We start from the raw sequence: 72,089 nt of genomic DNA, 5'->3' as shown, positions 1-72,089 counted from the left end.
TTTTTCACTCTTAATTCAACATATGTACATCAACTAGAATCATGTTAAATTTTAATAGTTGAGATCATGAATCAATTGAATCTAGACCACCATGGAAAACCTGGAAGCACTGGACGGTCGTTTCGTCCTATTATGGTACTCCTCATCAGTGCGCATCCACAATCCTGCCCCATGAGATTCAAATCCAGGATCTATCAGTTTCGCGCGCGAGCACTTAATCTGTAGACCACAGTGCCGGCCGGCATCCAACGGTGTTATTGTCTAACTTTAACCAATCCACGAAATTTCTCTCCTCAGAATACGTATCCATTAAACAATGTTTACAGAACATGATAAAATTCATTCATTATGTAACGATTTTCTATTGATAAATGTTAACTGAATTTATATTACATAAGTTTAAATTATCTAGCCTTCTGTCTTATTTATACTAGATATTTAATGTATACTACTTATATCTGTCGATATAAGTAGTATATAATACTAATCGGGAACAGAAGTATAAGAAAATCTAATTGAAGAGTATAAAAGGGAAAATAGGAAGTTATTGTGTGCTGGAAGAATCATACAGAATGGGAAGGACAAATGATAAAAATTTGTAAATGATGTATTCATTGTATAGTTCTTGTATCTTGGCAAGAGATTCTGTATTTTCATATTTCAACACAGACAGTTGTCCTTAACGATGTTCTCATTCATAACAGATTTTGTTAACAGAAGGAGTTTTATGGAGATTTTAGTAATCTTATAGTTGAATTCATAAATCAATTGAAGCTAGATCACCATAGACGAAATGTCCGTCCAATGCTTCCAGGTTTTCCATGGTGGTGTAGCTTCAATTGACTCATGAATTCAACTATAAGTTTGTGTTATATCAACTTCATGAACCTGATGTACGGTAACGACGATAATTTTGTTCTAAAAAATTCTGCAAAACATTTTAACAATTAGAGTTATCTCGTGACATATAAACATCTCTGTATTTATACTTAGATCAGTTTAGTTTTAACTATTTTAACCTCTTGAAGTTTTAAAATAAATTTTGCTTTTCTCCAGGATCTAATCAAATGATTATCAGGACTCAGTAGTTATGTGGATAACACGATAGAGTTTGAAGTAAAAGGTACTGAGTTCGAGCCCGAAAGTGAAAATCAACTTTGAGATGCAAGTATATCCAGGTGACAAATCCCAAATAGGATGGAACGTGCGTCAAACTGGATTCCACTGCTAGCCGCTATCCATCGTTGTTTATAATATCATTAACATTGTTTGGAAACAACCCTTGTGATTAAATATAAAATATAAATGAAATTCTCTAGTTTTAGTACGTAAATAGCATTCTGAATTTGCTTATCAAATAGTTTATCACTGTTTAATAAATAATTCATTTCAGAATGTAAACTGCCATTAATATTTACTGTAATTCATGTTTCTACAAGTTGTTTAAAACTTCCAGTTAATGTTTTGGACTGGAATTAATCAGCCTGTTATCGATGTATGTCCATCCTATATGGATTGACTCGATATTTTCTTAAGCATTATAAGTGAAGATGGATGATGGTGGTTAGTAGTGGAATTCAGGACGCGAGCTTAGTCTTATTTTGGGCTCATTAGGTGGATGTACCTAAATCTCAGAGTTGATTTTCAATCTCGAATTCAAGTAAACAATACTTTGTTAATTTAAAGTTCACCTTCATTGCACAAACAGTTGGCTATTTTGACTCAGTAGATAAATAAATAATGGGATGGTGTTTAAAGTGAACAATACTGGGTTCGAGTCCCAGAGTGACCATCAACTCTGAAATGCAAATACATCCAGCTGACCCGTCTCAAAGAGGACGGAAAGTGCCTCAAACTGGATTCCACCGCTTGCCACTATCCATCATTGCATATAAAGCTTGCGACTTCGGGCTATATTGAGGCAATACGCACACTATACACATTTATCAATAAGAGACTGATCAATTGCAGTTCTAAACATCAATGGGAAGATTCAAACAAACAATACCAAGTCAACGTTATTCTTAAGATTGTTCATTGTAAAGTTTGACTTGATGATGTACAAGTAATCAAATGATATATAGTTGTTATTTCTAATTGAAGACCATATCTGTTTAACCTCTTCGGGCACTGGAATAAAGAAACCTTGACTAAATCTACCTGTATGGCTTTGAATGTCATGGGATACTCGGTAGTATATGCCACACCATGTTATACAAAAAAAATGTCTGATACATTATTGACTAAATTAAAACTAAATAATCTTTAATAGCTGAGTTACATGTTTATTTCAGGTGGTTTGGTTTATATAACCATATAATGTTAGGTAAGTTTGTGTTAGAAAGTAGATTTGTCCACTAGGTATATAAGAACCACCAGCGTATTCTTCATTGGGCGGTAACAAGCGTAAATAGTAGTAAGTAGTATATTAGAACCTTACATGATAGGAGTGTCTATTTACTTAGATTCATATAAAACTAGTTAACGTAACAAAAGTAACTAAACGTATGTAAAGCTCCTGTTTTTTAGTTACAAAATCATATGAATTACGATTGCTTCTATTGACTGAATGATTCAATACCATACTACTTTCTACTGATTATCTTTATTATATCATTTATTGAAAAGCAATGAAGACATTTTCGTAGGTTTTACTTCGTCATGGACCGGATTCAGTTATCATTACAATCTAGGCAATACTGGACAATTGTTTGACTCTGATACAAGACTCGTTAGCAATGTGTGCCCATAACTACACTAGGGATCTTAGCTTGGACCTATAAGTCACATGATAAACGCCTAAACAGTAAGACTACTTGATTAACCATCAATGGTTTACTTTTAACTTAACTTGATTTCTAAACAATAGTTTGATCTCTAATAAATTCAATAGGATTAGATAGTCTAAGACAATTTAATACAATATATATATGATTGGGCGGTGACCTTTCAAATAACCTATACGCTCAGCTTCTTGAATGAATGACGATTAATGTTATTCTGAGTGTTACAATCAATTACATGAAGGTTGATGTTGTTGTTTGTTTGTATCTTCCCATTGATGTTTAGGACCTCAATTGATCAGTCTCTTATTGGTATATGTGCATCCTATGCGGATCGCCTCGATATTGTCCTAATTCACAACTATTATGAGTCAAATGGATAACGTGAAGGCGTTTGAAACAAACAGAGTGAACATCAACTCTGAGATGTAATTACATCCAGCTGATGAGTCCCAAATAGGACGAAACATGCACCTTGGATTCCAACGCTAATCACTATCCATCTTTACTTAGAATAATCATAATAATAATACACATTAAGCAAATGACAGAATATCTATGTATATATGTATAATATATAACTTACATTGACCATTACATCGTCTTATAATTTTATCCAAAAATGTATTCTGTGGTGCTACAAGACCTCGTCTAGATCCACTCATTATTGATTTTGATTAATAGAATGAATTTAAACTAAAAGAGAATAATCCTTCCTTCATAATCATCATCATCATCATGGTAATAATTCCAAAGTTTAACTTCCATGGTATTCTTTCCATTTGAAGAAAAGTCCTCTTCACTTGAATAGTCCGATGAAACGTTTATATTGCTGATAGAGTTTACATTAAAGATTACAAATGTTGAATATCATCCATTTAATTGATTTTTACGTTATGGATCATTCAAACCAAATTGAATTCAATCAAGAATATAAGTAAAACTCTCTGAAGTATTCAGTTGAATATAAAGAAGAAGACGAAGTCGAAGACGAAGAAGAAAAACAAAAAGATGTTCAACTTTCCTTTTCTCTAAATTGTGTTTTTTTAATTTTTTTTAAATTTATATTATATCTTGAACATTACTATGATGTAATATTGTATCCCTTGACAACAAGTTGACAACATTTAAATGGATCCAATTACATATATAATCAATATCCACATGATGAACAAAAAATGTAAAATGATCCCCCCCCCTCTTTTGTTTTTTTCTTTTTCTTTACTATTTATATACAAATATAAATCCAAAAAGGTAACATGTTCATTAATTATCATTTAAATATGATTCATTGAATAAGTTATGTAGATACTAATTAATTGAGATGGATTGATGAATGGATACTCGTTGTCGCTTCCCTGTTCAATGCTGATGATGATGGCGGTGATGAAGATGATGAAGATCTAGATGATGATACCAAGGATGGATTTCATAAACCATTATCATTATTAATATGGTTCTTGTTACCATCAATGTGATCATTGTCATTTTTAAATTATATTCAGGGTAAATTAAAAGAAAAAAAAATTGACCAATTATTTTTATTTTCCCTAGATTTTTTAAAACTTATTCAACACTTTCCCCCACCCCCCCCATTTCAGTACAGTGAAATGATGAATATAGATATATGGATACTCAATAAAGTGATAATCATTATTGGTATATATATGAGAGCATGTGTCTATGGGTATGAAAGTGAAGGGAATGTAGAGTGAATCTATATGTAGATAGATATGAGTTGGTAGCTTAAATTTTGTGGATTTATACAGCTATGCCAACAATCATACTTCCAATATATACACTCACATGAGAGAAATACTCATAAACAACGCATTAACACAAACACACACACATACATACATACATTCAGATATATACATGTATAAACATGTAAATGAACCAATATTCTTTCTTGTGTATTGGTGTGTTTATACTACTCATATATGAATATAAATATATACTACAATGCCAAAAATGTACTACATTCATGAATGATTAGTGAGGAATTGTATTTCTCTTTTCTTTTTATTTGTAAATAAGAGGAAAATATAATCAACATTGTACTTCATCACGAATGGAAAACAATTATTCATCTAAAATGGGTTCACAAAGATTGTTGTCTGGAACTGACTAAAAATAGACATAGTTGAAATCATGAGTCAATTGGAGCTAGTCCACCATAGAAAACCTGGAAGCACTGTACGGCCATTTCGTCCTACTATGGGACTCCTCAGCAGAGCGCATTCACGATCTCGCTTCGCGAGATTCGAACACAGGACCTACAAGTCTCGCGCCAAAACACTTAACCGATAGACCACTGCGCATTGCTGAGGAGTCTCATAATTGGACGAAACGGCCGTCCAGTGCTTCTAGGTTTTCCATGGTGAACTAGCATCATTTGACTCATGACTTCAACTATGAAAATACTGAAATATCCACAAAAACCTCTTCTAAAATTAGACAATCAGTGTAAACTAGAAAATATATTCATTTAGTATTGTTTGTTTCAAACTTCCCATTAATGTTTAGGATTGCATTAGGTTCGAGTCACAGAGTGAACATCAACTCTGAGATGCAGGTATATCCGGCTGACGAACCCCAAATAGGACAAAACGCACGTCAAATTGGATTCCACTACCAGCCACTATCCATCTTTGCTTAGAAATTATATATAGTCAGATTGATTCAAATTAAACATTTTAAAGTATTAGATGATAAAGGGGGTATGAAAATGAAGTGCTTTTGTTTAATTTTCATAGTTGAGATTATAAATAAATTGAAGCTAGACCACCATAGAAAACCTGGAAGCACTGTACGGCCATTTCGTCCTATTATTGGACTCCTCAGCAGTGCACATCTACAATTCTCTAATAATTAAAGGTCCTGAGTTCGATAATACAATCACTTTATAAATCTCTGATTTGTTCGAAGAATTTTCTGGATCTACCCAACACATACTAGACAACTTCTTACCGTATTTCATTCTAATATAACTTTTGATATCTTTGAAACATTTTTATGTGCTAATATGAATTTGATAATCAATCGTCAATCGACGGTTGCGTAGTGCTTCCAGGTTTCCCATGGTGGTCTAAATTAAATCGACTCATGAATTCAACCATTAAATATATACTCATTCAGATGATATATATATATATTATATAGTTGAGACCGCGAGTCAATTGAAGCTAGACCACCATGGAAAACCTGGAAGCACTGGATGGCCGTTTCTTTCTATTGTGGGACTCTTCAGCAGTGCGCATTCACGATCCCGCCTCGCGAGATTCGAACACAGGACCTACGAGTCTCGCGCCAGAGCGCTTAACCTCTAGACCACAGTACCAGCCGGCATCCAACGGTGTTAATGTCTAACTGACTTGATCTTACTTACTTACTTACGCCTGTTACTCCCAATGGAGCACAAGCCGCTGACCAGCGTTCTCCAACCCACTCTGTCATGGGCCTTCTTTTCTAGTTCTATTCAACTTTTGTTCATTCTTCTCATGTCTGTCTCTATTTCTCAGCGTAATGTGTTCTTTGGTCTTCCACTTCACCTTTGGCCTTCATGATTTCATGTGAGGGCTTGTCTTGTGACGCAATTCGGTGATTTCCTCAAAGTGTGCTCAATCCACCCTCAGCATTTCTTTCCGATTTCTTCTTCCACCGGGTCGAATCTAGTTTGTTCTCTTCCACAGTAACTTGTTGCTGATAGTGTCTGGCCATCGGATCCGAAGTATCATGCGTAGACAACTGTTAATAAACACTCGTATCTTCTGGGTGATGACTTTCGTAGTTCTCCACATCTCTGCCCCATCCAGTAGAACTGTCTTGACATTTGTATTGAAGATTCTAACCTTGGTGTTGGTTGGCAATTGTTTTGAGTTCCAGATGTTTTTCAGTTGTAAATATGCTGCTCTCGCTTTGCTGATCCTCGCCCTCACATCTGCATGGCTTGGGACCGGCAGTAGCCTCCGGAGGAGCTACAGGCGGAGTTTAACCTTGATCTTAATTAATTGTAATTGATTCTAGTCCTTTCATTGTCTAAATACTTATTTGGATTGGTCCCCCCCTTCTTTCTTTTTTTTCCTTGCTCTGATTTTCGAAGTTAACTATGTGCCAAATGAATAGAAAGATTATGATTACTCTTTTAGGGGGGAAATCGATTCAACTTATATTCCAATTCATAGAATTCAGTTATCCATTTTTTAGCTAATTTATTAGGAAACTATTTATTTATTTATTTATAACCACAGTAAAAATAATCACCACGATAACTTGTAAACAGTAATCATAATATTATTGTAGTGTTAGTTGCTATGTTAAGTCCATATAGCTTATACTAGCTTCTGGACAATATCGATTAACGCTTGATTAAATTCAGTTGCCTCACCCACCTTCTCTACCGCGTATTCTTTTGCTTCAATCTATTCTCTTCGTTTCTTTCGCTTTGTCCCTCTGATTCACTGTCCTGATTAATGGGTATACAAAATATACGTATTTAAGATGGTGGTTGGAGGTGGTCAAGAGGAAACTCTGGACCCGGGTTTCATGCTACTTGACACTCGTCAGCAAGATGTACCTGTAATCTTTGTGGAACCGACGCTCCCTGGAGGATTCGATCCCGTGTCACCTACCCTCACAGTCAGAGACGTTACCACTGAGCTATTCGGGCCGCGACCGACCTTCTGTAGGACTGAGTTGTAATCACAATTGATTGATCACTGAGTGGTGATCAATGTCATGCGTGTCAAGTCCTTCTTAGTGCTGATCGAATGCTATCGATCAAATATACGTATTTAAAATTTCATTCTCGTATTCTGTTCTTCACTAGCACGAGTTAATTCAATAATTATATGCAAGGATAGCAGAGATTAATATATTTCGACAGTAATCATTCGATAACTATCATTCATACAATCGAAATGGAGTCAAATATAGGGCCATTAAATTATATTATCTATGATAAAACGCTTTACAAACTACTGTTTTGTACGTTACATTTGAATGTCGATGACACTTTCGTCAACGTTAAAATAGATATTCCTAATGAATTATATAGTGTAACTAAAATGTAACTATGGTGTTACTATGATTCCTAGAGTAAGTTATTCCATTACAGTGATTACGTAATGTAATCATTCAATAGGTCCATTCATACTTGATCTAAAACAACATGAATCAAGATGTACTATCAAAAACATTCCAAGAAATCTACATCTATTTCATCATCTTCTTTCTATTTGGGATTTTTTGAAAGCAATACAGTTCATTGTCTGCCAGTGTAGCAGCAGCCTCAGCAGCAGTAAGTCTCAATATAAACAAAGGGAAAAACAAGACTCCCCGATACAATACAAGATGCACCAATTGAATTACACTTGACGGAGAAGCATCGGCGGATGGGAAATCCTTTACACATCTGGGCAGCATCATTGATGAACACAGTTGATCTGATGCAGATGTGAAGGTGAGCATAGGCAAAGCAAGAGCAGCATATTTACAATTGAAGAACATCTGCAACTCAAAACAACTATCCGTCAACCAACACCAAGGTTAAAATTTTCAATACAAATGTCAAGACAGTTCTACTGGATGGGGCGGAGATGTGGAGAACTACGAAAGTCATCACCCAGAAGATACGAGTGTTTATTAACAGTTGTCTACGCATGATACTTCGGATCCGTTGGCCAGACACTATCAGCAACAAGTTACTGTGGGAGACAACAAACCATATTCCATCGGAGGAAGAAATCAGGAAGAAGTGCTGGAAGTGGATTGGGCACACTTTGAGGAAATCACCGAATTGCGTCACAAGACAAGCCCTCACATGAAATCCTGGAGGCCAAAGGAGAAGTGGAAGACCAAAGAACACATTACGCCGAGAAATAGAGACAGACATGAGAAGAATGAACAAAAGTTGAATAGAACTAGAAAAGAAGACCTGGGACAAAGTGGATTATAGAATGCTGGTCGGCAGCCTATGCTCCATTGTTAGTAACAGGCGTAAGCAAGTAAGTAAGTAAGTAAATAAGTAATACCGTTCAATAGAACAATTAAAGATCTTTTCGTCATTTCAATTACATTTCACTACTGATTAATACCTTCATCAAATGAATATCTCATTAATTGTTTGCTATCACTTATTTCTATACAAATTGACTAACTGATTTATTATACCAAATAGTCACGTTCATCTTTTGGTCATTTATACTGTAAACGTTTATGAGTTACCTATATATATCCATACTAATATAGTATCCATAGTAATAATATCAATAATAATAATAATCGTTTCTATATGACTCTACAAACTGATCCAATGATTGTCAGAAATAATCAAAACGATTGATGAAATGCTTTTAGGAGGAAAAAAGAAGAAAAAAAAGAGGAAAACATAACAACATCTGATGTATATCATTCAAATCAATTATGTATCCATCCATTCATTCAGTCATCTATTTTTAGTAACCAAGTCATTAATTAAAATACATTAATCAGACAAAGTAAATACTGGATATGTACAATATTACATATATGTATATGAGATGTATCTATATAGATACAATTAAAAGGGGGAAACACTTAATCAATTTTATTATTACCCGTTTTTATTATTTTTTATTCTATCTACTTTCCCACCACCCACTCTCTGTTTTATAGGGTTCATATATTATTGTATCTCGGACCCACACATATGACACTTATACATACATACATACATACACCCATACATATATATATATGATCAATGAGAGAGTGACAACGAGTGTACAAGCTATAATTATCATTTCAAATCGATTTTAATAGCTACAAAAAAAAATAATAATAAGGGTTAGTTACTGTATAGTTACGATATGAAGAGTAATTACTATAATGATAGGTGAATTAGTCTGGAGTTAAAAATAAAATCTTAGTTCTATAGTAGTATAGTACAAAATTGTAAAATACCTTTCAAATTAAATTCATCAATTCTATTAGTACTACTGTAGTGTAGTCTACTTAAATCGATATAAGTAGTATATATTGTGATGGTCAGACATAAAATGTATTTTGGTAGAAGATCGATAAAGAACGAATAGGAATGAAGAGCAATTGGTAGGAAAATGCATGAACAATGAAATTAGAGAAGATGGGATGATATTTACAGAAAGAACAGTGAAGATTGAGACAATTGATTGATAGTGAACAAATTAGCTGTTTGCTGTATGGTTATCAGAATTTAGTAAGATATTCTATAATTTGTGTCTAAATACATTCGATTGTCCCCAAGTCATGTTCTGTTCACTACTCTACTATTAATAATCATGTAATGAATGCTACTTATTTCTGCTGGCATAAGTAGTATGTAACACCAATCAGATATGAAATGTTTATTAAAAGAAGATTGAAATAAAAAAGAGAAGAGAGAAGGGAAACAGAAAGATGTAGTGTTGGTTGCTATGCTAAGCTCACATAGCTTATTTTAGCTTCCGTACAGACCAATCTATTCATTCTTCTTCAGTGTTCTCAAATGCCTTGGTACGGCCGAGAGTGGGAAGAGTCCGCTCTCCCTCACCAAATGCTCTCATATCGCCACGCGTATAAAGCCTCTCCAAGGGAAGTCCTACTCACTGCCTTCTCGTAGGATTAGTGTTGTTTACAAAATTGAGAAGACGAAAAGCGTATATCCAGTGCTTTAACCGGGTTGGTGGACACAGAAAGCTCACCTAGGGGAGTTGGAAACCCAGATTCCAAACCAATGGTGCATATGGGCTCCAGGATCCTGAGGGAACAAATGGCGTATGAATCAATCGTTGGACACCTGCTACCATTGAACTGCATCTCCTCACAATGCCCCACTACCTTGTGGTTCAGACCTTTAGGTCAAAGGCTCCGGGTGTGGCACCCTAAGAAATCCACGTGCTTTAGTTTGGGCACCTGAGCAGTATCACATCCCTCACACAAATCAAATGAGATTTGTGTGGCGCATATATATCTGGTGCTTCCTTGACTAATATTTTATGTCTTCAAATAAATTAATATAAATAATATTCTGACTGTTTTTATATGACCATATGTGTGCACTTTTTATCTTACTCATAACATATCTGTAACTTATTTTTGTTCGGCTATCCATATTGATGAAAGCTTGATTAAATCGAGTTAGTTAACACACCTTCTCCACAGAGCGTCATTCCTTTTCGCTCTCTTCACTTCGTTTCCTTCGCTTCGTCCCTCTGGTTCTTTGTCCAGATCAATGGGTATACAAAGTGTACGTATTCGGAATCCATTCTCATATTTGACTAACACAAGTGAAGTCAATAATTATATATCGGGGTAGCCAGGATATGTATATTTCAATAACTCGTTACCAATCATTATACGATCCAAAATAGTCAGATCTCGGGGCCACTAAAAAACAATTGAAAGAATCATGAAAGATGTGCAAATGATGTATTTGATGTAGGATCATCACATTTGACTAAATCACTGTGTATTTGTGCATCAAACAATAATATAGTCCCCACTACCATACTTTAGTGAACAAGAACAGTAGTGGGGACAATCGAATGTATTAATGCACACATTACAGACTATCTCACTAAATTCTGATAACCATACAATGAACAGTTGAGTTGAAAACTATCAATCCATTTTCTCAATCTTCACTGTTCCTTCTGCAAATATCAGTCCGTCTTCTCTGATTTCATTGTTCATACATTTTCGTACCGTTTACGCTTCATTCCTGTTCGTTCCTTATCGATCTTCTACCAAAATACATTCTTTGTCAGACCATCACAATATATACTACTTATATGGATATAAGTAGACCACACTACCACAATACTACCAAATTTGTTGTAATTAATAAAAGATTAACAACGATTGAGAACCAGCGTTAATATATGAGTTAATTTACTTAGATTAACAAGACTACTGATTAGCGAGTAAGTAAGTAAGTAAGTGAGTAAGTGAGTAAGATTGAGCGAGTGAGTGAGTAAGTGAGTAAGTGAGTGAGTGAGCAAGTGACTGAGTGAGATTATTCTTATTATCATAAAAAGAATTTAAGATCTAGGTGAACAACTGGTAGTACAAAAAATTTTTTTGTTGAGACAACTTTTTTTGACAGCTTTTACAGGGTAACGCCCAATCTATACTTAGGTAAAGAGATAAATATTACCAAATCATATTATATGATTAAGTATTAAGCTAAATGAATTGCTTTTATTGTATTGTATTTCTCTCTTCACACATACTCTCCATCTATCTATTCATATATATATATATATAGGTCAGTAGTAATCATTTGAGAGAGAGAGAGCGTGGTAATAGTAGGGTTAGACTATTTTTTTTCTTCAAAGTTTCACTAATTGATTCAATCATATATCCATTATTACTTATTCCAATAATGGATAGGCTTAAAATTAGAATCATCATAGTGATTGTATCAACAAGAGACTTAGATTGTAAAACTGATCAAATCGATTCCTGATCAATAAATTAATTACATTTAAGCAATTTTATAGATGAGATCATAAGTCAATTGAAGCTAGACTATCATGGAAAACCTGGAAGCACTAAGCGGTCGTTTCGTCCTATTATAGGACTCCTTAGCAGCGCTGGTGACTAGTGGAGTGAATCCATGTCAGATAGAGACAGGTTTCAACCTCAGTACAATGGAAGATGGTCGCGCAATTTCGTGGATTGATTGTGGTCAGGCATTAACATCGTTGTATGCCGGCTCAGTGGTCTATCGGTTAAGTGCTCTGGTGCGAGACTGGTAGATCCTGGGTTCGAATCTCGCAAGGCAGGATCGTTTAATGCACACTGCTGAGGAGTCTCACAATAGAACGAAACGGCCGTCCAGTGCTTTCAGGATTTCTATGGTAGTATAGCTTCAATTGACTCATGATCTCATCTATAAAATTACAAAAATCTACACGAAACCCCCTTCTAATACACTTAAGTAGTCTGTTAAAATATTAGTTTAATTTGAGTGAATAGTTTTGTTATTAATTTCAATCATTGAAGATTGAAACAATAGTACTATGGTGTGGGCTACTTAAGTAGTATATAACGTGAGTGAGGAATAGAATATCCCGGTAGCAGTATATTTAATAGACAAAGAGCAATGTCAGAGACTCAAACTACATTGGCATTTCGCACCATAGGAAGGCACATGTTAGAAGTGTTGAGTGTGTATAACATTATCGTAAAAGTGAATGGTCCTGAGATAAATTTCCCGTTCGTGGTAATCGCAAGCTGATCGAGACCGATATTAAGAGAAGATTTCCTAAGAGGAGCAAAAGTAATGGTTGACTTAAGAAGCGGTGAGGTGGTCACAAAGTACGGTTCCTTTCCAATACATGAAAGTAGCGAAGTGGCTGAGGTAAAAGTGGCTAAAGCCGTTTAAACGAGGAAACTGTGTGAGCGAGTTGTGCACAAAGGATGCTAAACTGTTCACTGAAGAAGGAGAGTCGTACGGATTTTGTGACAACGTAAAGCATGAAATCCCGATAAAATTGGAAAACCATACTATGATGCTTCATTTCCAAAATGTTCATTAATTGTCTCAGGCTTGTTCCTGGATTTCCACACTAATTGCTTTCTGTTTCTGTTTTTTCCTTCTCGATCGTCTCAATCTTCTGCTGCCAGATATTCTATTCTTGACCCATGATATATACTACTTATGTTCAGATAAGTAGCCCACACCACCGGACTACATTCACCATATTTTTTTCTTTTCTTACCTTGAAATCTCCTATCAATGTTCATCCCAGACACTATATCCCAATCAAAATTCACATATTTTTAACCTGTTAATTAGGAAATCATAAGGCTAGATATATGGATCCAAGTACTTGAGCTTCAATTGACTCACGCTTTCAACTATGGATAAATATTTGAAGATTGATAATTTATGCTGAAATATATTATTTAAAATACCAGATCACAACTAATCATTTGGAATATTCAACTAGGTCAAACTGAGCATAAAATAAACTAACATGAATTTTTTATATAGTTGCGATTATGAGTCAATTGAAGCTAGACCACCAAGGAAAACTTGGACACACTGGACGGCCGTTTCGTCCTATTACTAGACTCCTCAGCAGTGAGCATCCACGGACCCGCACTCGAGAGATTCAAACACAGGACCTACCAGTCTTGTGCGCCAGCCCTTAACCGACAGACCACTGAGCTGGCATCCAATGGTGTTTATGTCTAACTTCAACTGATCCACGAAGTTGAGCAACCATTCACCAATTTTCTTCAGTGAGTTCCTATCTCACGACAGACGTGGTTTGAACTCCACTGGTCATTGCTTCTCACTAGAGCTCCTGGATGTACTTCTCGAAGTCACTAGTGAGCATATGATTATATTAATTATCAGAAGGGGTTTTGTGGAGATTTATTATTTTCATAGTTGAATCTCGCGAGGCGAAGTCGTGAATTCACACTACTGAGGAGTCCCATAATAGGACGAAACGCCCGTCCAGTGTTTTCAGGTTTTCCATGGTGGTCTAACTTCAATTGACTCACGATTTCAACTATTCAATAATTATTGATCTGAATAATGAAAAAAATTATTGTACATTTTAATAAATTTGAAAAATCGAATACAATTTCCCTTCATTAGTGATATTTTTTTTCTGAACATTGACCTATATTGAGCAAAAAAAAAACACCCGGAAATTCAACAAACACTAAAACACACACACACACGTACACACATTCATGAATGTATGTATCTATCTATCTATATATATATATGCACACATACGCACACACACATTTACGTACTCTGTAACCATAGTTTTTAAAATCGGGTGTAACTAATTACAATGTATTGGTTAGACAATATGTCAAAAAACAAGCAAAAAAAAAAAGAGAAACTATAAATAATCCAAAAAAGGAGTAATAGGCGTAGTAGTAGTTAACTATACTGATTCATATTGACCTAATTAATAAATAAGTAAAGAGTAAAGTATTTTGGTCAGTCAATATAAATTTAATTGATTTAGATTTAGATACTCTCAATGAATAATCATTAATCATTTAGGTTATTTATAGTTACTGTACTTGGAAAATGATTGTTTTTTAATCATTCACTTAGATACTAATTTATTTTTCTTTGTTCTTTTATCATAACTGTAGAGTAAAATATTGATCGAAAATATTCTGAATTTATTGATAAGTAAATAATATAACGGTTCTAAACGTGATTGAACTAATATGGTGTGTGCTACTGATGTTGACAGATATAAGTAGTATGTATCATCAGTGAGTCAGTCAGTCAGCTACAATGTAGGACCAGGTACACATATGCATCAGTCCAAGTTGCCATACCTCATTAGCACAAGAAGATGAACATTGTTGCTGCTACCTTGACGTGGTGGTCAGGCTTACCTATCGTGATGAACCGATCGAGCTATACTGGCTGGAACAATCGTTCCTCATGGTCGTACCATACCAGATAGGTCAGTTGAAGAGCGTTAAGACTAAAAGTAGCAAACCCAAGGTCCGAAGGCGAAGTCGTACTGATGACTGTACAGAGGTGTGATGGTAGTTAGGTGTTTCGTTCAGACAATCAGCATAACAGCGAATCTGCCTTCCCACTAGGAGGGGTGGGGTTAGAAAAGGTTGATCCTAAAAATGCATACCTCGCCTTATCCCATGGATATCCGTCTCCGGCGTTAAGGTTTCAACAAGTACAGAGTTAACACAAAAATTAACCACAAAATGGTCGTGTGTGACCGACCTCAAGCAGTTGTCCCTTGGGCACTTCGGTTAGGCTCCAAGGTCATTAAGACCACTTCTAACCCAATTTTCTTTTCAGATACCTCTGGAAGAACTCTTCCACGGTAAGGCCAACCGAGAACTGATAACTACTCTCATATCTCTAACAGCAATCTATGTATCATCAATCGAAAGTGAAATGCTTGGAGACAGAGGGTTAGCAAGATCGAAAAAAAGATTGAAACTCGTCGTCAGTTGATAACACCTATCACACAAGTCAGTAAATATCAGATCTTTCAGTATTGTAGTTAGTACAGTGCTTTACATGCTGGTCTAACCATAGACTACTCTTGTGTGTAATATTGAAAAGAACTGGATTAGGTTAGCGGACGGAGTGAAGTTCTTCCTACTAAATTATCTTTTAATAAGACAGTAAAAGAAGTACACCAAACAAATTTGGAGTGTTCAAGGTATCCTTATGTTCATTTTATATATAATGTATCCTCTTTTCCAAAGCTAATATTGTATACAACAAATTGATGGATTGCTTGAATTTAGATATTAACATCATTGGATGTCGGCTCAGTGGTCCAGATTTAAACGCGAGACCGATATGTTTTAGGTTCGAATCTTGCGGGACAGGATCGTGGATGCGCACTGTTGAGGAATCCCATACTATGACAAAACGGCCATTCAGTACTTTTGGGTTTTCCATGGTGATTTAGCTTCAATTGACTCATCAATTAAACTAAAAAATTACTACAAACCCCTTCTGATTCTTTCTTACCTTTTTTTCTCTTTTCTTGTTGAAAGGAAACGCTACAATACAAATGTATAATTAAAAGCGTGAGTCAATTGGAGCTAGAGCACGAAGGAAAACCTGTAATCACTGAACGGCCGTTTCGTCCTATTGTGAGACTCCCCAGCGGTGCGCATCCACGATCCCGCCTCCCGAGATTCGAATCCAGGACCTATCAGTCTCGCGCCAGAGCACTTAACCGATAGACCACTGAGCCGGCATCCGATGGTGTTTATGTTTAACTTCAACCAATCGATGAAATTGAGCAACCATTCACCAATGTCTTCAGTGAGTTGATATCTCACAACAGACGTGTTTTGAACTCTACTGGTCACTGCTTCACACTGCTGAGGAGTTCCACAATAGGAAGAAACAGCCATCCAGTGCTTCCAGGTTTTCCTTCGTGGTCTAGCTTGAATTGACTCACACTTTCAATTATGAAAATACTAAATCTCCACAAAACCCCTTCTGATTACAAATGTATAAATGAAATTGTAATGTAACTGAATGAAAACTCTAGTCAGCAATGCTATTTTACACTTAAAATGTTGCAAAGAATGATGATTATGTGCAAAAACGAAATACGGAACAAAAATGGTTCACTATATAAGTAGTATTGACAATTCAAGTGTACAACACTTCTTTTTTTTCATTTGAACTACAATCAACGGTTCTACACAACAAAAGGTTTAAGTTTTGAAAAAGAAAGTGGTAATTATTACTCTTTACTTAATTTAGTAAAATTATTTTGTATCTATTGAATGTTTATTTATCATTTTTCACTCTCCCTCTCCCTCTCTCTGTCTCTGTCTCCCTAGGGATAGTTTAAAAGTACGAAATCAATTAACATCAACAATGTTAACAAAACACTTTCAAACTCTCGTCTCTTTATCTATCTATCTCATTATCTATAGTATTGATCAGAAAATACTACATTACCATACAACTTCATAATGCCTGTTGTATTGGTACGGCCCTGGTACGACCGAGAGTGGGGAAAGTCCGCTATCACTCTCTAAATACTCTTACATGGCCACGCGTATATAGCATCTGACAGCGAAGTCCTACTCACCGCCTTCTAGTGGCATCACTGTTCTTTACGAAATTGAGAGGACGAGAAGTGAATGTCCAGCGCTCTAACCAGGTTGGTGGACACGGCGAGTCCACCTAGGGGAGTTGGAAAACCCTGATTCCAAATCAATGGTGTACATGGGCTCCAGTATCCTGAGGGAACAAATGGTGTATGAATCAATCGTTGGTCATCGGCTACCATAGGACTGTATATCCTTACGATGCTCCACTGTGTTGTGAATCAGACCTTCAGGTCAAAGGCTTTGGATGTGGCCCCCTATGAAAACCACCTACTTCAGTTTAGGCACCTGTGCAGTATCACAGCCCTCACGCAAATCAAATGAGATTTGTGTGTCGCATATGTATCTGGTGCCCACTTGTACCAATATTTATTTGTTTTAATTAAATTTTAAAAAATCTTGCACATGGGATTCGAGCCGAGGACCTTCGGTCCTACATGCCAACGTTTAACACTGAGCTGACATCCAACGGTCTTAATGTCTAACTTCAACCAATCCACGAAATTGCACCACCGTCCAACATTATCTTCAAAGAGTTATTATCTCACAACAGACCCAGTTGAACTCCATTTTTCACGGCTTCTCACTAGAATTCCAGGAAATACCTCTTGAAGCCAGGTACTAGTAATCACAAAACTACAAGACCCTTTTCTGATAATAAATAAAATGAAGATTCTTTTGACCTCTATGTACCTTCACCTATTCTGATGAATTTTATCTCATTAAACCATATTAGATTTCTGACTTATTCAATACATTTGGTTATCAAGCAAAGAATGAATCGAAGTCAATTAGCAGTTTTATATGTGAACACTTATATGGAACTATGGTTACATATCCTTACTAAAATAATGATTTATCCAATAAACAAAGGTGGTAATCGATACATATCAGAAGTGTTATACAACTCAATGGTTCCAACTGTATAGGATTAGTTCTAAAGAAGTTATTCAATCCTTCTTCTATCATGAACTTGAATATCATATTAACACTTGGTTGTTTCTGGTTAGATGTAGAGAGAGTTATTTTTCATATATCTCATTTATATTATTACTTCTAATCGATATTTTAAGGTTGTTTTTTTTAATCCCTTCATATCATCTTTCTAACCTACCACAGACTATTCTACTTATGCAAATCAGCTATGAATAAAATTTTTCCAACTATTCCTTTGAAGAAAAATGTTTCTATGAAATGTTTGGGGTGGAAGGTTAAGTGTTCGCGTGGGAGACTGAAGGTCCTAGTTTCAAGTCCTGTATTGAAGATCGTGGATGCTCACTGCTGAAGAGTCCTATACTAGTAAGAAACGGTCGTCCGCTGCTTTCAGGTTTCCTGAATGACCAAATGGAATTTCTTTAATTCTTTGAATATCTGCTACAAAATCAGTCTTTTTTTGAACGATATCTTTTTGTGATTAACCAATAAACAGGAGTCAATCCATTATTTAGTTAAAATGGAATGATAATCGAAAGAGTGGACCTCCCGTGAACTGTTATAATCTCAAATGAATGATAGATTCGAAGTATTAATTCAAAATGGAAATGGATACTGAAGCAGTATCACAGTACAATAATGAAATTGTATCGGTGAATACCTACGGAAACAAAGAAGCAAAGAAGTTAGAGTGAACTACTTTCAGCAAGGTGTAAAAAGAATCTAAATAGATTAAATAGAATAGGAGAATATTATGGAAACTTCTTTGACACTATGGAGTACCGGAGAAGATCCTTGACATCATATGGAATTCATACGATGGACTACACTGCAAAGTCGTGAATGGAGGACATCTGATAGATGCATTTGAAGTGAGGACTGAAGTTAGACAAGGCTGTTTACTCTCTCCCTTTCTCGTTTTTCTGCTTGGTTGACTGGATTATGAAGACCTTGACATCTGAGGGGAAGCATGGAATACAATGAACATATCGGAATCAATTAGACGATTTGAACCGTGTATTTTCTAAATACATGATTCACATAGCGGAGGCTGATATTAGTGTTCTGGACCAAACCTAATGGGTTAGGCGAGAACCTACTACCTCGGTGGACCAATAAGAACTCAGAGTTGATTATTGACTGATCGTACTGGTTACTACGTCATTGCTCTGGTCATATAAGTCGGTGTTTCTATTGGCGATTTATTCAAGTGATTCACTAACAGACCATAAAGTCATAACAAAATCAAATGACTAAGAGTAAAGGAAATATTCCAGGATTATGGGGAGACAGTAGTACTGCGTCATTAGTAGAGAAAGATTGTGGTAAAGTTGGGGTATTCTTAAATTACTTCAGCAATAGAGATACCCGCCCCTTTAGTTCATAAAACCCCCCTCACACTCTGGACATTATAAACATTAAAGAATCAGATGTATTTGGTCTGTTAAATAAGGTTGATATAGGCAAATCCATGGGACCCCATGAAATGCAACCAAGGTTACTAAAGGAATGGGCAAATTTTGTCGCGAATCCCTTAAGCATATATCAAAATTCTATTATGGTATGTGCTACTAATATCGGTAGATATAAGTAGTATGTATCATCAATTGAAAGTAAAATGTCTCACGGCTGAAGGTTAAGAAGATCAAAGAAAAGACAACCAGAACAGAAAATGATTTGTTTGGAATCAAAAAAACAATCAAGTCTGAGACGATTGATTGATATTTTTCAAATGAATTATTAACTGTATGGTTCTCAGTTTTTACTAAGACATTGTGTAATCTTGTGTTCGAATACATTCGATTGTCCCCACCCGTATTCTGTTCACTACAGTATAAATAGTAAATTGATTGATGTGCATGAACTTTTGATATAGGTAATCATGTTAAAACCTGGTAACTAGCTCTTTCAATTCATTGATATTTCCATCCTATCAGGTGTTTTTCACTTGGTAACTGTGAGATGAAAAAATCTAAAGTGAATTCATTGAAATTTTGAAAACAATTAGTAGTTAAAATAGATTTTGAATTAAGGTACTTGTCTTAATTTGTTTATTCTGGAAACAAAAAAATGTACGTGAGCTGCTATAAATTTAATAGTTGAATCCATGAGTCAATTAAAGCTAGATCGCCATTGGAAGCCTGGAAAAACTGGACGGTCATTTCCTACCAGTATAGGACTCCTCAGCATTGCACACCCTTGATCCTACTAGCGGGATTTGAACCCAAGACCCTCAGTCTGGTTGAAGTTAGATATTAACACCGTTGAATGCCGGCTCAGTAGTTTAGAGGTTAAGTGTTCCCACGCGAGACTGAAGGTCCTGGTTTTGAATCCCGCTTGTGGGATCGTGGATGCGCACTGATGACGAGTCCTATGCTAATAGCAAACGGCCGTCCAATATTTCCAGGTTTTCAATGATAGTTTAGCTTAAATCGACTGATGAAATAAACTATAAGATTATTTTATATAGTTGAAATCATGAGTCGATTGAAGCTAGACCGCCATGGAAAACCTGAAAGCACTGGACGGCCGTTTCGTCCTATCGTGGGACTTCTCAGCAGTGAGCATCCACAATCCAGTCCCGCGAGATTCGAATCCAGGACCTACCAGTGATCTAGCTTCAACTGGCTCATGATCTCAACTATATGAATTTACTAAAATCTCAACGAAACCCTCTTCTGATGATGATCCAGTATCTAACGGTCTCGCGACTGAGCACTTAACCGATAAACCACAGAGCCGGCCGGCATCTAACGGTATTAACGTCTAACTTCAACCAATCCATGAAGTTGAGCAACCATTCACCAATACCTTCAGTGAGTTGATATCTCCCAACAGACCTGGTTGATTATTATTATGGGACATAACTTTGAATTCATTCATAACTATAATAAAGTCTATATAACTATTGAAAATTGTTATATGTAGAGCTTTGATTCTTACTATGTCGCGTACTACTAGACTACTTGAACGATCGAACCCGCAACGTCGCAAGAGAGAAGACAGAAGACTAGTAAGTAGGAATTTTATTCCCCAAAACAGTACAAAATATAGTATAGAAATCTCATGTATTTATAGTTTTTTTTTGGCTGAAAGTAAATAATCATTTCGGACAGCCAATAGGCACGTAGGGGATCATTCTTATCCATCCAATAGGGAAGCTACACGTCGACATTCTAGAATGTTTCCCTAGCAGTGATTGGATAGAATGTCCTCGGCTCTTTCTCGACTTCTTGAAGCTTCCTAGGGTCTACCAACGAGCCATCAGAATATAAAGGTTTATTTACTAGAAAATCTTCAAACAAATGAATCAGAAATTTTTTCTATTTTTCTTCTTTATTTATTATGTTTTACTGTACAGTATTCAACGTATAATGGTCAATGACAAATTGAAAACTGAATCCCATTTCAAGTTGAATTAAATCATTCAAATTCATGAGTGATTAATTTGAATAAATTATCGCACATCAATGAATTTATGAAGTGATTAAAACAAAACTTTTTTGTTTAATCTTTCATCAAAAGCAATGAGTAGTAGTATGTTATGATTTGATAAAAGTGTAAATTTTATGCAAATTTCAAAAAAGAGAAAAGACTTTGTTTATAAACTTATTTTATGTGGAAGATTTAGAATCTTTCATATACTTGTGTAGACAGGAGAACATTATAGAAACTTCTTCGACACAATGGAGTGGGTAGCTCAGAAGATTGTCAACATTATCCGGAGCTCAGACGACGGACTACACAACAAATTGGTGCATGGAGGACAGGTGACAGATGCATTTCCAGTAAGGACTAGAGTCAGATAAGTCTGTTTACTCTCCCCCTTTCCCTCTTCCTTCTGGTGATTGATTGGATTATGAATACCTCGACATCTAGACGATTTAGGCTTCACAGGTGACCTGACCCTCCTAGCCCATAAACATCAACAAATGTAGGTTAACACAAACAGTGTAGCAGTAGCCTCTGAATCAAAAAGATTCAACATACACAATGGAAAACGCAAGATCCTCAAATACAACGCGGAGAACACCGACCTTACCACCTCTGATGGAGAAACTCTGGAAGATGTAGAATCTTTCTCATGCTTTTGCAACAGCATCATCGATGAACAAGGAGGATCTGATGCAGACGTTAAGGGAAGGATTGGCAAATCAAGAGCAGCATTCATACAGTTGAACAATATATGGAATTCAAAACAGCTGTCTGCAAGCCAACATCAAAGTCACAATGCTCACTATGAACGTTAAGATAGTTCTACTGTACTGAGCTTAAACGTGAAGGACTACCATAACAATCATCATCAAAATGATACAAGTATTTATAAATTGTTGTCTACTGAAGTTACTCAATGTCCGTTATTGACCGGATACCATAAGCAACTGCCTACTGTGGAAGAAAATAAACCAGCTTCCAGTTGAAGTAGAAATTAGTAAAGGACGTTCGGAATGGATAGGACAAACATTGAGGAAATCGTCGAACTGCATCATGAAGCAAGCACTAACTTGGTAATTTGAAGGGAAACTGAAAATAGGAAGGCCAAAGAACACATTGCGTCGAGAATTGGAAGCAGATATGAGAAAGAATACTAGCAACTGGAAAGAACTGGAGAGGATTTTTCTAGGACAAAGTTGGTTTGACAATGTAAGTGAGCTGCCTATGTTCCTCCATGATGTGAGGTCACAGGTGTAAGTAAGTAAGTACTACTATACAAATGTATAATTCAGTGAATGATTCCAGCCAGTTATTAATAAACTTGTTGGTAATCGTCAAGGATATAAAGAATCCCTCATTTTAAGAGATCAATAACTTCATATTCAGTTCAAACATGTGTCACTCATTGTCGTAATCATCGGCTTTATTAACCCGTTGGTTGAACTGTTACTGATCAACAAATAGCATGATGATGAACAATGTAAGTTTACACTTTTGTTGAGAACTATAAATCATGCTCAAAAGCTTTCCTTCATAAATCTAGAAATTATTTTTATAGTTCTCAAACTTGATCATCATTTCAATGATCAGTGAATATCTAATAAAGTTAACCCTACAATTATCAGTCAACGGCTAATTTTTATCAGGGTTAAAAAATTTTTCACCTTTCTCTTTGTCATGCGGTCCAGTCACTAGCTCTCTTGATAAATTCTCCAAACGAAATCGCAACATGCCCACTAGGCTGATAAGCTTGTATAGCTATTGAAATGCCATCAATCCCTAACCGAATCATCCACTAGACTTAATCATTTCAATGTTGGTATGTTATTTGTACTAATTGATGATCCGTTTGTATTTGATTGAGTGCTCATTACACATTTCAAATATAGTACACTCATTTGTGCTCATCGAGTCCTACCTGGCTTAAATTGCACTATTTCGAGGATTCTTAGTTAGTACATTCATTCAAATGCTTCTAATAATTACACTGATGTCGCGATTAACTCAAATCTTGGGCAGTTGGATATTAATTCAAGTCAGGATGATTTTGAAAACTACATGGAGCGTTGTGAAATATGGTGAATGTTATATGTAGAACTTCGACTCTTAGTATGTCACGTATAACTTGAACACTCGAACACCAGAACATTTCCAAGTTGCAAATGAGAAGACAAAAGACAAGTGGAAGGAATTATATTCTAAACAGGGTCAATTATGGTACAAAACTGTCAGGTATTTATAGTTTTTAGTAAAAACGAAATCATCATTTTATTTATCCAATCCGTACACAGGGGGTTATTAGTATTTGTTCAGCAGGGAAGCTACGCGCAGTGATTCTGGAATATTCTTCCGGGAGCATATTGGATGGAATATGTTCGACTCTTTCTGAGCTTCTTTGAGATTCTTCGAGTTCACCTGTGGACCGTCCTCACAGTGCGTAACTAGAAAATTTATTAAAGGTGATAAGTTCATAACTCATTTTCTGAAGTTTATCGGCAAGGAAGTTTATAATCTGCTAAAGAATCTGACTTTTCAAGAGTTCCAGTTTCATTGCCGTATGAATATCTCAAGGAATTTGTACTTAGTCATGGACAGTGTAGTAGCTTTGAATGCAAAGAGAGATCACAGTTTCATAAAATGATGCTACAAAATGATATGAAGTTAAGACTTTATAATTGGACTACAGAAACAGGCTGAGAAGTGCAATTTTGATGACCAGTTGATAACTCAACTTCATGATCTTCTGACTACTGAGATAAATCTTCCGAATTTGGAAAAAGAATTAATTCGGAAACTTAAGGGTTCATTCCAAAAAAATCAGAGCAGCATGTATTAAATGTTAGGCTGTAAATGAGCTTGATTTTCAGTTAGTGGAAATTTCCGATACTTTTCTCAGTCGTCGTGGTGAAGTACATACTCATTGTCGCTCAAGCTCGCGTTTGGTTACCGATGGTTCCCATTCTCTAGGAAATATGAAAAATGTTCGACAAAGAGGAGCAAAGCAGGTTACAGAGGTGAGCACAGGTATGGTAAATGTTCATTCTGTGGTAGATTTCACTTGTGTAATTCATGCGTCTTTGTGCTGTTTGTATGGGCTAGTGATTCCTTTTTGCCTGATGACGGCCTGATTTTGAATTTCAAATACAATACGTTCGTTGGTGCCCATCTAGTTCTGTTTCGTCTAAATTGCGTTGTTTCGGGGATTCCTAGTTCATACACTAATTCAAATATTTCTAATTACCACAGTCTTTCATCATGCTAAATGTTTTAAGTGTGGGTAAAATCGGGTACATCGAGTCGGTTTATAGACCTTGTTTATTTTGCCGCGAGTAGTGTTAAACTGTGCAATTCAGGTCCTTTTAAATTGAGTGACTCTAATAATCATATACCATCCTCATCTACAGCTTGGGGTAATCCACTTCATACTTGTCCATCGGTGCCCTTGAAGATTTCATTGTTGGTACTATCAAGTCGATCATTTCGGTCGAAAAGTTGAAGTCATTAAATTCCGATGCTATAATTTATCTTACCAAAGTTTTTATTTCGAGCATTACAGGCCATAACCTTCCTATTCCTCGGTGTTGTAATTTGCAAATTGGAGACGACAAATCTTCAGTCATAAATAGTGAAATCCTCATCACTGATTGTGGATAATCTTTCCTGGGTCTAGAAAGTGCTTCATAACTTGTTAACTACAGAATCGAAGTGCGAAGAATCACTTACGAATCCAAAGCTCTTTGATCTTGATACGCGAGCAATAAATGCCAAACACTTGAAGACAAGCATCAATTCTATGACTGATGAAAAATTCGAAGACCCTGAGAGGAGAGAAGATAAAGTCTTCCAACGAAGCACCACCGGATCATACGCAAAGGAAACAATGATGAAATTGATTAGACAAAAATCACCGTACAAGATCCGATTTCACACAATCTATCAGAGGCCCCCTAAAAATTGTTGATTAATCCGTGGTTCATGTGCAAGCTAATGACGATAAACGAATAAGTTACTAGGACCCAGGTGATTTCGTTCCAATTTTCATTGTTAATTCTAATATTGATGAGCACACTTCAGATAATACAGAGTCTACATCCAAAACTTAGTCTGACAGGCACACGATAAACCTGAGGAGAAAACGTACAATGGATTACAGAAATTTGAATCCTCATTTATACTGTAGCGGTTGTGATATTTGTACGGACTAATGATTCATCCACACTTGATAGCCCGCTGATTACGAATTCTAAATATGATATGTTGATTTGTGCTTATCTAGCTATACCTGCCTTAACAAGTAGTAATTCGTGGATTCTAAGTTAACACATTACTTATAACACTTCTACTCATCATAGTTTAGTTGTGACTGGGAATTATCAGAAACAAGGAGTTGAGATTCTGAAAACAGATAATTCACTGCTTCCATGTACAAACCTCAATTTGCTTTGATCAATGAATAGGTTATAATGTTGTCGCAGGTTAATACCAATAATTGAGATTAATAAGTCTATGATAGCAAACATCCAGTAGATGTGTTTGTGCCAGTACGATTTCCCGTTTATTTCCAGTAAACTGAACGTCCGATTTTGTAAACAATCGTCAATATTGGCGAACATTGTATTATCTGCATCCGATCCTCCTTGTTCATCGATGATGCTGTTACACAAGTATGAGAAAGATTCTACATCTTCCAGAGTTTCTCCATCAGAGGTGATTGGGTTGGTCTCGTCTGTGTTATATTAGAGGATGTTGCGTTTTCCCTTGTTTGAGCTGAATATTTTGATTCGGAGGCTACTGCTACACTGTTCGTGTTGACCTACATTTGTTGATGTTTATGGGCTAGGAGGGTCAGGTCACCTTTGAAGCCCAGATAGTCTAGTTGCATGCAAGCTGTCTATTGTATTACGTAATCCCTCTCAGATGTCGAAGTAATCATAATCCAAACAGTCACCAGAAGAGGAAATGGAAGAGTAGACAGCTTTGTTTGACTCTGATCCTTATTATAAATGCATCTATCAGCTGTCTTCCATGCACGACTTTGCACTGTAGTTCTTTGTATAAATTCTATGTCATGTTGACGGCCTTCCCAGATAATCAACCCACGGTGTCAAAGAAGTTTCCATAATGTTTTCCTGCCCACACCGTCAGACACCTTCTCATAGTCCATGATGTTTATGTATAATGACGACTTCCACTCAACTGATTGTTCCACGGTTATCCGTCGTGTCGGAATTTAGTCTGTGCATGACCGATCATTACGGAATGGAACCTGTAAATCTCGAAGTTGAACTTCTACTGCGTCTTACATCCTGTTCAGCAATACTCTGTTGAAAACATTTTTGTGGTCCTGACAGAAATGTGATGCCTCTGTAGTTTTCACATTCGCTCAAATCTCTTTCTTTTGGTATCTTGATGAGGTTTCCTTCTTTCAAGTCTGTCAGTGACACTTGTTCGTCCTCCCAAATCTCCTGGGATAGAACGCTGAACATGCTAACGGTTGCTTCCATGTCTGACTTCAGTAACATCGACAGGAAGGTTTGTGTGTGGTGCTTCAATATCCGGTGGACTCAATGGGGCTGGTCTATTTAAAAGCTCTTTAAAGTGTCCAACTCACTTGTTCCGCTGTTCTTAAATCCCAGTGATTGTCTTGCCTTCTTTGTCATTGATCGTTCTCTCTAGTTTACTGTACTCCCGTGCCAATTTCTTCGTCGTTCCATATTTCCTTCTGTTGCAACATTTTTCCGCTGTCATTGCTAGTTTTTCAAACATTCCCTCTTACCAGTTCTATGCTCTTCTTCAGTTGTTCGTTTGCTTATGTATATTGAGCCTGTGTGTTGACATTTTCTGCTCTTGTTCGGCTGTTGTTATTGCCGGTCTTCCATGTATTTCTACTTGTCAGCTCTAATAACGCTCTTCACTTGCTCGTTTGCTCCTGTGTGTTCCTTCTGTACCTTGTTCTTATCAACACCTGTTGACTGCTGTCTTCTTGTCTTTCATTTCTTGATTCATACCCAGGATTTCGATAGAGATTCATCCCGTATGATGATACTTTTTGTGGCCCAGCACTTCCTGATAAGTCGAAGTTAGTACTTCTTTGATTCCTCTTCAGATTTCCTCTATAGCAGTTTCTTTTTCTTTCAGTATATCCTGTAATGTTTGGAACCTGTTTTTGAGAGTTATCTTGCATTCGTTGAGTTTGTCAGTATCTCAAAGGAAGGCTGTATTTAACATTTGTAATGGAGTTTCCCCGGCTGTTCAGTGTTTCTTTACCTCCAGTTTCATCTTGGCAACCACCAGGTTGTTATTTGAGGCTATATCAGCTCCTCACTTAGTTCTCACGTCTTCCATTGTCCTTCTGAATTTTTTAATGATGCAAATATGATCGATCTGATTCTCTGTAGTGCGGTCCGGTGGTACCCAAGGAGGTTTGTGAGAATATTGCGTCTCCTATGATCATTTTGTTGAAGAAGAATAAATTAACAAATCTATCGATATTCTCGTAGCACAATATATCCAATGATGATATAGTGTGGATGCTTGGCTAAGCGCCTTCAGCTGGGATTTATCCAACGAAAATAATGTGGTCGGCATAAACGTCGGAGACTTATGAAGATACTTATTTTGTGGCTTTACTCACTTCTGCAACTGCCTACTTATCTTCAGTTCAAACCCGAAGTGTGTGTGGAGAACAATGGAAACTGTAATTCTAGAATAGTGGAGTGAACTGAATCAACTATTTATAATCCTTTGAGGTAGTCGAATCTTCAGTCTTCCGAATAGTCTTAACGGCTCTTCTGGAGTCCTCGACTAAAACCTCGCCGTGAACTTCGATCGAGACAACGTACTTAAGGCCCTTAGCACTTTAAGCGCAGTAGGGTCAACTGAACCGAATGACCTAAACCTCAAAGTACTGAGGGAAATTGCATGATGTATTGCAGCCGTACTGACTGCGATATTCATTGTCACTTGGTCAAGGTAAGTTACCTACCGAGTGGAAGGATGCAATCGTCACTCCAGTACATAAAACAGGATCAAGACAACTTCCATCGAACAACAGACCTGTCAGCCTCACTAGTCTTGTAGTTAAATTACTGGAAAGAATAGTCGAAAAACCATAATGACATTCGTGGAAACCAACTACTAGTTAAACAGTGAACAACGTGGTTTCAGAAAAAGTTTATCTTGCACAAGAAATCTTATGGCAACAGAGCAACGTGTAAAGGGTATACGTAATGGGAAATAGGTGGACGTTTTCCACATAGACCTCATCAAAACATTTGATAAGGTGCCAACAGATAGACTGCTCTTAAAGCAGGAAAATCTAGGAATTGATGGACCCCTCCTAAAATGGCTTAATGATTTCGTGATAGGTCGTAAATAGAAGGTAAGAATAAATTCCATGTGCTCCACCTGGAAACCAGTACTTAATGGAGTACCGTAAAGTTTTGTCCTAGGTCCTTTACTTTATTCTCTGCACGTAACTGAACTCTCAAGTATGTTTGAGACCCCAATGCTAACATACTCTGCTGATGCATAAATCTGTCTAGAAATAACAGGAGGCTCAGATGCATGCGATCTTCAGGTGGGCTTATATATTGTGATTAGCTGGTCTAAAGAGTTGCTGGTGACTATCAACGCAGCAAAGTGTGTTAACATGCATTTCGGGGATACAAATGTTAGTAAGTACAACATAGGCAGAATGCCTGCAACAGTGATCCGGTTTCGCAAGGATCTTCATGAGACAGGGAGTTATGATTATAAGACCACAACCCACTGCTGAGAGGTTACACCTAAAGGCTATAAGAAGGTCAATCACCAAGTTAAATACTACCATGTTCACTTCAGTGTACACAACCTTAGTGAGAACTAGGCCTTCAAACTGAGTTCAGGCCGCAAGCTATTATTTAAAAGGTGACTCGGATATCTTGGAAAAGGAACATAGAGTAGCTGTTCGTGGAATTCAAGAACTCTGAGGTTTAACATATAGAGAGCGGATTGAAAAGCTGGACCTCTTTATTCTGTCTTACAGCAGATTAGGAGGTGGTCTGATTTTAACTTACAGAATGCTAAGAAATGGTTTTGGACCTAATATATACGCGAGATGATAGCAATCGATGATTAGAGACCTTGAATGACATCGCTCAGAATCATTTGCAATGGCGAAGGTGCATCCACTCTTTGTGTTCTGCCAAATTCTAATCTGAGTTCTTCATGTTTCTCTCTTTTTTCTCTTTCCGAATTTATTTCACTGGAATATACTCCTTCTACACATTTTCAAACCCTAATCTTTCGGATTTCTGTTTATACTCTTACTACTTCTACCACTATGGGATTTGAATCGACAAATGCATCTCTGTACTAATGTGGTACGGTAACTCGAACTGATGTACGTACGTACGATGTTCTAAGTTGTGACTGACTGACTGAGGACATCTCAGAGGACGTAGTAGGCGAGTAGAAAAGCCAAGAAAGAACAAGTTTTCACACTGAGTCACCAATTCTTGGAACCCGTTACCCGAAGCAGTGATGTCTGTACCTTAAATTGACTCATCCAAGAGAAGACTGTACACCCTCATGGGCTTACTAGAAAAGGAATAACATAGGCCGAAGGCTTTTTGTCCTTACTACACAAATCTGAATTTGAATGTTTTTAAAAGGTTAGCAGAGCATCTCATACTGGCCACGTTTCGTTATGCTTTTCAAACCTTGTGTTTTCTTTTTGATGCTAATGAATGAAAGCTTTCATAATCAAAACTTTTCATCTCTTTCTATACCCTTACAAATCATTCTCAAAATGGCGGATTTCGATATGGTACGCTACACCGTTTGGTGGTTTTGTTTACACTTCTAGGTTGTTCGGGATGATAAGGTTTTTATCTACATTATAGTTTATAATTATAATTATAATTTATTTGCACACAGAGGCTGTCGGTTTCCTTTCTTGTTTACAGTAAATTCGTCAACAGAGAAGGGTTCCCAGGTAGTAATAATAATGAGATATATATCTAAATATGAGAAAAATCCTTAAACATTGTAGTGTTTATAACCACGTTTTCGCATATGGGTAAAATGGATTCTCCTGAGTTCCCAGTTAAATAAGATATTAAGCTATATTCAGTTCTAAGCTTTAATCTAGAGATTATACCAAATCTATAGGTTTTGTACAATATCCGCACTTTCTTTTTTCCAGGTTCAACTGATATTGTTCTATGAGCGATGTTACTTATTTCAGTCGGAGTTCTTAAATGAACACCAACTTACCCAGAGTCGACTGCTCAGACCTTTTCGCTAATAATTCCATCCCGTTTATATTTGATATGTCTAGCCAAAGTTGGTTGTAGTACCGAACAACCCTCCTCTACATACGTAGAAATATGTTGACAACTTATAATGTGATTAATCGTTCTGTATTTTAATGACAGCCTAAATACATGTTCCGTCACTTGTACGGTTTCCCACCTTTCCGCAATCTCTTCAAGTTCTATTTTTGTCTTAATCTCTTATGTCAGATCAACTAGACAGTCTCACCGAATGAACTCGAAACTTTGACGCTTTCCCAATTATGTGAATTAAAGATCGGTATCAGACATACAATCTGTTTCGTATATTACGTCATCACGTAACCTGCTCTTTCATTTTCAGATTTTCAATACCTGTAAAGTACATGGATCCGTCTAAAAGCCACATGAAGCTCATTAACTATGCAGTCCAATGAGGGCAGTAAATCATCTAGTTACACTCGTACACTCTTTGGGAATGAATCTTCAAGGCACTCATCTCATAATATGAATTCAAAGAAACATACACATTCTGTAGAATCGACCAACTTACCACCACCCCCTCCACCTCCACCTCGGTACCCATTAAAGAACGATGGATTCTCCCTACGAACTGGATATGTGGTAAGCGGTACTCCCACCGAGAAAACGCCAAAATCTCCACCAAGGACTTCTTCTTTAAGACCCAGAGGAATTCCTTTAAAACGTGAGATTGGCTCACACGATCTTTTACAACCTGTCACATGTAAGTTTGTCTTCATTTATAAGATTTATTACAACATTTCTCGATGGTAGAAAATCTGGAGATAAGTTCACTTACCAACGAAGTATGACCTCTGGGACTATTGTGTGCCCTAAGGTCCCCTAGGTCTATCACTGTATAATAGAATTTTACTTTTGAATGGCTCGAAATTCTAACCGTCATCTACAAGATTAAAATACGTTTATTAGCACCCCACCTTCAACTAAATATTATTATTTTGTCGCATTCTCAGTACTGACCAAGCACCACAGTGTAAGCTATTCAATTCAGTCACCAGGCTGTTAGTCGAAGTCGCAAAACACTAATCTGTGTTTGATAGTTTAAGATCATTGATAGTAAGCTGTTTACACATGTATCACGCTTGTTAGCTAGCTTCTTGATCTTCATGTTAAACGGTTTACTTAATAGCAAATAACCCAACACTTTATAATTCTTTTTCCGAACTCCTTCCATGCTTCTGGACATATCATTGCAAAAGTATAAGTCTTTGTAATAGACTTATATCAGCTGTAGGACGTTAAAAAAAGCATTTGTCAGTTTTGATTACATTAACGGATCTTCTAAACCGACCTAGGTTAAGGTTCGCCGCTTTATGATCCTTTGATAAAAGATGCGTGTTGGTTACTAGTTAGAACCTGTCTCTAGCAATGAGTCCTGAAGAAATTCAGTAATAAACAATCGTAACAAATTTCGAATCATACCAACACCGGTCTTTATTCCACTACAATATCCAATTGTCTTTTAATTGGTGTCAGTTCATAACCAAAACTATATGCAACGTACTGGGTTTTCTATAAGGATATGGTTTTCTGTTTAATATTCTTCAAAACCACAGTATCCTAACCTTTTCCATTATATACCTCAGTGATTTTCTGCGTTGGATAAGACAAACAAAAATAGGATAAACAGAAATTAAAATTATAGTTTATATCTTACTTGGTACATTATCAGTGTTAGTAACTTTAGCCAGTGATAACTAACGTATGATTTAGCACAAATATACATCAGCCCACTTCGTCACATCATGTATGCATAGTGAGCTAAGTGTGATAAAATGTTATACTGGGTCTACATAATAATACTATCAGTTGTAATCGACAAGGCCAAACATAAAAGTATGGTTTGAAAAGAAGAAATAAAATATGAGGACAAAAATTATGAAATTGTCTTAAAATCTAAAATTTAAGCGATAGAAAAAATCTGTCTATCTACCCAACTACGACCGATTTTTAGATTCGTTACTTGTTGCAATTCAACCGCCTGCTTGACTTCCTCCAGCTTCTATCCATTGTACAAAACTTAGTATGAAAGAATCTTTGTCGCGTATTTTCTATTTTGTTTTATTGTGTTACATTTATGTTTAATTTCCTTAAATCATTATCATTACAGTGTTTCTCGTTTAAGTGAGTTCCTGCTATCCGTTAAATAGTTTATGTTGTGCTTTTTTTAATCTGCTGTCTGTTTTTGGGTTTTGTGCACTTGTGTGTGTGTGCGAGCGAAATTGACTATTTTCTAAAAAAAATAGGCCGTCGTTGTCTGCTTTCCTTCTGTTATTACGTTGTGTCAGTCAAATTTATCTTTCTAGAATTCCTGTACCTGGTGCTGATAATTTATACTTCGTGTGTATTGTCTAGTTCCTAGGTTTTCAATATTCTGTTTGCCGTCAATATTATCATCATATTATCAGTTTCAGTTACAGTTTGGAAAGGACTGGAGGCTTAATGGCCTGTGTTAGTCCTGGCAACTTCAGTTTCATTTTTCATGGATAACGTGTTTGTTTTTCAACACGCTAAGATTAGTATTAGGTATAATAAATCCAACTCACCAACCGAAATCACATATGTTTATTTGACTTTAAGTCAAATTTATTATATGTCGACTGGAAATTAACACTCAGACTGATTTACGTGGAACCAGTTTCAAACATACAATGCCTCTAAAGGCCTCTGTCATTGATCCACCTCTTCAACGTTAGTCTAATGTTTTACTCGTTCATTTTGAGAACTTGATCACTTTAAATGTCTTCCACCACAGATTGAAACTACTTCAGTAAACACTACAAACTAGTGTACGCTATCCTGTCTGGTACGACGTGAGTAGCAAAGGTGAAAACCTTTCAGAATTCTATAATTCATATATCACTCAGAGTCGATTTTGATAATCCTACATTCACACCAAAGGATTCGCGTACAAGAATGAGCACAACCATTAGATTTTCCCCGCTTTATGATTACTTAAGGTTTATCATCTTTAAGCATGACAAAATTATACTATGGATGTAATAACAACTGTATGTCCTGAACGAGGGTTTTATCTTACGGAGTAATACAAGATAATAAGTGTCATGTCCTATGGCCTTATCAATTATCACGTGACAAAGTCACCAAGCAGGACACCGGCTTATATGAAATTGTCCCTGTGCTAAACCGATGATGCGTTAACCATCACGATCAGCATAGAGCCAAATCTGAATGTTTATTGGTCCTCAAAATAGTAACTACTCGTCTAGCCCTGTCCGTTGAGTCTAGAACACAAATATCAGCTTCCGTTGTATGAACCGCATATTTCACAAATACGTGGTTTGTATACAAACAGATCAGACCGCACCAAACTTTAAAACCAGATAATAATTATTGTAAAAGATCATGCCAAACATGGCTGCGAGTATGGAAGATTGTAGCTAATAAATTGAGAATAAATTAAAAATGATAAGTCGTATAACATTATTCAATAGGTCAATTGGGAGCTTATAATAAAGGGAATATGAATATGCATATGACCGTTACTTGATAGTTATACAATAAGTATATATATATATATATATATATATATATATAATCCATAAATAAATCTTAGCAGTCACCGTTCATTTATTCTTCATTCGTGCGTAATGTAATGCTGGTTAATTTAACACTACTTGTATTACATAAAATGCATTGCCATTCGCTCTGTAGAAACTAGCTTATACGATGGTTGTAAAGTGTGCCAACTGTGTGCACGGACATAGAGGATCTAACGATTACCGAGGCCTTCGAAATAGAAAAGTGTCTATAGTTAAAGTTTTTTACTGAGGCTGTTCAATCTTATTTGTTCTTTTCTAATTATGATCACAATCGGGTTTCGATGGGATCCTACATGGCTTTCCGTCCCATACTTCTCTACTGATAGGTTCCCTATCCGTGCTGTTGTGAGTCAACTCAGACCGATACATATTTGCGTAAAATTCTACATAAGTCACAACTGACTCATTGCTGAAACAGTTTAGTTACAATACCATGAGTAGCTATAAGGTACCCGAATTAAAGGTAAATTTTCTTTGTACTATATATATATGGCTTACTAGTTATTCACGGTTTCGAGCTCTATGTAATTAATTAATTTCTTGTAATACTGATTGCCCCCAAATGCCCTGGTACGGCCGACACTAGGGAGAGTCCGCTCTCCCTCTCGAAATGCTCCCACACGGCCACGCGTATACAGCCTCTGACAGGAAAGTCCTACTCACTACCTTCTCGTGGCGTTACTGTTGCTTACGAAATTGAGGGGACGAGAAGCGAGTATCCGGCGCTTTAACCGGGTTGGTGGACACGGGAAGTTCACCTATGGGAGTTGGAAAACCCTGATTCCAAATCAATGGTGCACATAGGCTGCAGGATCCTGAGGGGACAAATGGCGTATGAACCAATCGCTGGTCACCGGTTATCATGTGACTGCATCTCCTAACGATGCTCCACTGCCTTGTGGATCAGATCTTTGGGTCAAAGTTTCCGGGTGTGGGCCCCTAAGAAAACCACCTGCTTCAGTTTGGGTACCTGGGCAGTATCACAGCCCTCACACAAATCAAATGAGACTTGTGTGGGGGATATATATCTGGTGCCCCTTTGTACCAATTATCATGTGTTTCAATAAATAAATATTGATTACTACTATTATACTATACCTTATTTCATTGTTGTATTTTTTGTTGTTGTGAGATTTTCATGTGCTGTTTTCCTTGTGGATTGTAATAAACCTGTGTTTTATAAACTTACGTCTTGTAAACAAGTATTCCTTAAAGTACTTCTGAAGCACCTTTGAAATTGACTGAATGCAGGTCATCTGATACTAGATATCTTATCGTATGTAAATATTGAATGTTTCTTTCAAACTCCCACCTTGTTAAATGAATCTTTTCCTTCAAAACGTATTGAAAACAATGAAATAGTAGATCGGGTGTGCTATTTTTCAAACAATTATGCTTGGCACTTTTTACTTTGAATAATGTTACATTAGTTTACAATTTACCCCAAGTTTCCTGATTAACATGAGACCTATTTTTATTGATGTATGTGAGCTAAACTAACTTCTTTCAATTGTTATAAACCTCAAACACGGATGCCAATCCTTGTTCTAGTCACTCTTAGTCCTTTTTCTTTAATCTGCTATTGTCGTGTTCTCTTTCAAGGTATTCTTGTGATAAATCGATTCTGTGGACTTTTAATTTTTCCATTGTACACGGTATACATAGTTACCTTAAATACGATTTGTTCGCTTGTTTTTTGTCAGACGGATCAGCGGAATGTCAAATCCTGAAAAAACCTCAAATCATTACATCTTGTAGCAATAATGCAAACAGTGAAAAACAATTTCCACATGTTGATCGTCCTGTTCGACCGTTTAATTTATCTAATGATAATAATATTACTACTACAACTTCTACTGCTGTTACAACAACAACAGCGACTTCTTTTAACAATCATGAAAAGTCATTAAAAACTATTGAAATGAATAAAAATAAAGTTGATAGTTTATGTCATGCAGATCTTAGAAGTACACCATTGTTATCACGTTTATTGGCACCAGGTTTTGCTACTTCAGTAGTTAGTTCAACAAATAGTCCACCGAGTTCAATTCAACGAAAAGGAAGTGATCAAAGTTACACATCATCAGAAAATGATCGAAGTTCTGGTCTTTTAAGTTCTTCAAATCCTCAAGTTTTATTATCTGAAACAAAAAGACAAGGAATTGAATTTGGTTTGACCAATTCTAGTAAATTTTCAAAAAAGAGTCATGAGACTAGTTCTTGGGTAATTAATAAATAACTTTTTATTGTATGTTATCCATTAGCTAAAATACCTCATATATTACATACAATTTAGTTTTATTCGAAAGAAAAGAAAGATTTACAGCATACTGTAGAAGCAATATTGCCCGACCGTTGCTGCTACCTTGACGTGGTGGTCGGGCTTGCCTATCGTGATGAATCAATCGAGCAATACTGGCTGGAACAATCGTTCCTCAAGGTCCTACCATGCCAGGCAGGTCGGTTGAAGAGCGGTAAGACTAAAAGCAGCAAACTCAAGGTCCGAAGGCGAAGTCGTACTGCTGACTGAACAGAGGTGTGACGGCATTAAGGTGTTTCCTTCAGACAACCAGCATAACAGCGATGCTGCCTTCCCACAAGGAGGGGTGGGGTTAGAGAAGGTCGACCCTAAAAATGCACACCTCACCTTATCCCACGGATATCCGTCTCCGGCGCTAAGGTCCCAACAAGTACGGAGTTAACACAAAAATTACCCACAAAAAGGTCTTGTGTGACTGACATCAAGCAGTTGTCCCTTGGGCACTTCGGTCACGCTCCAAGGTCACTAAGACAACCTCTAACCCAATTTTCTTATCAGGTACCTCTAGAAGAACCCTTCCATGGTGTGGGCAACTGGGAAGTGATAACTGCCCTCATACCTCTAACAGCACTCAAGACTGACTGAGAAGCAATATTATAAAAGTTTCTATAAACATCAGTCAGTCAGCTACAACGTAGGACCAGGCACATATATGCATCGGTCTAAATTGCCATACCTCATTAGCACAACAAGATGAACACCGGATTCATAGAAGTAGTTAATTTAGTGGTGGTAGTTTATAAAAGATAGGTTGTATATAAAGATATAGTATAGGAAGGAAGAAAGTTATAAACATCAACCAGCAGAATAATTGTAAGACATCACACTCATAGTTAAAGTAAGCAATCACATAAAAATACGCTTGATACTGTTTACTCTTTTATTATAATTGTAAATCAAGACAAAAGCTTTAGTTTGAAGGTACTTTGCGATGCAGAGTGATATCACCTAACGAGTAGGATCAAAGACGACTACGAAGTACTAGTCTTTTTTGAAGGTGTTTTATACTCTGGTCTAGATTATTTTCTCATGAAGTTTTCTTGACAACATCAACACATAATTCAGTAAGAAGTGAATCACTAGAATCTCTGCACAGTGGACTGGTAGCTTGGTTATAGATGTTGTCCATATATGTGTCCCAGTTGTTTGCATATGTTTGTTTTGATTGCTGTCACCTCTGATCTGATCTTGGATTCCGATGGTGATATTGTTGAGTAAGACTGGACCAAGGATCTAATTCACCCTTTTTAAGCCCCATATCGAGAGTTTAATCTTCAGATCACTAAAATCTAACGCTCAGAATTCAAGTGCCTCACGGGTTTTGTCCGTCTGTTAATTAGGGGACGAGTATACTGCGCAGCAGTTCACTCTGTTCTACGTTATGGCTGCGAACCGTGTCCATTAAGAGTAGAAGATACTCGTAAGTTACGAGCATTTGACCACAGATGCCTTAGAAATATTGCTCGCATCTGCTGGGATAACCGGGTAAGTAATAGTGAGGTTAGATGCAGGGAGGGTATTAGGGAACGTTGGTAAATCAGTTGATAAGGTTGTGAATCCTCATTAACTGAGTTGGTTGAGCCACATGTTACGTATGCCTGAACACCAATTACCACTACGCGCTATGCTGAATAGTATTGAAGATAGTTGGAAGAGAGTTAAGGGCGGCCAAACCAAAACGTGGCATCAGTGCTTGAAATCACTAACTTCTAGTCTGAGCCATGTTGGTAGATGCAGACTACTTGGTTGGGGTCCGCGTGACTATCGTAACCAATGGTTGAAGACTCTAGGTGACATGGCTTAGAATCGATCACAATGGCATAGGTGTATACACTCTCTGTCTTCTCTTTAACTATGAGATCAAAATTGCTTTATATCTTACTTCCTGTACTATATCATTATATACAACATTTCTCTTATATACTACCACCACTATATTAACTACTTCTATGAATCCGGTGTTGATCTTGTTGTGCTAACGAGGTATGGCAACTTGGACTGATGCATAAATGTGCCTGGTCCTACGTTGTTGCTGACTGATCATTATTTTCCAGCAAAGCTTGAACAGTAGTCTCAGCCTAAAAACCACTTCAGTTTAAAAAATTATACATAAAAACAGAGTCTTAAGATCCTGGATTAAATATCCATAGCATTAGTAATTACCTATTTGTAGTTGCATGTTTTTTATCCGGGTAACTAATAATAAAATCTAACCTGGAAGTAAATTTCCCCCAGCTTTTTGGATGCTATGCAAACTCTACTCCAAATATTCAAAACATTTGAACATATTGTAATGCCTAAATATTTACTATTGACCATTATTTTATTTATAACACAGATTCTCGGAGTCAATTAGGGACTGAAAATCCCTCCCCACCAAATGCTCTAATACACACAAGGTCATGAAAGTTGTTTTCTCTTAAATTTTCCTATTCGATGACATGTTAATAACCCTTTTTTAAGGAACTTCAATCCGATAAGTGTCCTTATATAAGCAAGTGAGTGATTGTAGTCTTTCGAAGTTTGGAAGTTTTTTAAAAAAAACTAGACCACTAGTTCATATGTATTGCAATTTCTTGAAAGAACGTATACCATATACATTGACCTATTGTGGTCACAAGGCAACATGGAATTCCATTTACTACCAATAACTTGCTTTTATTCTACAATTTACACCATTTAGCATTCTCATCTTCTGTATCACTTTATTAGAACTCTCCATCATCTTCTACCAATGTACAATCAATCAATTGTGATTGGCGTGAATCAATCAATTGGTGTAATAAATCAGAAACACCAATTGTACAATCTAATAAAAATCAATCACCTAATTTTCAACCATCTCCTGATAGTCAATGTTGGCGTACAATGACATCTATTCAAAGGAAAAATGATAACATATTACCTCGTCAATCATCCTCAAATACATGCTCATCAGCTACACAAGATGAAATGGAATCCAGTATTGATTCACCAGGAATTTTTAATCGAGTAAGTGTTGCTATGTAGTTGTTTTGTTACTTGTCGAAGACAACTCTATGTTTACCTATTTCCGACTGTTTTCTTTCTTCTTAAATCGATTGACGTTTACCGATCCATATAAGATCAATAATTTTTCGTGTTCCTTTGTGAGTTGAAACCTTGTTAGAAATCTCAATATTTTCCATAAATCCTCTCTGAATCAGTTAGGGAAAGAATTCTTTTTTAAATGACTATTTCAAATTTCGAAACATTATAGGTTTAGTTGAATTACGGTCTCTGAAATCTTAATTCTCACTCCCGCGATTTTCATACACACTCTTAAATCATTTTACCAGAAAATACTCACTCACTTTACACGAAGATCATCAGTTGATCACCGGTCTCTTAATTGTCATTGGTTGGGGTCAAAGAGTTGTTGCGGTTGTTTAGCGCCATTTTTGTTGTGAACTATTTTGTATTATTACGTTCGTTCTTTCGAATTGAGTAGCTCAGACCAATACTTAGAAAACTTGTTCTGTCAACTTTTCCCGAACATCTGGTTACTGATTCACTAAACCAGTGAACAATAGGTGTATTTTGCATTACTGTCACTCACTCTGAAAGCCGAGGTCGGTTCACGTGATATGGTGCATCCACACCATAAAGTTTAAATAATATCAATGATGGGCTTTACCTTGTGCTAGTGGTCTATCCAAAAATTATCAACCCTACCGATTTACTCATATTGGAAAGTGACTTCGGCATCATTAATAGTGATCCTTTCTTTGTTCTTGCGCAACACCGACTTGCTCATGCTATCCAGTCACTAGAATCAATCTAACAATAAACATATTTAGGACGTTGAAAGTTTGACTCCATTCTTAAAGTGGATACATGACTTTGAGTTATGAATTAGTTTATACCAATGCATCTACCCCTGAACAGATGCAAATAGATTGCAGCTGTTTAGTCATTGTAAATCGTACTATATGCACAAAGTCATGCATATATTCTAAACGGGAGTCGCTAAACAGTTAATGAGGAATTAAAATAACTCCTATAGTGATAGTTCAAATTGGAGAGCGTCTCAGATCTGACCAAAATCTGATCACCGGGGATTCTCTCTTCATCAGTTTTCCAAGACATACTGGTTATTTTCATTGACCTAACTGTCTCTTTACCGTAATAATCGATAAGTTTCCGGGCAATGTCCGACAGTAGACAATCCTTTGAATGCATATATTTTACTGTTAAAGACACGCTATTCATGTTCTCGAAGTTATTTAAGGTTTCGTGAACAAGTTTCTTTCCAAGTAATGTATAGAAGTAACATTCACTTTGGGTATCCACTGGCATGATTCCACCCCAGTCTTATCGGAGACACACTTGTGGAAGTAGTGGCGCCTATAACCGAATTTTCTGGCACTGACTTTTCACCTGGATACGACCTGACCGATCCAGAATACATAGATGATATAGTCCTATTGGGCGAAAGATTAGATTGTCAGCATATCTAGTGAAGATCTGACAATGTTTGGTATCAGTCAGTCAGCTACAACGTAGGACCAGGCACATATATGCATCGGTCCAAGTTGCCATACCTCGTTAGCACAACAAGATCAACACCGGATTCATAGTAGTTAATTTAGTGTTGGTAGTAGTATATAAATTATAGGTTGTATATAAGGATATAGTATAGGAAGGAAGAGAGATATGTAGCAATTTTAGTCTCAAGGTTTAAGGAAAGATAAAGAGTGTATACACCTATGCCATTGTGATCGATTCTGAGCCATGTCACCCACAGTCTCCAACCATTGGTTACGATAGTCACGCGGACCCCAACCAGGTAGTCTGCATCTGCCAACATGGCTCAGGCTAGAAGTTAGTGACTTCAAGCACTGATGCCATGTTTTGGTTTGGCCGCCCCTAACTCTCTTCCAACCGTCCCCAATACTAGTCATCATAGCGCGTCGTGGTAATCGGTGTTCAGGCATACGTAACACATGGCCCAACCATCTCAGTCGATGAAGATTCATGACCTCATCAACTGATTTACCATCATTCCCTAATACCCTGCGTCTAACCTCACTATTACTTACCCGGTTATCCCAGCAGATGCGAGCAATATTTCTAAGGCATCTGTGGTCAAATACTAGTAACCTACGAGTATCTTCTACTCTTAATGGCCATGTTTCACAGCCGTAAAGTAGAACAGAACGAACTGCTGCGCAGTATACTCGTCCCTTAATTGATAGACGGATATCTCGCCTTCGCCATAGGTGACGTAAGTTGGCAAAAGCCAAACGAGCTTTTTGAATCCGTGATGAGATTTCGTCAGACACCAACCCATTAGGGCTGATCAGACTTCCAAGATAAGTGAAGTTGTCGACGCGTTCGACTACTTCACTCCCTATCCTTAGTTCGGGTGTTGACGCAGGCCAGTCCTGGAGTAACAATTTACATTTGGATGGGGAGAAACGCATCCCAAACATCCTGGCATTATTACTGAGTTCCAACAGAAGACTCTGCATTTTGCCAGCGTCTTCACCAAACAGGACTATGTCATCTGCGTATTCTAAGTCGCTTAGTGGTTCCCCTGGTAGGAGATCAATTCCTGTAGATTCAGTCGAAGAGAGTGTTATTTGCAGCAACAGGTCTATAATGAAGTTAAACAAAAACGGGGATAGTGGACAGCCTTGACGGACACCACTTGAGGTTGTAAAATCATATGACAGTTCGCCATAAGCTCTTACTCGACTAATAGTGTTCTAGTAAAGAGCCTTCAAAAGGTTTATGTACTTCTCAGGTACACCTTTCAATGACAGACACTGCCACAGAACCTCTCGGTCTACAGAGTCAAATGCTGCTTTCAAGTCAAGAAAAACTATCATTGTCGGACGCCGATAAGCGTGTCTGTGCTCTAAAACTTGACGAATGGTGAATATGTGGTCGATACAGCCACGACCAGGTCTGAAGCCAGCCTGATTTTCTCGTGTTTGCAGTTCACGAGTCTTAGTTAGGCGCCCGATAATTATTGAGGCTAGTATTTTAGATGCTATGTTAGTCAGACTAATCCCTCTATGGTTATCACAGGATGATTTTGACCCCTTTTTATATATTGGGACAATCAGTGATTGTGACCAGTCGGATGGGATTACATCCGTCTCCCAGATTTTAGCCAGAATATTAGTCAACCTAATCGCTAAAATTGGACCACCATATTTAAAGACCTCTGGAGCCAATCCATCAGGACCAGCTGCTTTTCCTCGTTTCAGATTACCTATAGCCTTTTGAACTTCAAGTAGGGTCGGGGGGCCTACCTCAATGTTCCATTCAGGTTTTCTAGGAATAGTGGGTAGTTGTGCAGTAGCTGAAGGCCAGCTAAACTGCTCCTTAAAGTGTTCCGCCCATCGTTCTAAACGTTTAGGTTGAGAGCAGATAAGGGTTCCGTCTTTTTCCGAGATTGTCTCACTTACACTTGACTTCTTAATTCCGGTTTCTTTTATTAGTCTGAATAGTTGCCTGGTGTTGCCTACAGCCGCTTCCTTTTCCATCTCTTTTGCTTTCGTTGCCCACCACTAAAGCAAAAGAGATGGAAAAGGCAGGTATATTTAGGAACTGCTGAAAATAAAATGATACTTTAGAAGTATTCAGCAATCAAACTTCACTTGAGAACTGAAAGATGGCTGATCATGTAGACCTACTTATTTAAAAGTTTATCAGTCATCCTGTTATTCGTATTCTTGAGAGTATGATGTATAGCACCAACCCACTGTGTATAATACTGTAGTTCTGCGAGACTCGCTGATCCTCCATGCAGTCAGTCGGTAGCTACCAACTTGTCCCATCTAAGAAAATGTAAACATCCTCATCGAAGCTAATAAGAGATGTTAAAATGTTGCTAATATTTGTATCTATGTATTCTTGTAGATAAGAATAAATTCTTTTTTTTTAAGGGTCGATGTGATGTTGAATCCAATGATCAAAATAAAATATACGAGAAAAGTGGTGATTTTTCAACAAATGCTTCTAGTTCCGGTGATGCAGATGATGGTATTGGTGTAAATGATGATGATGATGGTGATAATGATCACGCTGTGCATCAAACACCACCGAATGACGAAGACATTGAATCAAACACTCGTAGTGATGGACAAGATGATGATGATGGTGGTGGTGGTTGTGGTGAAAATGATGATGTTGGTGTAGATGATAACATGGACAGTGACCATGATAGAACCCTTCCAGGTGAGAATGATAAAACTGGCAACCACTTTAATAATAACGATAGTAATAATTCAATGAAAATAATGATGATACATCGTTCTTCACATTCCTATGTAAATGAATCTCAAGAATTGTTTGCAGTACATGAAGAACAGGAAAGACGTCGACAGCAGCAACAAGATAATGAACATTGTCATCATCATCAGTCAAATGAAAATAAACACTTGCCTTTTAATTACACAAACTCTGGACAAAAAATAACACCCCAATTAGTTTTACCACATTCTTCACAGGAACCATGTGGTTTCGAGGAAGATTGTCCTGATTATTGTAAGTAAACTGAAATTGCAGTTTTTGTATGTAATAAAGATGAACTTTTTATAGTATCACTAACCCTAACGCATAAAGTTAAGTCCACAAATTCATACCACGTATATGAGTTACATTATCACACGACATTTTCATGGTAATGTACTCCAAACGAACTGGATCTTAGCGTTCCCTTTTCATAATCCATCATTAGAAAAGTACTTGAGTTTGACCCTGTTCTCCTCTCATTTGCTTCATATCTCTCACTGTGCTGATTTAAAGTATGTCAACTTGAACCGAGATACGTATACCTCAGATCATACATTGAACCTGACTGACTGACTTTCTAAACCTTAAACCTTATCATCCGTTATTTCATTCATCAAAAACTGTCGGTCACTAGGTTGTGGATTCACAATAATCTATTTCTGATCCACAAGGCAATGGATCATCGTGAGGAGATACAGTCCCATGGTAGCCGGTGACCAATGATTGGTTCATGCTCCATCTGTTCCCTCAGGATACTGGAGCCCACGTGCACCATTGATTTGGAATCAGGGATTTCCAACTCCCCTAGGTGGACACTCCACACCCACCAACCCGGTTAATGCTTCGGGCATTCGCTTTTTGTCCTCTCAATTTCGTAAACAACAGTAATGCCACGAGAAGGCAGTGAGTAGGACTTCCCTGACAGAGGCTATATACGCGTGGCCGTGTAAGAGAATTTCGAGAGAGGGGGCGGGCCCTCCCCACTCTCGGCCGTACCAGGGCATTTAGGGGCATCTTAGGTAGTTAAACAGTGTATATGTTACTGAATGAACATTGATCTTAAAATTGAATAAATTGCAGACTGAATGGCGTATATCTACCAATCGTTTATTTGTTAAATGAGTTCTAATCCTTTTTACCCATATGTTCAATATTTTGTATGTAAACATGTCATTTTGTTAGACGAAAGAACCTCTTCTACTGATTAGTTGTTTTAACTTTGGATATCAGCGCACGTTGATGATTCGACCTCGTCAGCAGTTGCCCCTTCACATTATCTTGCAATGGACATTCTATCCGGTCATTGTAACAATCGAAAATTCATCCGTAAAGTTAGAAAATAGATATTTTTATGTTTTATTGCATTCGGTTTCCGAATTGTTTAATAGTCCAGCTAATACCTAACGTCTATGTAAACTAACTTCATGATCCGCAAGATAAACGTGAACCTTTAGGTCATGACAACTACATGTTATGAGATTGTTTCACATTTAATTTATTAATCTCTACTAGTAATCTGGTTTTTACGACTGTTTTTCAATCTTCTGAGCTTTGTATTTTTTTTCATTTAGCTAACCAAATGATACAAGAAATAGGTGATATAAATTCGCAAAATATAATCCAATCGCCTCCGCCGCCGCCTCCTCCACCACCACCTTATAAAATTCCCGATCACCTTCAACCAACTGATGACTCCTCGTTTTTCATGAATAATCCTTGGGTACCATCAAATTATCATTTATATCCATATTCACAATTACCTCATCATCCACCGCATCTATTACATAATCATTTTCATCAGGATAAATTATTCCCTATTAATAGTCAATATGATGCTAAACGTTTTGTACCTAATCCTATTGTTTTGCCTAAATCACCAGTATGGCCAGTATTTGAAAATCCAAATAATCTATTGTATATGAAACAAAATAATTATCCACCAGAATCATTATCTATGCCTTATCCAGGTGGTCTTATATCAAAACGTGCAATATGTTCACAGAATAAAGAAGAATTTTCAAGGATTATGAAGAATGATTGTAAGTGATTTGTTGTTTGTTTCCCTTCAGGATTTGAAGTTAGCGTTTGCCTCGTAATGCAGTTTGATGATTTCCCCAGTATGTGTCCTATCCACTTCCAACAGTGAAGTGTATACTCAACCGAAAGCTATCAGTTAGTCAGCTACAACATAGGACGAGGCACATTTATGCATCAGTCCAAGTTGCCATACCTCGTTAGCACAACAAGATCAACACCGGATTCATAGAAGTAGTTAATATAGTGGTGGTAGTATATAAATTATAGGTTGTATATAAGGATATAGTATAGGAAGGAAGAAAGTTATGAAGCAATTTTAATCTCAAGGTTTAAGGAAAGATAAAGAGTGTATACACCTATGCCATTGTGATCGATTCTGAGCCATGTCACCCACAGTCTCCAACCATTGGTTACGATAGTCACGCGGACCCCAACCAAGTAGTTTGCATTTGTCAACATGGCTCAGACTAGAAGTTAGTGATTTCAAGCGCTGATACCACGTTTTGGTTTGGCCGCCCCTAACTCTCTTCCAACCATCACCTACACTAGTCAGCATAGCGCGTCGTGGTAATCGGTGTTCAGGCATACGTAACACGTGGTCCAACCATCTCAGTCGATGAAGATTCATCACCTCATCAACTGATTTAACATCATTGCCTAATACCGTGTGTCTAACCTCACTATTGCTTACCCAGTGATCCCAGCAGATGCGAACAATATTTCTAAGGCTATATTTCAGTGGTGTTGTTAGATATTATTAATGAAAAAAATCTGAGTAAAACAAAATATTCCTAGGGTCTAGAAATCAATCTAAATTAATGCATTTCTATTGTATATTAATGTGCTCAGAGTAGTATTGTGGTGTATGCTACTTATGTCAACATAAGTAGTATATAACACCAGTCAGAAATGGAAATCAAGTTCAATTCATTGTTGCAACACCTTTTAAATCCTTTTTACTGCGTTCATTTCCTGAACTTGGATACAAATGATTTTGCAACAATATGTTTGCCAAATACCAATGCTCAAAAATGAATTTTCACAATGTTTTGAAGATTGAAGAGTGTTTTGACCACATTTTAGTTTGTACTTGTTATTATTATTATTTATTTGAACATAAGTATTGGTACAAGGAAGCACCAGATAAATATGCGCCTCACAAATCTCATTTGATTTGTGTGAGGGCTGTGATACTGCCCAGGTGCCCAAACCGAGGCAGGCGGTTTTCTTAGGGGGCCGCGCCCAGAGACTTTGACCTAAAAATCTGATCCATAAGGCAGTCGGGCATCGTAAGGAGATGCAGTCACATGGTAACCGATGTCCAACGATTGATTCATACGCCATTTGTTCCCTCAGGATACTGGAGCCCATGTGCACCATTGGTTTGGAATCGGTGTTTTCCAACTCTCCTAGGTGGACTTTCCGTGTACTTTGTGTTTCATTATTTCATTTTGGCATTGATATAATGGATCATGATTTTCAAATGAAATTAATTGATCAACAGTTTAACAGTGACATCTAAATGAACACTTCAGACATGCAATATTGGCAGAAAGGTCACATCTTCTAGAGATTGTGCACTCATATTTCTTCTAGAAATACTCATGAATTTCCCACTGTGATTCTGATTAATTGGAGGAATAAACAAAGTTTGTATCTCAATTGCTAATGGTAAGAAACAAAGTGAGGATGGTGTAAATTCGGTTTATTAGTTATTAGGTTATTGAATCAGTGTTATTGTATATGAAGTTGTCGAATTTACGAATAAAATGATCGATTATATCCAGATAAAGGTGGCCAGTCGGACGTAATAAAAAGAGTTCCATTCTTGCCCATTTAGTAAACATTAGAGATCAAACTACATGCCGTCCGATTCTCTTAATGATTTTCATGTATATCAACTACACACAGATGGAACCGTCAACATTCTTTTCTATAAACTGATTCTTAGTATTTGGAAGAGATTTATTCAACTGCTCAACTCAATTGAAAACAATTTTAAATCATGGTTCATACGATCAATGTACTGTTTATTTTTCTTGATAGTTATCCCACCATTAACATCCGTTTCTTCACAAGCTCTTGGACCTCCCATCCGCTGGTGTTATCGTGGTTTGTATATGATGCCTCGTTTCCCAGTAACATCTACCACAATCAATAATTTACCAGTGTCAGCAACTGCTTTTGTTCTAACAACAACTACATCCCATATTTGCTCTTTGGCATATGAATACAACGCATACAATCGAAATAATAATCAACCTTTAATCATGAACAATTATCAATCAGAATTACCATTAGGCAGTGGTCCTGTCATTCGACAATTTACAGAGCCTGAATTATTTCCTTCTTCTATGAAATCAGAATCTATTCATCAAAATACTACACAGATGGATTTTACCAGTCTACTTAAGGAAAATCAACAATTAAAACAACGCCTTATAGATATTAATGCTAGACTTCAATATGTAGATGAGGTAGGCAGGCAGAGATCATTATTATTACATCATGTCATTCATAGTAATATTATCATGTTTAGAATTCTTACTCCACATTTATTATTAATTGATTAGTCAAGTTGAATTTTCGATTATTTTTTCTTGTTGTTGAATTAATAACAAATAAAAGTAATTATCAGTATAGGGTTATAGAGATTGTTGAGTTTCATTCGGTATCAAGAACCGATCATTGAAGATCTGGAAGCACTAGACGGCCTTTTTGCCCTAGTGTAGGACTGTTTGATCGCGGCTCAGTGGTCTAGAGGTTTAGCGTTCGTACGATACCAAATGTTCCTGGGTGCGAGTACAGTGTGTGGGGGGTCGTGGATGCACATTGCTAAGCTGTTCCATACTAGGACGAAACGGCCGTCAAGTGTTTCCAGGTCTTTAGTGGTGGTCTTACATTGATTGGTTCATGATCTCAATTAAAATAGAAGTAAATTATTTTCAGAGTTTTATGATTGTCAATATATCTCGTAAACATGACAGTTGTTTCAATTGATTCTAACCGAATTGGGACAAAAAGGGAAACCCTTTTTGATTTGAAAAATTGAAATTTTTCAGCCTATATCTAAACTAAATTGTCATAAGCTCATCTCACAGAAATTACAGCGGTACACGCTTATCATCGCGTCATCTCAGTTAGTGAAGGTTGAATCCAAGCAGATTTTTAATTCATAATATTACACTTTGCATCTCTATGATTTTCTCTCATTGGTGTGAATGAATCACACTAGGTTAAAGCGCGAATCATAATGCGTACAATGACTCAGCGACTAACTAATATCTACCTTTGAGAGTTAGTCGCTAAGGTTCTGATGAAAAACCGTGATCAGTGGAGCTCAACCATATATTGAGTGGTCGAACACAGATGACAACAGATAATGATCATTTCTGTATCCTAAATATAAATTGGCTGATTGCTACTTATTCTGCATCATATCAACCAACATCGATCGCTGATCGCGGTTAACGCAGAGACCTTAATTATGCAAGATAACAGGTTGAGTTAGAAAAGATAAGAAATAACAGGTCATTTATAATTTGCTTTAGTCTGTCGTATAAGATAGGAGATGGAAGTATATATTCAACTATAATGTCCATGGTAGCAAAAACACTTGTATAAATTTCTTTGGAACATTAAAAATTCACCTTGTTGAAATGAATGCTAATCACTTCGGCCTTGTACAATAGACTGATCAACTATTGAAAACAATATTTCTTCACTCTGTTCCTTTCTAAATATCTAAATAAGGTTTCTGACGTTTGCTCTTTTCTTTCAATTCCCCCCGTCAGCTTGAATGGCACGTACAACAATTAAGTCATCTAGTCGAGTCAATGATTTTATCTCATCAACGTCAGTGTGAATTAGACTATCAGTTGCAAATTTATTCACCATTATCTGCTCCTGTTTGCGGCGTTGGCGGTGGTGATTTTCATCGCTTCAAAATACCCCCTAATTCTTCCTCGTCATCATCATCGCCATTTGGATTAAACAATGATCAATGTTCTACACATCATTTTCACAATATGCCAGCAAATCCTGGAAGTTTGCCTGTAATGCCAACAAATATGTCAAGTTGTAGAACTCATCCATGTACAGCACAAAATATAACTAGACGGGTGACACAACCTAATATCATGTCTACACGTTTCTATGGTCCATGTGTAAAGCAAACAATGCAACCGGAAAAAATTGAGGTATGTATGCATTATACATATACACACAGATTTGGTTTATGATCCGTCAATCGCAACTTAGAACCTGGTAAATATGTACATCAGTTCAAGTTGCCATACACCATTAGCACAAGGAAATGAAATTATCATGGCAAATCCCAGAGTAATAGATGTAATAACAATATAAGTGGTTACAGAAAATAATAGGGGTGTAAGATACGATTCACAAACATATAAATTAATGAAGCAAAAGATTATCTGGGATTCAGAATCTCAGGATCTAGGGGAAGACAAAGAATGGGTGAAATAATATATCCTTTAACAATAATGTTCATTTTACTCACTAATCCATATACTTTCAAATGGTTTTTAGTGAGGAGGACCCATTTTTCAGATTAGTTACGTCAGAAAATTTTTAAGGCTGATTGTCAAGTGGTTTGCGATATAGTTCAACATGTCTTCCATTGTATAGCAGTTGCTGTCACCATCTTAGTGTATTTTCATGATATACTTCAATGACTAGTAATTGAAATTCAAGGATAACTATGCTAATCATCATGAAACTATAATTGATTATTTCAGTTCTAATGCGCACTACTGGAAGCTTGTGAGTTCACTTTATCTGTATACCATTCAATTCCGAGAGTGGGGAGAGTCCGCTCTCCCTCTCTCTCGAAATGCTCTCATATGGCCACGCGTATATAGACTCTGACAGGGAAGTCCTACTCACTGCCTTCTCGTGGCATTACTGTTGTTTAGGAAATTGACAGGACAAAAAGCGAATGTCTAGCGCTTTAACCGAGTTGGTGGACACGGCGAGTCCACCTAGGGGAGTTGGAAAACCCTAATTCCAAACCAATGGTTCACATGGGCTCCAGTATCCTGAAGGAACAAATGGCTTATGAACTTATTGTTGGTGACCGGCTACTATGGGATTGCATCTCCTTACGATGCTCCACTGCCTTGCGGGTTAGACCTTTAGATCAAAGGCTCGGGTTGTGGCCCCCTAAGAAAACAACCTGCTTCGATCTGGGCACCTGGGCAGTATCACAGCCCTCACACAAAAAAAGTGGCGCATATGTATCTGGTACTCCTTTGTACCAATATTTAGGTGTTTAAATAAATAAATACCATTCAATTGCAATGGTATTATTCATAGATTTCAAGTTTAGTCATAAATAGGCAAACAATCTTGAGGTAGTCTCAAGCGAATGTCAAATAACTATTCCATAATCCTTAATTTCTAGTAGGTTATCCAGCCATCATATCTTGTGTAAGGAAATCAGCTAACACTTTCCACAAACTTTCATTTTTATAATATGAATTAATTGTTCGTAGCTCATTTACTTCTGATCTTAATTCTATTACTGTTTTAGCAACGTATACCTATGTTGAATTCCACTAAGCGTTCTCTACATCCTCATTTAGTAGGATCCATGGATCCACGTACTGTTTCTTTAGATCGTGCATCACAACCGAGAAATTCTTGTACAACATTTCCTATTATGGAATGTAATTGTATACGATGTCCATTGCATGAAACATTCGCATTACCACATTCCAAAGAACATGCATATGTGAATACAATAACAAAAGATGGTGTCTTTTCTACACCAAATGTCTCTATGATAATTCCAAATAGTCCATGTTTTTCACCTAATTATCGTCGACGTCGTTGTACAATGAGAGCAACAACGGCACAATTTCCTCCTTCATTTGATAATGAATCTCACTTATTACCACATTCCAATGTACCACCACTGTGTTGTTCCCCACCGCCTCGATTGCCACTTCCAGTGTCTACTTCAATCTTTACTTCTAATAAACCATTATCTAATCCTACTATTAAAATAACTGACGAAAATAAAGGTGAGTTAATTATAAGATTCGCTAAGTTTTGATCATCTATATATATGATAACAAAAATAAGCAATAAATTGAGTTCGTGAACTGATCTAAGTTAGACCACCATTGAAAACCTGGAAGCACTGACGGTTGTTTCACCGTAGTATAGAACTTCTTAGCAGTGCGCATCCACAACCCCGCACGCAGGAATCGAACCCAGGACCTCCGGTTGTACGCGGACGCTTCACCATCAGATCACTCATAGAATTTAAACATTAACACCGTTGGACGCGTACTCAGCGGCCTAGAGGTTAAGTGTTTATGAGCGAGACAGATGGTCCTAGTCTTCATTTCCCCCTTCAGGGTCGTGTATGCGATTGCTCAAAAGTTCCAAAACGACCGTCTAGTGCTTCCAGATCTTCAATGGTGGTTTAACCTAGGTCGGTTTATGATTTCAATGAAAATTCAACAATCTCCATAACCCCTACTGACAATAAATTAAGAACTGGGAAGGTGTTTTCTTTTTAATTCTGCTAAGAAGGCGTCAAATAGTCTATTTCGTGTTAATAATTATTAGTACTAACATGTAAGAAAGTCCCCAACAATTCAATTCATATCTCACGGACGCTCGACGCTGTCTTATGGGTTGCTCTCGCACTTATCTATTTTTTCTGTGAATCGCTCAGAATTAACATTGTAAAGAAATAAAGGAGATAAATGGGGTATAATAAAAATAACAAATAAGCAAGAATATTTAGTTGGAGGTAAAGTTCTGTTAAACGTGCAACCAAGACATCTTCCTTTCAATCTAAGTGTTTAAGAAAATTACATTAGGATTACTACTGGCTTCCACTCCGAGTCATATTGAATAACATCTCAACTCACTGGTTTGCACATCTGTAGGATCCCGATTTGAGAGCCGTTATGGACTGATAGTTGTCAGTCCTATACACCTTCCATTTCACGGAGGTACATAATTTAACTACGCTCTTCAGTCAATAGACAACGTCAGATTTAGAACTGTTAAAATCATGAATCAGCCATGTACAACCATTATTAAAATGGGATCTATTCGAGCGCTTTTAGGGACGTATGGGCATTTGTTGCTTCCCACTTGCTCACACCATCGAAGGATGCTTTTTATTCAGATACGTGAAGAGGGGCATTATCTCAACTTTTATCTACTAACTTGCAGGTTAAAACCACGCTCCACCTACTTCAGTTCAATCAGTCGGGAAGTAATATCGGCACTCACACTCAGAATGTAACGCGTTACACGAATCTATACCTGGTACATAGGTCAGTACTTAGAAACGCGAAGATAAACATGGGTTGGAAATAATCATAACGACCTTGTAGTGTGATGGCAGTTCTCAAGCGGCAACTGGTTGAGGCCAGTCACACACGCCGTTTTTGTAAATAGTTCTTGGTGTTCTAGCTCCTTACTTCAGATACTAGTCGGTTGTAAAAGACACCTTACTCCCTTCACGTCCTAGTAGGACTTCGCTCTTGGATCTTAAGTTGCTCCCTTTAGTCTTACCGTTCTTGAACCAACCTGCCTGAGAATGGTAGAACCCACAGGACCACATGTATTCCAGAAAATATAGCTTGATTGAACCATCACGGAAGATAAATTTTGCTTTCATATCAAGGCAATAGTCATGGTCTGTAGTATCGATGCTCAAGTCTATTATCATTTATTTATATATCATCGATAATATACATGTAATAGTTGAATTCATATACTTCGTTCTATTGTCCACAGTTGCTAATTTATCATTGAAACATGGTAATTCAGTGTCAAGGGATTCAACTCAACCATCAGCCAATATAACAAATGCTAAACATAACAAAAATCGACCAACAGGTCTTAATTTTATGACAGAAAAATCTGAAATATTAGATGATAGTCAAATGTTATTAAAACATTTATCACCAAATAATGAATTTCAATGTGTCAATGGTTGTACAGTAGTAGTGACTACTACTTGTCAATTAACTCATTGTTATCCATTATGTATTATGGATCGTACTCTACCCTTAAATGAAACAAATAGTCATCATAATGAAAATCAAACGGATATTGGTGTTATTATAACTAATAATAATGATGATAATAATACCTCAACAATAGTTACGTTAACATCGACGACAATAATGACGACAACATCAACAACTACATGTACTTCTGTAAGTTCTATTTCAACTAATCATCATAGTCCTCCACATCAACAGTTTAAAGAAAAATCTTATTTAACCAAACCAAAATGTACACTTCCTAATAGAATAAGTAAAAAAGCATCTACTACTTCAACTGTAGAACAACAAAAACAATTCGATATGATTAGTGATGAATCAACTAATAAACGTGTAAAACAATCTTCATTGATAAACCGCTCTAATACATTAGCTAAAAAAAAATATAATAATAATAATAAAAGCACAAATGTACACAATAAATCAACAATTACTACTCAACCATCTAATAAGAAAGTAAGTTTAATGAATTTATTTTTTATTTCCCCCTATATATATAAAGATCTTTTTCCCTTGTGTATGTTGAGGCCTACTGCTGTTATGTCGGCTGTATTCACCTGCGTTTGTTGCTATTTATGGGTTAACAAAGCTAGATCCAAATGGTCTAGCCCCCATCCAAGCTGTCGATTATATTTCGTGCTTCACCTGAGATGTGAGGGTCTTCATAATCTAGTCAACCAAGCAGAAGAAAGAAAAAGGGATGGATTAAGCAGCCTTGTCTGACACTGATCTTAACTTAGAATGCATGTGTGAGCTGTCCTCTATGCACTACTTTGCAGTGTAGTCCGTCGTATGAATTCCGGATGATATTGACTATTTTCTCAGGTACACCATAATGTCGAAGAAGGTTCCATAAGATTCTCTTATCCACACTATTAAACGCATTCTTATAGTCAAGGAGGTTGATGTATAGTGACGAATTCCATTCAGTTGGTCTTTTATTTGGAAATTTACTTTGAAAATTTGAATTTCTCGTTTTCGCGCCAGAAGCGCTCACTTTTACCTTCAGATTGTACCTCCTATTTGAAAGGACCTTAAATGTCATTGGCTCGTTGCTTCTTTTAATGTGCTATTTTGTGACGTTACTCAAGAACTTTTTTGATGCTGTATGTATACGCTTGAGTTGTGTGCTTGGTTTGTTCATGCTCCTGGCTGCTTGCGGAATATTACCTTTCCCTCATCTAAATCTGGTCTTCTCCCTGTAGTTAGCAGGGCTGGGACGTATCGGGATAATTTGGTTTGTCTTCTCGTTGTGTTGCTGTTCCTTCTTTCCGTTCGCCGATCTAGGTGATTTCGGAATCTCTTCAAACATAGGAGAAACAAACTCACAAAGTCGAACTGGTCATTGTCCCCATACTTGTTTTTACCAGATTGATTTTCTGTGTGTTGAAGTAAACTGTTTATATTTGTTTTAATATACAATGCTTGGTAAGGTTCATTTGTGTTATATCTTGTGGCCAAGTGGATGCCTATTTATGTATGACTTGATGAGACCGCCAATCAGAGAGCAGCGAATTATCGATTAGAACAGTGACACACGAAACCGTACGAGCAGTCTAGAGCGCTAACCGACCCTGTTTCCCCAGCCCAGCCAGTTAAGTCCAGAACACCAATAACAGCCTCTGTGGTAAGAATCATTATTCACAAACATACTGGATTTATATACCAGCCAAACAGACCACATCGTACCATAAAATAGAAAAATAACATTTGTACAATATTTAGCCAAATGTGGCTGTGAATAGGGGGGAAAGTAATCAATAAACTGATGATAACTCAGGAATCGTATGATAATAGTTCAAAGGTCAAAATAAAGCTAATGATAAGAGAAACACGAATATGATTAGGTTAGTTACTTAACAATTATACAATAGGAAATATACATATTACATTGGTCCACAAATAGTCCTCAAAACTTACCATTCACAATTGTCTTCGGGATACAAAAATTTGGTTGTTTTATCGGCTTGTTGGAATAATGTAAATGCTTATTTGTACTATATTCTTTATTCTGTCATTTGTTCAATAAACTTAGACAGAACGAAAACTAGTTATATTCATAATCTATATTTTATTTTCATAGCCAAGATCTACCGCTTCATCTTCACATGAAAATAAAATGTCAGATAATCAAGATGCAGATTATAGCGGTAGTTATGAAGGTGTATCAAATTCGAATTCTTCTCATTCTCAATCGTCTGGAGCATCAAGTTTAGAACCAGATTCAACATTATCTGAAAGTTTATCACCTACAAAACATCATTATACTTTTAAACATTCCATATCAGATCAAAAAAATACAACTAATAATAATAGTAGTAGTAGTAATAGTAACACTATACATAATCAATCATCTAATGTAATGATCATTCCTGAATTATGTTGTTCACCACGATATACATCTCCTAGTGAAATAAAAAATTCTTCAAATTCTTCTGTTGTATTTAAAGATTCCAATTCTATATCATCTACTTCTATGCATACTTGTTCAAATAGTCCAGTTTGCACAGTCAATTCATGTAATATTGTTTTGTCAGATGTACGATTATCATCTCCTCTTCAAGTTCCATCATCTTCTAATTCCATTAATAGTAATATTAACATCCCTAATGTTCATGTCAATACTGCAACTTCATTTACACCTTGTCATTCAGCAAATCTTAATTCAATTACACTTTCACCACCTATTAGTGGTCATCATTTCATTAGAAAATCTCATTTAATTCCAATAACTAGTCAATGTATTGAATCACATTTACCATCACCATCAAATTATACCATTGGAAAAAATCATAATAGTCAAACATTTACATCAAATATTTATAATCCAAATCGTTCATTTATGAATATTAGGCCTAATTTATTAACTGTTCCACAGAAACCGTCACTTCAGGTACGTTTTGCACCTCCTATTCGTATAAATCCATACAGTAGTAATAGTAATAGTAGTATTAGCACTACTACTTCTACTACTAATAGTAGTAGTAGTAATAAAAGAATATTGTTTAATTCATCGCTAGGTAGTCCAATTTTCAATCATTCAAATCTAAATCAAAGTTCTACAATTGATAGTATTGTATCACCAAATCTTTTACGTAAACAATACTACTACTATTATGAATGAATGAGGAGGAGGAGGAAGTTAGTTAAAATTTTCTATTTGTAAAATATTATTCAAATGATCTAATCAAATTTTACCTCATTATTTATGATTCACTTCAAGTATATTTCTTGTTATTTCTTAATTTTATATAATTGAGATCATGAGTTAATTGGAGCTAGATCACCATGGAAAACCTGGAAGTACTAGATGGCCGTTTCGTCGTCCTACTGTAGGACTCCTCAGCAGTACGCATCCACAACAGGACAAAACGGTCGTTCAGTGCTTCTAGGTTTCAATGATGGTCTAGCTTCAATTGACTTATGATTTTAATTATATATAATTATTAAAATCTCCACAAAACCCCCCTTTCTATTTCTTAATGTATTATTCTCATTCATTTCAAATTTTACATTGTAATTTAAACAAACAAATAAACAATTGATTATGTAATTGTAAAATAAATAAATTATGTAATATCTAATTTTGGCTTATTGTTTCATGTGTGTTTCCAATACACAAATCTTGTTTCCCCCTGTTATTGTTGTTGTTATTGATTTAACAAATTATTTATTCATCTTTTAAAAACTGTGCAATTCCCCCCCTCTCTCATTCAATTATTGATCGTTTTGTTTTTGATGTTTCTCTGTTTGTTTGTTTGTTTATTTTTGTCTTTCATGTTTTTTTTCTTTGTTTATTTTTCTCTTGTTTTCATTCATCATAATAATCATTATTTGATTTCAATGTAAGCAATATGGATTCACTATTCAACTGACTAACCGACCAATATGCATTTAGTAGTATATATTAGTAACATAAAGTTCAATGATGGGATCTCTCTATTCAATGCATTTATTATCATGCTGTATGGAAACATTTTCATATTGAAGTACTAGTTCCGTTAGGATATATGAACAAGAAGTAACCATGATGACGCAATCGATAGATTACATCAGTAGATTACGTAATATGAATAATAGCTATACAGAAGTATATTCTGTACGCTTTTACTGTTCTTCTATTCAAATGGAATGCATTTATTTCAGTGTTCTTTTTTTTATTATTTTGCTTGTTTCCGTACGTTTTCATTGCATTTATTTACTTTTGTTGAGTTTGTTTGTTTGTTTCTTTATTTTTGCTCTCCCCCCTCTCTCTCTTTGTTTCTGTATTTGTTATGGTTAAGTGCAATAAACTGTTATTTACATGTTGTTAGAATTTTATTGTTATTATCCAGTCGTACCTCTATCGGTGTACTTGGTTCTATTATTATTATTATTATTATTATTATTATTATTATTATTATTGTCATGTTATGAATCAATTTGCTTTCTGTTAATTTCTACAATTTTGTTTCTGTGGGGGCGAGGGTGATGATTCTATTATTATACTATGATATACCAGTGTTGTACAAGATTACTTATTATTATGACTGTTGTTTTATAGATGAATTACAGTGAATCACAACTAATTTTTTTGATCTATATATGATTATTAGTAAGCGGTTAAATAATCCCATTGAACCATTTAATAGCTATTAAGATTTAGTAGATAAAGAGTTGTTGGTATTTGAAATGAAAGAGCTATTGAGTTCGAGTCTTAATATGGGCCCGCAAATGCCCTGGTACGGCCAAGAGTGAGGAGAGTCCGCTCTCCCTCTCGAAATGCTCTCATATGTCCAAGCGTATATCGCCTCTGACAGGGAAGTCCTACTCACCGCCTTCTCGTGGCATTACTGTTGTTTACGAAATTGAGAGGACAAAAAGCGAATGTCCGACGCTTTAACTGGGTTAGTGAACACGGTGAATCCACTTAGGGAAGTTGGAAAACCCTGATTCCAAATCAATGATGCACATGGGCTCCAGCATCCTGAGGGAACAAACGGCATATGAACCAATCGTTGGTCAGTGGCTACCATGTAACTGCATCTCCTTACGATGCTCCATTGCCTTCTGGGTCAAACCTTTAGGTCGAAGGCTCCAGGTGTAGTCCCCTATGAAAACCACCTCTTTCGGTCTGGGCACCTGGGCGATATTACGGCTCTCACACAAATCAAATGAGATTTGTTTGGTGCATATGTATCTGGTGCTTCCTTGTACCAATATTTATGTGTATAAATAAATAAACTTAATGTGAACATTAACAATGAGACACAGATATATTCAATCGCCGAGTCACAAATACGATAAAGTGTGCATTGTAGATACCACTGCTTGATACAATTCATCTATTCTATAAAAAAATTGCGTTTATATGTTATTCCCATTAGTGTGGTGATGGTCAGGCATAGAATGTATTTTAGCAGAAGATCAATAGGGAACGAACATGAATGAAGCGCAGTCGGTATGACAATGCATGAACAATGAAATCGGAGGAGACGGACTGATATTCATAGAAGGAACAGTTAAGATTGAGACACTTGATTGATAGTTTGCAAGTTAACTGTTTACTGTATGGTTATCAGAATTTAGTGAGATAGTCTGTAATTTTGTGCTTAAATACGTTCGATTGTCTCCAGTCGTGTTCTGTTCACTACATTAGTTTTAGCAAATAAAGCACATATGACTGCATTATACTTTGTAGCTCTCGTACAATTTAATTTGGGTTGAAAAATTCATTCCTACTGAATTAAGTACACTATGCTTGTACTTGGTAATTGATCTTCAACGGTATCGATAACTTTTTTTGATGGAATATAGTGTTTAATCAGCTTACACCTTGGGTACATTATTAATTATCGAGTAACCATTGGACAGGCTTAATAAAACTACATGTAATCGAACTAATTGTTGTCATAGTAGCATATGTAAACACTGTGTAAGTGGCCGGTCCAACATGTCTCATATTCTACTGAAACAGTATCTCATTTGATCACTGAGTGGTGACCAATTTCTCTGAATGTGAAGATTTATGACACGGGATTGAATCCTCCAAGGACTTGCAGGTCGATCAAAATTATAGATACGGTTTTCTGACGAGTGTCAAATAGCACGAAACCTAGATCCAGGGTTTTCTTCAACCACCACCTTAGATGTAATACTATGGCTTTAAAACTAGCGTTGCAATGTGTGAAGATTTTATCTATAATTGCGGCTGTATTGGAGGTCATTTACTTTCGCATATTTAGTAGTGATCGATGTAGGGCATATTACAAATGTGCGTTAGCCTACCTTTCCATATCACTTCAGCATGATGATTTAAAATTGGCAAAATGATTAGTAAAAAGGTCAAAATAATCACAATAGCGATGATAATTAGAAAGACTAAATATTGAGAATATAGTTTAAGTAGGCTAAATATAAAACAGGTATCAAGTAGCACTGATACTCAAAATCCAGAGTAATGTGGGTAATCACTGTATAACCGGGTCCTATCAAATGTGTGCATTAGCGTTACCTTATTTAGAATGACACTTATCGAAATCGGGCATATGTTAAGGTAACTTGCAGACCTTTATTAATTAATTAGTTACAATTTTATTACTGGATAACTGTTTAGTCCCAGTATGGAGCTCCCTACCAGCGTGCATCCATGACCCATCACACCTAAAGGTCCTGAGTTTGGTCACCAGTAGTTGCTATGGGTACATGTTACCTGAGTTATCTCACTTATCCAATACTCCCTAGTTTTCAAAATGATTATCTAAATAAGATCAGTCTGTGATTTCAACTATAGACTGATCTTTTTTTTCAAATTGTAATGTTTTATTAATATATATATATATGTGGTAGATATTACTAATCAAGTTTCGAATGACTATCTATCTACTTATGTCTATCTATATGGTATGTAAACTGATGTACTTTCACTATTTATTTACAAAATTGTAAATCTATTGAATAATGTATCCATGTATGCAGGCATGCATGTATCCATGCATTCATTCATCTATTCATTTCCTTTGTCTTTTTCCCCCCTCTCTCTTGCTCTCTCTCACTATTCATCTCTACCTTGTTCATTTTGATTTTTCTTATTAACTTTCTACTATATTTTTTTTTGTTTTCCAGTAAATTCGATTGAAAATAATACTAATAAAGTCTATACGTCAAAAAGAGAAATAGAAAAAAAGCCTTTCATAAACTTAATCAGTTATACATTCTTTAAATTCCGTCTAATATACTACTTATATATATATATACTACATATCAATAGTATGTATATATACTGAGGAGAAAAAAGGCAACAAGGGAACTGTATTCATCATCATTTTCTTTTCCCTTCTTTTTTTATTGTTTTTGGGGGTTTACTTACCTACCTCAGTAATATCAAAAATAACAATCATTTATAATAGTAGTGGTAGTAGTCGTAATAGTAACATTAACATTATCTAGTCAATTAAATGTATAAACATACATTATTGGTTAGAAAAAAACTCTGTGTGTGTGCGTATAGATTCTGATTGTCAATTATTATTTGATTGTATTAATAAGTGAATATAAAGAATTTATGATGAATAATTGGGTGTATAATATATTCTTTTTTGTTTTGTTACTATGACTTAATGGAACTTTAACTTGATAGAATGATTAGTATCTTTTAAATTGATTATTCTTGTAAATACATCTCAGTCCTACAGAAGGTTAGTTGTGGTCCATATATCCCAGTGGTAACGTCTTTGACTGTGAAGTTAAGTGACATGAGATCGAATATATTAAGGAGCATCAGTTCCCTCAAGATTAAAGGTACATCTAGCTGAAGAGTGCCATGTAGCACGAAACTCAGGTTCAGGGTTTCCTGTTGACTGCCTCCAACCACCATCTTTTATATGCATCTTATCCATCACTCTGTACATCTTATCATGATGAATGATGTGAAAAATATTTATATGCATATTAAGTATTGTTTTGGGGCGATAGTCATCAGTCAAGATATATCCCAAAATATTTTTAGTATATGTATATTGGCCTAATAACATTTACAGTATCCAAAACAGCAGTAGCAATCAATATTCAATTCTTAAAATAGTCAATTTACTTACTCTCTATTTATCCCACTGCCTTGCTACTATGTAATTACTGGTGCGGCCGAGAGTGGGGAGAGTCCGCTCTCCCTCTCCAAATGCTCTCACATGGCCACGCGTATATAGCCTCTGACAGGGAAGTCCTACTCACTGACTTCTCGTGGCATTACTGTTGTTTACGAAAGTGAGAGGACGAAAAGCGAATGTCCGGCTCTTTAACCGAGTTGGTGGATGTGGAGGATCCACCTAGGGGAGTTGGAAAACCCTGATTCCAATCCACTAGTGCACATGGGCTCCAGTATCCTGAAGGAACAAACGGCGTATGAACCAATCATTGGTCACCGGCTACCATGGGACTACATCTCCTTACGATGCTCCACTGCTTTGTGGATCAGACTTTTAGGTCAAAAGCTCGTGGTGTGGCCCCCTAAGTATATTATCTGCTTCGGTCTTGGCACCTGGGCAGTATCACAGCCCTCACACAAATCAAATGAGATTTGTGTGGCGCATATATATCTGGTGTCCCTTTGTACTAATATTTATGTGTTTACATATATATATATATATATATATATATATATATATATATATATATATATATATATATATATATATATATATATATATATATATATATATATATATATATATATGGTCAGTATTTCGATTAATTCGAATTCTCGGTAAGCCTGAATATTTATGAGATTTAATTCACAATATTCTTTAGGGTATGTGACAGGAAAACTTTGAGTTAGGCTTCTTGCTAGTTGGAACTTGTCAAACAGATGTAATTGTAGTCTTATGAGAACTGATTCTACTTTTTGAATTTGAAACCAGCCCCCCCAGTTTGAGACATTACTACTGAGATATTTACATTGATTGGTTACTGGGTAGTTACTAGTGCCGTGTTTGTCTAGTCATTTAATGTTGATGTAATCTAATCGGTCGAGTTGCAATATGGTCACTAGTCTAAGTGATTCGACATTACTGAAATATGTTGAGATATAAGGCGGTTAGAGGTATTTGACAGCAGATCCTAGACTTACGTTAGTAGATCCCCTCTATTACCGAAAGGAATGTGTCTAGCAGTTGCTAGCGATTAAAAACATTACGTAAAAGCCGTCTTTTACGACGGATTGTCTGCAACAAAGAAAACAGCAAGTCTCAGTCACTCACTTTATTTCAATAATGACCTAATCCCACAGAACTGTGACCCAACATACTTATCAGACAGTTGGTTATTTCGTTTGGTATTTTATCCATTTGATTAAAATGAAAACCACATCAGTACCTGCAGGAGTAAGACCTAATTCCAATCTAGATGAAGAAACACATTTTCAATTCCAGTATGCCTCACATAAGATGATAAATTGTTGAGTTATCAAGTCTGCAGTCAAGTTATCCTGAATAAGATTTCCATAATTCCATTTCATGTGCTCATATCCTATCATAGTAAGCAGTAATTGGTTGATGAATACATATAGATATTTGGGTGTATATCTTATTATGTACCTTCCTAACTTTATTTACTATCGTTACCTAATAGAAATTTCTCAGTAATAAGCTGTATTCTTGACAGATCACTGGTCGGATTTTAAGAGAATAGTCTTGTGTTCGGCTGTATAGTGAAGGATAAATAACACATGTCTAACGCTACACACATTTTTTCATCTTTGGCTAAACGCCACAAAAGTAGCCCGTATATCTTCCGATTTAGTATGATGATGAGTCTCGTGACAATGACATTTTGGTTTTTCAGTTAACTTGGATACAAAAAGGATCAGATAGACCAATCATAATATCAGTATTCGTCTGTGGCGTTCTCCGAGCTGTGAGATGGGATCTGTTATCTCAGCAGGCGTTTTGTTAATAGAATGTGTTAAGAATCCACTTAAAATTGGTATTTTAACTGAGATCTTGAATAGATCAGAACACTATTGAAAATCAGGAGGCACGTAATGGCCATTTCGTCCTAGCATGAGACTACTTAGCAATGCGTATTCACAATCCCACGAGCGGGAATCAAACACAGGACCATCGTGGATGCGCGCTGTCGATACGTTCCATGCTAGGACGAAACGGCCATCAGGTGCTTCCAGGTTTTCAGAGGTGGTCTGAAATAGATCGGTTCATGATTTCAATCAATACTCAATGATCTCCACAACCCTATCCTGAGATTAGTATCTATTTTCACGTTACAGATTCAAAAGTATTGCAAAGATGAATTACTGGATATATGCACTGGCATATGCATTTCATCCTCCTAAAAATTATACACTTTCTAATGGTTGGTTGCTACTATCGTTATTGACCAGATGTACTTGGATATACAGCTAAATCTACGACGGGTCTAGCTTAATACCTAAGTTAATGAGGACATTTGCAAATCGGTTTTCCAACAACACAATATTTTACGGTCTGAACTGACCCAGGAATCTTTCGTGTCCCTAAAAGGAGAACCAGACGTTTAATATAGAACTCTACTAAGTCATCCCAATTTTTTAAAGTGATTTTAAAATTGTGGTGAATAAATTTTGTTACACGATGTCAGTAGCAATGAAAACATATCCATTCGAATCAGACCACTTTTACTGTAAACGCTAGGTGGGAACCTGCTCGGAGATAAAGTCTTTTCAGCGCATATTAATATGCCATCATCCATCGATGATGATCAGAAGTCATCCAGTAGTTGTACTGATATGGTCCGGAGAGCACCTGATGCTCGACATTTCACCGGAGAAATTATTAAGGGGTTGGAAAGATGTTTCCATTAATCCAGCTTATAAGATTGAATATAAATAGTCGGTGAATAAGTATCACATGGTTAGCCTTGCTGGTTTTTTAACTACTGAAAAGAATATTCCTAACTGCTATCAGACGTTATATAGCTTCCTAAGAAATCTTCTATATTTAACGAACTTACTACAAAAACGATTAGATACAAACGAAAGACAAAAATATTTCTGTAGATATAATCCTCACGACTGTGAAAAGAAGCTTTCATTAGACCTTTTACCTAGATATCAGACATGAAATATTGAGGATATGCAATCTCAAATTACGACATATGAGAATCAAAATAAATACTAAAGTGAACTGGTATTCAGTTAAGATTTAAGCGATTTTTAGAAATCTAACACAGCATTACACACCGCAGGTTCAGTAGCTTTCAAGTGATTCCATTTAGACTTCTTTTCATTTGCCTTCCTTGGAAAAAGTTGTTAATGAGCAATATCCTTTATGAAGTGTGTTAATGGACATAACGAAGTTTTCTGCAGGTGAGGTCTCAGGCAAACACTGAAAGTAGTTTTGAAAAATTCTAGGTACAGCTCGGTTTCTGTTATTGAAATAAACCTTAAAGTGAATAAGCTTTGTTAACTTCAGGATGACATCTCGTTTCATATAGAGTGATCCTCAAATACTTTCCTATGGTGGTGTATGACACTGAAATATTCTTGAAAGTGCGAAATGGATAGAGTACTACTGCTTTTTACCGCTGACATTTTCCACTTACTGGTATTGATGTGGAAGAAGTTTAGGGTAGTCAAGCTCTGAAGCCTGTGTAATTCTTCTTGGAAAGTCATTGAGTAATCTTGGTCAATTATTTTCACATGAGTGAAACCACATCTGAACTCTAATATTCAAGCAGGCAGCCAATGTTTCCAGTGCAAGGCAGATGCATTAAAACGACTTTTAGAGATAGCGACAGAAATGCTGAGTGGCGTCTATAACGAATAATTTAAGAGGACACTCTCAGAAAAGAAAACCAAATACCCTAGTGTAGCACATCGTCTGATCATCATCTGCTAACACTTTCAAAGTGAGATTGGGTCTTTACAGCATTGCTTAAATTTATGTAGTGCTATTTGAGATTGTTCAATACCCCGAGGTGTCTAGTTGGATTCATCAGCAGGAAGTCCAATACTGACATCGAGCACGAGAATTGTATGCTGCGGGAATTATACCGCTTCAGTAATCTCCCATACACACATATCCTGATTCCACGAGACTTTGATCTTCCCAAAATTAATTTCGCCAATCACAAGTACATTGGAAGTGACAACTCTACCGACGCCTGCCTCTTCAACCAAATTAATGAGTTGGGATTGTACGAAAATGCAAAGTTAGCAACTAGCCGGAGAAACAGTCAGACACTGTCAAGCTTGGACCGCACTGTTTCAAACGAAGAATCCCTAATTGACAACCTCTCAATCCCGGCGCTCCTGGGAAAAAGTGACTGCGCTGTGATTTCTTTCAATTCGCTCGGCAAAACTGATCTAAAACATCCTACTAACAACAGGCGTTGGAACTACAAACGGTTGGATGTGTCAGCTTTACACATCTACAGCAGATGGACTAAGAAGTTCACCCTCAAGTTGATGTAGATGCTCATCGGGATTTTTTGTTGCACACCACCCTACGTGATACAAAGAACCCTATCCATCAAATGACCTCTACAGTCATCAAAAATATCAATCTTTGAACGCTAAGGCACAAAACGTACTAGTGGACAGAATACAAACGCACTAGTGGCAACAACGCACATAGGAATTTCAAACAAGCAAGGAACCAATGCAAAAAGGCGATCGAAAGAGATAGGCTTCTGCATAAAATCAAGCTATGCGACAAGTTTGTCTCCAATCCGAAAAGCTTATTCTGTCATTCAGCCTTTCTTGTATAAGCCAAAACCAGAGTTTGCTGGTCGTCAGATCTTAAGAGCCAAACCACCAACAACGGTAATTCCATTAGCCTTTTGGCGGGGCAGTATTTCTGAATGTTTTAACCTTCACGAGAGCTTCACCTGCAACTCAACAGGACTTTCAGAAGTGAACCTGAGGGCTGAGTCTGTGTATCAGAAACTAAAGCATCAAAATAAAGACATTTCTCCCAGCCCAGGTATGGTCCATCCAGCTATACTGCAAGAAAATGTTTCAATCTTTGCAGAGCCGCTTGGTATGAAGTTCTCACATTCGCTAAGCTTAAGAACAGTCTCAGTAAATTGGAATCTGATTCACGTTGAACCATTTTTTAAAGGAGGTCAATGCAGTGAGCTTTCAAGCTACCTGCCAATAGTATCTTTCTTGATACCCTCAAGAATTATGAAGTCCCTAGTGTGCGAGGGTCTACATATTTACTCACTGTCCATGAACTTCTTTTCACTTCAACAGCAAGGGTTCAGAAAAGCCACTGTTAAATAACCAACCGTTTGACTAGGGTTGACAGATGAACAACCATCGCAAGGAGAAAGTTGACATTTCTGATAGGATCAATTATACATGTCTCACCGATAACAATCAAGTCCCCATTTATAGACTGGTGTAATACGTATCCAAGCAGTCGACGTTTTGTGGTATGCTTAAGTCTCACTTCTTCTCAGGCTATAGAATATCCTAGTGGGACTCACTGTCATTTATGTCCAAAACTAACCAAACAAATCGACGCCCAAACGTCCACCACATTGACCTGGTCTGATGCGTCTGTAAACTATCCCTGTTGCATGTGACCTGCCGAGTGAAATATATCATTTTTCTATCACACTGGTGTTGTTGTGAACATGAAAATAGGTGGGGACAACCCCTGTATATCAATATAAAATTACGGAATATCTTAGTAAAATATGTGAATCATACATCGATTACTTCATTTGCAAATTTTCATCATTTTTCCTTCACATCCTATATCATTCTGTAGTGGATGTCGAGTCGAGGACGGACTATGATCACCACTACTATTTGGAGCCAGAGAGATCGACTGAGTGCATTGACTAGAGCGTGGGTGATCAGGCCAGCTTTCCCCAAGATTGACTGAAGTCGACGATACCAAAACAGCGATGGTCGGAGGCGTAGGCTCGGGGTAAACAAAAAAAAATGAGAGAAAAAGAGAAAAGTCTAGCATTCGTGTAGTATAGGTGTAAGGTCCTATACTATATCCGCTGCTGGTTATGAGGTTAGTCGCGAAAGCGTACGGGTAAGCGTACTCGGCGACCGGAACGTGAGACGGTAGTCTCGTTCGAACCTCATGAGCCTGCAATCTCATCCGCAGTCAAGGGCGGTGTGGGCTGCTGGTCTGGACGTGAGACGGAAGTCCCGTCCGTAGACGGGGCAGATGACACGTGCTGTTGACTGGGACATGAGAATGAGGTCTCAAGTACATCTAGCGTGGGATCCGAAGTAGATGAGAGATCCCGCTAGAAGCTTTGATGGGTCTAGCATTGGGTCTCGGCTTATCAGGTAGGGCACTGTCATCGACGTGTGCTGGCTTGAGACGATCAATGCTGACTACTTCGACGCGACCATGTCGATCAACCTTGAAGGTCTTTTCGTGACGGAAAATCACGTGAAAAGGGGCTTCGTAAGGCTGTTTGCTCAGATTGACAGTAAGTTGTCGTGCACCATAGTTAGGAATGACTGAGTCATCCGCAGCGCGTAGTCGAAGCATCGTAGCTTGAGACTTACTGTTACTGATAGGTACGACAGAAACTTGGGCACCCGTATCCACAAGGTACCTAGCGTTAGTGCGATAATCGTGCACGTAAAATAAACGGTAAATCTGAGGTAAAGGGCCGGTGAGTACGGCCGTATTTACTCGCCGGCTCGGGAAGTTCCCGCCTTGTATGAGCAGGGAGCTCGATTAAGACGGGCACCGGCATCGAAGGCACGGTGGAACCAGCGCCAACTCGGACTCGCTTCCGAAGCCGCCTTCTGGCGTGGCTTGGAAGATGCCTGCTTGGGGCGAGTCGTTACGGCTTTTCGAGATTGTGACCTGGGTCGGGGGACGTAGGGGGCTGGCACATTTGAGCGGTCTCGGAAACTGAGACGAGTATGGATACATCTGTCCCTATCCCCATGAGCCGAAGGTCGTCTGGCATGGAAATCCATGTTTGAACGAGAAGTAGAGGCAACAATATAGTTGTCTTTGGCGCTAGCTCGCGCTAGCATTTTGTCTGCTATGAGGGCCACCTTGTTGAGCGGGGTGTCCTCGAGCAGGGCCGTAAGAGTTGGTTGAATATTCGCTGGTAATGCTTCGAGCCACATCTCTTTGACTATCTCGGAGTCGGCCGTCGTGTTCCCTGCAAGGGATTGCGGGCGCGTGAGGTGGTGGCTCGGCTTAGCATCACCCATAGGGTGACATGCTAATAGAGTCATCAATCGTTCCTCTCTTGATGGGAGGAAATGTCGAAGGATGGCATCCTTATGACGGTCGTAAACGTTCGGATTGAGGACAACCTCACGAACAGCTGTTAAATGATCCCCGGGCAATGATTCCAAAGCGTAGGCGTACTACTGCCTTTGATTGGTTATGCGGCGGATCTCGAATTGAGAATACAGTGCCGCGAACCAGACTTCTGGATCATGAGGGATGAATGGAACCGATCGAAAATTAATAGCCTGTACCTCGGAGTCTATTATATTTATACTATTCTTATCGTTATCCACCATAGTAAGTTGCCAAAATATTATATATTGAAAATATCAATACGAATATGTGCAACAGAAGTGGATAGATAAACAGACTCACCGAATTGATCTGGGTTGGAAAATTGGCCAAGTTTGAATCGTGCTTGATGAATTGGGTTACCAGTTGTGGTTCACCAGATGTTTTGCGTGTTCCAAATACGGCTCACCAGTTTGTAGTGGATGTCGAGTCGAGGACGGACTATGATCACCACTACTATTCGATTAAGCGCCCAAAAACGACTTGGTTCCTTTGATAACTCGTAAATCAGAAGGCTTTATTAATCCAGATCAAGTATATTTATTGGCGATCTCGTGGTATCGAAATAATACCGAGACGTGCCAAAGGGTACAGGCGAAATGGGCAGTGCATGAGCAAGTTCGAACCAAACAAGGCGGAGAGTGAAACAAGAAGTGAATCTGATACAGTTAAACAAATACAGTAAAACAATCTCTGGTACAATTGGTTACAACAATAATAATTGTTTCTGTTATTCCAATCGTGTTCTTATCGAGACTGGCCGGTCACTAAAATTCTACCCAGTCCCAATTTCTTTCTATTTTCCTTTCCAGCCTCTTCAATTTAGGAGTATTTGAATTATAGTATAAACTAGCAATCCCAGCAATAACGCAATTTCATCAAGAAGTATTAGATGATCGCGAAAGAATGTACTTTATTTGGAATTCAAAATCAAAATAGTCATCAATACAAAGAAATCATTGGTTCATATAAACATAACAGGTTCCCTCTTTAGATATGTGTCACTTACTAATCACATCTATCGATACAAGTAGCATACACCACAGTAAGACTGCAACTCATATTTTTTTTATCCACTTCAACAAGACACGCAATACTAGTAGGTATAATTGTGTCTTTCACCTAATGTTTGCAGTTCCATTAATTATCGTACTAATGGAATTGTTTTTTACGTCTGGAAACAGATAAAGTGTGGAGTCAAGTTGTTCTTGTTCTGACTATAGCCTTCACACAGACTCTGGGTCGTCAGTATCGTCTTTACAGTTGAGGTAAAATATATGTAGAACAAATTAAATCATACACCCCCAGATTTCAGTACTAGGACTTATTTTTTTCCTTACTTCATACTAATGAGCTCCCTAAATAAGTATCGTCTGACGATGTGAAACTTTGTAGAAAAGTTTGTAACCAAGACAATAAGCTGTGGTTCAGTAGCGTGGATAACAAGAGACTTATATTCAGCACCCCAAAGTGTAAGGCATTCCATCCGAGATATGTTGCGAAGTACGCGTAAAACTTAGGCAACCCATCTCTAGACGTATCCAAGATTGATTGAGATCCGGGAACATTGGTACCCTATGGTACCCTATACGCCAAATGCTACAAAAATGCCTTTCTAGAAAATTTTGCACTGCTAACTTCGAAAAACATTTTTGGCCAGTTTAATAGTAGAACTTTTTACTTAATGTTTAATAGTTTTACTTAACCTCATTTAGAGTATGGAAATATAGTTCACTGGAAATTATCCAATGGCAAGACACGAAATCAGTTCGGTTACCCATATTCAAACCTTTTGGAGGGCGCCTCAAATCACTTGACCTCAACCTACTAGAAAAAAATACGTCCTATAAGTGAATTAATGTCTCACATCATCTTAAACACTTCTGGGCATTCCCCTAAATATCTACTTGACCTCAGTTCCCAACACAAACCTTAGGGGTACTACCTGGAAATTGAAGACACAACATAGCAGAGTGGAGTTCAGGCACACCTTATACTCCATGAGAGTAATCACATGCTGAAATTCACTACCGACTGAGTCAGTTCAAGCCATTCTCAGGAGTTCTTTAGGAGAAAACTTGACAGGACTTTCCGAAGTGGACCTGAGTGCTGACTTGGTGCTCCGTAAACTGCAGCACCTAAAAAAAGACACTTCTCCTGGTCCGGACATGGTTCATTCCGCCGTATTGAGGGAAGCAGCTTCAATCCTGGCGACACCACTTAGCGTGATGTTTACACACTCGCTAAGCAGAGTCAAACTACCGGAAATATGGAAGCTGGCCCACATCACACCAATTTTCAAAGGAGGTCGACGCAGTGAACCCTCAAGCTACCGACCAGTGGCCCTTCTCTCCATACCTTCAAAAATTATGGAATCCCTAGTATTCGACGGCATACTAGAACACTTATCATCCTCAAAGTTCTTCTCGCCTCAACAGCATGGTTTCAGAAAAGGTCATTCTTGTACGACCAACCTGCTGACTGCGGTGGATAAAT

General features: G+C 37.0%; 1 protein-coding gene across 1 annotated transcript; it reads left to right on the top strand.

Annotated features, from left to right (window-relative positions):
- Window positions 1–31,456: 31,456 nt before the first annotated feature.
- On the top strand, window positions 31,457–60,633 carry Smp_136460 (hypothetical protein; the record flags this gene model as incomplete). The annotated part of the gene is made up of 13 exons (XM_018790199.1): window positions 31,457–31,778; window positions 36,342–36,862; window positions 39,671–39,949; window positions 43,876–43,972; window positions 44,288–44,476; window positions 45,796–46,263; window positions 48,401–48,738; window positions 50,056–50,460; window positions 51,816–52,308; window positions 54,050–54,474; window positions 56,405–56,561; window positions 56,772–57,214; window positions 60,607–60,633. 13 exons carry the CDS (start codon window positions 31,457–31,459, stop codon window positions 60,631–60,633), a joined length of 4,164 nt encoding a protein of 1,387 aa, XP_018655566.1.
- Between the last annotated feature and the right edge of the window lie 11,456 nt (window positions 60,634–72,089).

The sequence above is a fragment of the Schistosoma mansoni genome, chromosome W, assembly GCF_000237925.1.
Source record: "Schistosoma mansoni strain Puerto Rico chromosome W, complete genome".
Lineage (NCBI taxonomy): Eukaryota > Metazoa > Platyhelminthes > Trematoda > Strigeidida > Schistosomatidae > Schistosoma > Schistosoma mansoni.
This window is presented reverse-complemented; position numbering and strand designations above follow the sequence as displayed.